The sequence below is a fragment of the Parasteatoda tepidariorum genome, chromosome 5, assembly GCF_043381705.1.
Source record: "Parasteatoda tepidariorum isolate YZ-2023 chromosome 5, CAS_Ptep_4.0, whole genome shotgun sequence".
NCBI lineage: Eukaryota > Metazoa > Arthropoda > Arachnida > Araneae > Theridiidae > Parasteatoda > Parasteatoda tepidariorum.
The window spans coordinates 17,226,343-17,287,978 of record NC_092208.1 but is presented as its reverse complement, the minus strand read 5'-3'; the positions used below and the strand labels follow the sequence as shown (position 1 = coordinate 17,287,978).

Sequence of the window (61,636 nt, the reverse complement as noted above, 5' to 3'; positions counted from 1 at the left end):
AGACCATCCAGTCCCCTCCACCTCACAGCTTACATACCTTGCACTTTTCGCAAGGCAAAAGGCCCAGAACAAACCAAAGTGGCTGCTTCCACCTACTCACTACTGGTATAAAGCAAAAAGACCAGGATTCTCTCTATCTCTTCCTGGTGACAGACAAACCAACACTTGCTTATCCCGACTGGCCAGTGGACACCTGAAAAGCCTCACATTTTCTGCTAATCAAAAGATCTTTCCTCTTTGCCCTAAATGCCAACAAAACCAGGCATCTCCTGAGCACATCTTGAACTGTTTAGGGCTGGACTGGAACGACATTCATTCCTCTCCCATTCTGGTTTCGGACTTTCTTAATGTCAACGGATTTATTGATCTGGTCTGACCCCGTCAGACCAGATGAGAATTAGCAACAACAACAACATGTTAACTTGATTCTAACAAGAGGTACCTTTTGATAGATGAAGGTTGACATGGTCATTAATTAAATTCCCCACATTGGTGACCTGCGGACGTGATATGAACTTTTCATTGATGGATGATCCACATTAAAACAGTAGATTTGCTTAAAAAAATATACTGCCCAGAAAAAAAAGTACGGTGAAGTAAATAAAGTCCTCCCAGTTAATAAAAACAAAAAGAAATGAAGGGGAAAGAAGTAAGCAAAATGCTGGTAACAAAACAAAAGAAAGAGAAAAACGAAAATGAGCGAATGCTATAAACATTAAAAAAAAGAAAAGAAAAAATTATGAGCGAAATGCTATGAACAAAAAAAAAGAGCGAAATGCTATAAATGAAAAAAAAAATGAAGAAAATAATGAGCAATATATACATATAAAATAATAAAACAAAACAGCATGAATCAACTATCATTCATCGAGTTCTATCTCAGATAAAACAAGAGGTACCTTTTGATAGATGGAGGTTGACATAGTGCACGTATTCGGTTTGTAATTCCCACAATGCTTACTGATCGCTGCCAGTGATGCTTGAATTCAGTGTGATTATTTTAAAGATCCGATAAATTAAGTCCATATATGTGTCCATAATTTCTACAAACACGATTCTTCAATCCTAAAGCTCAGAAGATCGATACATTTTACTTATCGCGATATATCCAATCAAGTTAGTTCTTGCTAGCCTGTTCGAATTCGCATCTGCGAATTTGATTGATATGAATTTCGCAAATGCGTGCAGTGAGAATTGTCCTTGCCTTCATAATGCTTAGCAGTGTTCTCTAGTGGTAAACTTGTAAAACATTCTCTTGTGATTTTTCGTTCTACTTTTAGTTTTGACAAGTTTGGCATTATATTAGAGCTGTCTGCGAAAGTGAAAGCGTATAAATAATGGCAACGTCGGGGTTTTTAAGTTCCGATATCAACATGGAGCTGCATTATGGCGCGTTGTTTTAGTTACTTATTGTCATTTTTAAAACGTTGGTTAACGTGGTCTTGGACATATTTGTGGTTATTCTGGCTAATGCTTGTATTTTTTGTAATTTACTTACTACGCGGCCCTCTAAAAATCAGCGAAAACATAAACATGGGTATGACAGATCAAGACATATGAATTAATTTAATAAATTTTTTTAAACGATCGTCTGATTAAATCATATTTCCTCAGACGAAATAATAAAAAGTGTTTAAAATCATTAATTGTTGTCTAATGACCGCACTACTAAGCATAAAACATGGACATATCTACTATCAAAGAATTCACTATTATAATATGTTTATATACATCATCTTCCTAATATAAACTATTAGTACAATTGGTATATTTCTGGAATTTTTTTACAGAAGTATATCTATACATTTATATGTTTAGTGAAGGATATATTTTTGAAAGTTTAAATTTAGGAAGAAAAATCAATTCTTAGATTGTACTTTTTAGAGCTGTGTTTACATCAAATATGAATATCATTCAGATTTATATATTTATTACGAATGTTTATTTTTGAGACCATCATTTTTAAAGCTGGTTTTATTACATATGGACCTTTTTGTTAATTATCTGATTATTTATAAATAAAATACATCTAATGAACAATTCTTTTCCTCATTAATTTACTAATTGGTTAATTATTCATTTCGGTTCTAAAGCTGTTTGAAAATACCTTTTCATTATCATAAGGATGGGGATATTTCCGTATCATGATCTGTCATGCCAACTACATTCGCCAAGGTGCCAAATAGAAACGTGCAATTTAAAAGAAAAAAAAAACATGTAGATGTTTGCCTGCTGAGGGTGGCTTGGAGTTATACCCTTTGAGTTGGTCCTTTTCTCTGATGTTAAGTTTCTTGACGGCCGCCTAAAAGTTGCTAAGACTTGTTGGTTATTCTGCGGCAGATCACGATACGAAAATCTCCCCATAAATATTTTTTATTTAATAATATATGTATATAATCTTTCTGTATATTTTATTTATGAATGTTATGTTGTATATTTCCTTTAAAATCTATAGTTTTGAAAAAAATCAAGTTACATTTGTTAAAAATTTGCAGATATAAGGCTGGTTATGTATTGTACATATTTATCAAACTATCATATGCTTGTCAGAAGAACTTAAAATTTTAACTTTAGATAAAATCTACGAATTAACATTAGATTCAGATAGGCTGAAAGCTAAGACTATCAGGCTCTTTTATTTCAAAATGTCTTATATTTTTTTTTTGGAATTTGATTTTTAATGTTATATTTCTGACAAAGAATTAATTGTTGGTGTATATTGCTTTATTTAGCACATATATAGGATCAAAATTATTTGGCTATAATCATATTTGACAAATCTTATATTTTAATATTAACTTTAATTTAAAAAATGATGGCTTGTTGAATAAAGTATTTAGATCCTAGTTTAAAAGGTTAGGTCCTGTAATGACACTTGCCAATCAAGCTTATTTTCTTTACAGTTTGATTGTTTCTTTCTTTTTTTTAAGGTTCAGATATCATTTACAAACCTTTATTAATTTTGAAGAAATTGTTAAGTTGTAAATGATCATAAACTACAATTTTTAATGTCTGGCTAAAGTCTAAAAATCTGCCAAACAAAGAGCAACGTAATCTGTAGAAGGTTGTTTTAGTTGAAAACTTTTCTTCTTGGTCGAAACTTTAATATTTGCACTTTAATAAGCTGAAACTAATAGATTAAATTTTCAAATAAAATAAAATTAAAAATTCTTATTGTTTTCAGTTGTCATGCTCTTTCAAAATGATGCATTTAATAAGCATTTTTTAATTACAATTTATAAGGTGAATGACATTTCTAATGAAAATTATTTGAAATTTATTATTTTTTAAATGTCTAAGATGTAATTCTTCCCATTGTATTCATTATTCCACTATTGGTGAAATTTCTGTGATTATTTATGTGTATATCTGTGATTTTTTTTTTTTGGCCTTAAACTTCAATAATTAATTTATTACCAATAATTTATGATTCAAAAATTAAAGCAAAATAAAAATATGCATTATTTCTTAATTATAAAAATTTTTTAATGGGCAAAAATGCAGCTTGATTTGTAAGTGATACTTTGGATATTATCTTTATTATCAAATAAATTGATAATAATAATGTATGATAGCTTATGTTAAATACATAGATCACTCAAATATTGCTTTTTCATTAAGATTGTGAACTCTCTTATTGCTATTTTATTAAAAATATTTTGTTACTTTAATTATGATTATCTCTTTTTAATTGACACCTTTTTTTCAGCTTCCATGTTTTTAAATACTTTGACTCCGAAATTTTATGTTGCTTTGACTGGAACATCTTCTCTCATATCAGGACTTATTTTGGTAATTTTCTTTGTTATTTTTAAGCTATGTGTGAAAAATCATTTTAATTTATCTATATACTTTTAAAACTGCTTGATAAATCTTTTTAACTGAAGGCTTTATTTGTATAATGATCAGATTCCTCTTATTAAAAGCAGGAAGTTAACCTTCCCTAATAAAAATTTCTATCTTATTCTCATCTTCCAAACTTTTGAAAATATTTAGCACTGAAATAGACGAGACAATAGTAGCAACGATTTTTATTTTATTTTAAAACTAGAACTCGTTCAGTTTATTTTTAATATTCAACAGAAAGTGCCAAAAATATGACAAGATAAGAAAAGCAATTCACTTGTTAGGCTACAAATGTGCCGAATTGAAAAAGTTGTGTGACAATTCTAACATTGCTTTCAATTATTATTCATTCATTAAATTTAACTATGCAGTTTAGCCCACTCTCAGTTCTGCAGATAAAAAGTCCTATTTTTTAACCTGCAGTCTTCTAGTCATGCATAACATATTTAATATAATTTAAAAAAATCCTTTTTCAATAAATAAAAATCATTAATATAAATCTGTAACCTTTTTATACCACAACCTTGAATTGAGTGTGGAATAAAATCTATTTTTTAGAGATTCCTTCTACTTCTGCCTAACACATTAACATAGAATTCAAAAATCATTATATGGTTGCTATGGTTTTGATTACATTAATATTCGTTATGATTTCTCCCGCTCTCTTTTCCGCCAATACTTTTGAATGCATAAGGCTAAGAAAAAGAGCCTTGGCATTAAATTTAATCCATTAATAGCCAATACATGGATTTCCTTGGCAAAAACTATTTCAACGTACGCATTACAGTTGCTCTTTTGATTTCTTGATTGACAGAGAAGCCTTTTGGGGCTTAGCCCTGCTGCCGCATCATCCGTGCCATTTTCTAAATGTATTAATTAATATGTATGAACCTTTTTTTTACTTCAGAGCTCCATGTAATCACGCATACATTTCAAAAATTAAGTATTTTTATTTATTATAATTTGATTCTTCATTAAGCAATTTATGATTTTTTCTTAAATAATGGCTTTGACATCAGACTAGAATAAAATATGGATGACTACACCAATCAACACCCTTTTCAGCTCATGGTAATTCACCAATCATCAACTAATAGTATTTTTATCTAGCGCCAACTATTTTCCTTGATACTTTTCTGCATAGCAAAATGGGTTTTTCTGTTTATAGGGGAGAAACATTTTTCCAATTTTGCCTATTTGCTGAACCACCTGTGGATTAATCTGTCTTAATCAGCTTAACTTGGAATCAGCAGTTTTACAAAAGAAAATTATAAGCTTTACAAATTTTTTTTCAAGACTCAGACTGTTCTCTCTATAACCAGTATACAGCTATAAAAATAATTTTTTTCCCCACCCTAACTTGAAGTTAACCATTTCATTAATATTATTTACTAAAGAATTTTCTACAAACATACAAATTTAAACCTTGTTAGTTGACCACCTCTGTATGTTGATCCCCTGTCCAAAGGAATCTTAATTATCAATAAAAAAACAGCAAAAGCAATTAAATTCCATCTTTATTTGTTTACTTCTTGTCTAAGTTCGGCCACCAAATTATTGTTTCACAAGTGGTAAACTTACACAGGTTGTGTATAACAATGTGTGTATATAAAAAAACACACTTATGATACAGTTTTGTTAATGTTATAATGCTGCACAATAATAAAAGAAATATTGATATTAAAGATAAAAAGGTACTGTAATTAATTTTTTAAAATTTGAATGTCAATGAATTTAAATTATTAAACAGTTATTTGAATGATTTACTACTACTGTTTACTACTTATCTAAGTTCGACCACCAAATTGTTGTTTCACAAGAGATTAACTTACACTGTTGTGTATAACAATGTATGCATATAAAAAAACACACACTTATGATACAGTTTTGTTAATGTTATAATGGTGCACAATAATAAAAGAAATATTGAAATTAAAGATAAAAAGGTACTGTAATTAATCTTTCAAAATTTGAATGTCAATGAATTTTAATTATTAAACAGTCATTTGAATGATTTAAACAATTTAAAAAAAAAAGTGTGTATATTAAATTTTTTTATTGTTTTTTGAATATTATTCTCATGAAATATTTAAACTTTTCTCATTAAGAAATAATTCAATTATTAAATCATATTTTGGATTTAGAATATGGGCACATCTGAAATATTTTTTTATATTTATGAAGTATATTATGGTTCTAAGTTTAAATTTTCGGAGCATTATTTTAATATGTAAGAATGATTTAAGTGACAGTTTTTAATATATTAAACTTACACCGGTAATTTTTCATGTTCTCTTTTTCTAGATATTTGAATGGTGGTACTTCAGAAAATATGGAACTTCCTTCATTGAGCAAGTTTCTTTAAATCACATTTCACCATGGATTGGAGGAAGTGAAAGTAATAGTGATTCTTCCTCAAGTGGTTCAACGTCTAATGAAACTAATGGAAATAATGCCAACTGTAATCAACAGACTGGACCAGGTAATCACTATGTAGCATTTTTCATGCGAAATTCAATTTTAAGTAAAGAATTAATCACATGAGAAAAATCTTTGTTTATGTATAAAAAAAGTATTATAAATATTCATGTTTCTTTTCAGAGTGTAAGGTTTGGAGAAATCCGCTTAGCTTATTTCGAGGTTCAGAATACAACAGATTTCTTTGGACAACCAATAAGGAACCATTAACATATTATGATATGAATCTCTCAGCACAAGATCATCAGACATTTTTTACTTGTGAAGCAGATGGCAACAAGCCTGAATATGAGAGTATGATTTTTTGTTTTGTTTAAGCTAGCTTTAAACCAGCTATGAATGTTGTTTTGATTTTGATTAAATGTTTTTTAGTATATAAACTTAAAATTCTAGATCAACCTTTCTATATTGTATTCAGCTCTAGAACCTTTAATAGCTGACCTTCCTTTTACGATCTTTTTCTTTCTCTTTCATAAACATTTTATCGAGAAATTAACTATTCATATATTTATTATCTATTTTTTAGTAACTATGATATTATTTATTATTTTATAAATATATAATATAAATAATAATGTTTTTTCATAGTGTTATTAATAATATTCTTTAAATAAGGTTGAATACCCAAGTGTTAGGAGAAGGGGGGAACCAGTATAAATCTGTATTTCTTTTTGATGTATGCATATCGTAACATGAATAAAAGAGGCTAAATTATGTGTTTTGTTGAAATTTAAACGAAAAATTGTCATAAACATTGAAAATGGCTATCAGGGAAACATATTTCTTTATTGTAGAATTTAGTTATTTTAATTTGAATTAAAATGTTCAGTGGGAAGTACTAATGCAATTTTTTATAAATGTTATTTATATTTTTACATTCCTTTTAATCGTTTATTCAATATATTGTTACCTTAGAAAAACAATGTTTTTATGACCGCTGTATTTTTTTCCACAAGTATTTTACTTGAATAATTTCATAAAAATAACCAAAATATTAAATAATGAATTGATGGTTCGATATATAAATATATGTATGTATCTAATCTGCATAAATCCAATCAGCAATTCGTTATTTAATATTTTGATTATTTTTACAAAATTATTATAACTAAAATACTTGTGAAAAAAATACATCAGTAATAAATGTATATATATGTAGTTAAAAATTCAATTTCAGATTATTCTTTATTAAATCTATTAAAATTTCAAAAGAGAAAAGACTTCTGAAAAATATTTTGCCCAACATTCGGCCAAATGTTTGGTTGAACATTTGGCAGAAGGGGCAAATAGGCTGGATATTGAATAGTGGCTAAATATTAATTTCATCCCTAATAAAAACTACAATGGTGGAGAAAAGGTCTTCAAAAATTCTGTAATATAGAAAATTAAAACCTTTTGTGCTTTGATGTCCAAGGGCCATAAAAGCTTTTGGTATATGATGTAGTTCATTCTGTATGATGTTTTCCTTTTGTAAGTTTTTGGAGAAAAAAATAATGGCAACATTGCCTTTTCTTTTGTTAGTAATGCAGACTGCTTGGAGAGAAAGAGATCCTGAAGCTAGAGTCAAAGCTGCACATCAAGCTCTTGAAAAGAACCCAGAGTAAGTGTGTCAGCAGTTTTTGTTTTTTGCTTTATCCTCTTAGTTTAGATTTGTCCATGAAATGCATGTAATTTTTTAATACATATATTTGTTGTAACTTTTAATGTATTAAATTTATGGTAAAAAGGTTTTTGCAATACATATTTTATATAAAATTTTTCCTATATATACCTAGAATATATAAGCAAAAACACAGAAAAAGGTTTCAAAAGACAATTTCTTCTTTCCTGAATGTTATAGTGCTTTATGGTTAAGATTGCATAGCTACTTGTTCTGTATTGGATTTAGGCCAATACTACTAGGATAGATATTTGAGCTTGTAGAATGGAGAAATATATAGACTTGTAACTCAGCTTTCAGATCTTTCAATTATCTTGTGTGTATCTTCCTAAAAGTTGTACCTTGTTCTTGTGTGTACCTTCCTAATTTTTCAACTCAATACACCATCCTTGACTTCATTACTGAAGTCATAACATAATTTAGGAGATTCTATGTGATTTTGTTTTCTTTGCTGACAGCATGAACATTCTTGGCACCCTTCTTACGTTTCCTTTAAGTTGTTTGGTTAATGATACTTAAAAGACTAATGATCTAATTGTCACAAAGCTTAATATTTATGTATTAGTGAACACATAACTACATAAGAGAGCCTTTTAATTTCTTTTCAATCCTGCCATTCTAATATGTAGCCCTCCAGTGGCACAATTTCTTGGTGCTGACACCACTAGTTGGAAGCTGGGAGTAATGAGTTTGAGCTCTTGACAACTGTCTAAACAATCAACGTGTACAGTCAGCAAAGTGGTTGTTAAATCTGTCGATTCTGAAAGCCTGCTCATTGGTGCGGTGTGGAAGTTTGAAGAGAAGGTTAGCAGCTTAGCTGTCCATGTCTGACCAATGTGTATTACATGTCTGACCACATTTCCGTGACCAATGTCAAAACTATCTGGCATTCCTTAACCATGGTCATTTGAAAATAAAGGCCTTAAAAACAGGGCTATGTGATTGGTTGACATGTGTGCCTAAATGTACATGGCTTACAATGATGGAAATTAAAAGGAAAATTATGTAAAGTTTCATTTATCCAATTCTTTTTGTTTGTATCAATTTTGTGTTGTCTCAGTATTTTTAAAATTTTATGGTAAAAGCATTGTTACCTATTTTAATGTTTGTATCAATTGTTGTTTAATAGTAATTGTTGTTTAATAGTTCATCAATAATTGTTTTAATGTTTGTATCAATTATGTGTTCTCTCAGTATTTTTCAAACTTGGTGATAAAAAATTAGAACTAAATTTTTACCATTCCAAAATATTTATGCTTCATTATAAGAAATTTATATCTAATTATAATCTTGTTAAAATAAGTTAATATATCAAATCATATAATACTGTTTTACCAAGTTGCTTCAGTATTGTTAAATATAACCTTGACAATTGTTCCATAACCAACAAAACTTGTTGCTCCAAACAAGTATGATAATTTTATCATTATTTAATCTGAGTGTAGTACAGAACTGATGATTTTTTTTTATTTTTAGATGTGCGCCTGCATATATATTATTAGCTGAGGAGGAATCATCATCAATCATTGAAGTAAGACTTCGATTTTTCCACTGTGTTCAATTTCTAAGATTCATGTTCTGTTTAATTAATTCTAGTTTCAGATTCATATTGTGTTCACTAACTCAATGTTTATTTAATTCTAGTCAGAAAAACTATTTCGGCAAGCATTAAAAGTGGCAGAAGTGAACTATCGAAAAAGTCAGCAAATCCAACATCAAGGCCCATCTCAAGAAACGTTACATCGTAAGATATTTCAAATTTTGCTTCAAATACATTTGTTTATAACATAGTTTTTGTTAATGCAAGTACAGTCATGTTTTAAATACAATTTTTAAAATAGCTGATTGGACTTGGCTGTATATCTGAAATATTTTAACACTTAGTGTTTAATAGAAAAAAATAGTTTGTGAATTGTTGTATGTTGTAAATTTAAATGCAAATTAAATTAATCTTTTATTTCAGGGAGAGATACAAATGTTCTAGTCTACATTCGAAGAAGACTTGCAATGTGTGCAAGAAAACTGGGAAAATTAAGAGAGTGTGTGAAAATAATGCGTGATGTATGTTGCTTTTTTCTCCCTTTTTAAAAGAAATATATTGTTTTTAAAACATTTTATGCCCATTGACCTTATTTCATTGCGATTTTCTTTATTACATTGTATCTTGTATCTAAATATATGTATAATATATGTCTTTCTGATTTATGAAAAGTGTTAAAAATTAATGTCTAGTTTTAGAATTGTCAGTAACAGTAATCAGTTACTGAGATTTAAGTTAAATGATTCTAACATTTATTACAATTATTTTTTGTAAAGATTTTACATTTTAGTTAAAATTTTTCCATATTTCCATCCTTATTCAATGAAACTTTCTTGCTCGTAAATTCGAATCTTGGACATTCCAAATAAATTTTTAAAAAATTATAGTTTTCTGATTAAAAATTGCATGGTATAGATAAAATATGGTCTGGATTTACATTGAAATTTTCAAGGAAGTTTTCTGAAATTAAGTAGGAACCCTGAAACTGTGTAGACGTTATAAATATTTTATTAACTGAATTACTAAAAATTCTCAGAATAACTTCAATTGTTTAAAAAAAATGTAAAATTTGACATAATTCAACATTTCTCAAACCAAATTTGAAAATTTTTAGTTCAATTTTTATTTGTAAGTCGGGTGTAATTTCTTCTCTATATGAAAATATAATATTCGTAACTTCTTTCTGAGTTATTCTTATGAATAATTAATTTTGTACTTTTATTGTGGTTTCTTGTTTATGCTTTGTCCATTTAAATTGGAGCTCCAGTTATTGAAAACAGTTATTCTAATATTCTCACCCTTTTTTTTATATAGTAATAAATGGCCAAGTTTGAAGGCTTCCTGTGTCACTTTTGACTCATAGACCATAGGTTGTTCCTCTCTGCTCCAAATTAAACTTAATTTCCCAATTCTAATTTATTTATGGAAGTTTTGTAAGACAACAATGTGTTATATTTAATTATGTTATTAGGTAATTTCCAATTGTTTTATATTTTAATTTGTAGCTCATTAAAGAATTTCCTATGATGAATGTATTCAACATTCATGAAAATCTTATAGAAGCACTTTTAGAAATGCAAGCCTATGCAGATGTACAGGCCGTTTTAGCAAAATATGATGGTATGTTATCACATTTTTGTCTAAAAAGTAAAATTGATATTGATTTTGGAGTTTTTGATGCTAATTTCTCTTCCTTTCAGTAGCCCTGAAATGTTGTAACATATTAGATTTTTAAATGCTATGTTTGTAGCATTTTAAAAACATAATATAATATTTGCTGCAGTAGTACTATAATAAGGAGCTAGTGTTTTTTATTTTTGTTAAAACTTTTTTATTTGAAAGGTATACTAATTATAAAGAATTAATACCCATAAATAATGTTAAAAAAAATAGTTTACTCAATGAATTAAAATATGCTGTCTATTTATGCAAAAGACAATTTTACATAATTGATTTGTAAGCAGTTTTGATATTAAAATACTGATTGTTGTAATGATAAAAATAATTTCTTATGGGTTAAGTAGTATGCTATTTATTTTTATGGTTTTAATAGTATTTCTGAAAGTCTTAGGTGCATAATAAGAAAATAAAAATGAGCTGAATTTTAGCTTAGTATAAGAAATCTTATGTCATTATTATTGGCATAGATATCAACATTTAATTTAATGTAGTCCATCGTTTTTGTTATTTACTGTTTCAAAAAACCATAGCATATTCTTATTAATTACCAGTTATAAGCCTGTCCAGGAAAACTTGGCAAAGGCCTAAAGAAAGTTTAATTAATCATTGAAGTACTATGTCTTGTGATTTATCATTGACTATTTCAAATAAAGGCATAAAGGTCATTTCAGAATTAGGTAGTATTGATTAATTTCTATTACCCCAAAAAATAATTTTATATAACTTTAAATTATATTTCTGCAGTACGTACAACTATCGTTGAAAGTGATCAAAATATATAATTCAAGAATAAATTGTGGTGATGATTGTTTAAAAGTCCTCTGATTTTTTATTTTAATAAAACACTGTTGATTGCAAATTATCTTTTTACAGATTTCTAATAAAATACCAAATGATTTCCAAGTTAAATAGAACTATTTTTTATAAGCTTTCCTTAATTAAATAATTAGAGTGTTATTTAACGATTTAGTTATCGTTTAAAAGATTTTTCTTGATTCAGTCTAAAAATATTCAGTACTCATGCAATGGGTGACTTGTGATTGTTGAAATATCTAATTAACTATTTCTAAAGTTGCTTAAATTAGTGAAACTCCAAACTTATTTTTCTATTTAGTGCAGTGTGTTAATGTCTTTGAACTTTAATGTGTTGCTTAACTTACACAAAAAATAAATTATTTTTCTGAATTCTAGTATTTTAATGGGATCTATTTTCAATTGTATTTTTGCTTTGCTGTTCTTCCTGTCCTACATTGATGTAATGATTTTTATATATAATTTTTAATTTAGAAACCATGAAATAGAGGTTTTATAAACAATAAACATGTTGGCATGACTGTTGAAAATATTTATATTTTTTCTACAAATAATAAATTTAAATTTGTGTATATTTGCTTGCCAAGTCATGCAATATTTTAGAAGACTTACAATAATAATTATTCTAATGTATAAAGAATTAACCTTTTTATTAGGATTGATAATGAGTGACTATAAATATTTAACGAATTCATTTATGCTAACAGATTGAATAATAAATAGATTATGGCTATCACTATGCATGTGATGTAACATAATGCTAATTTTTTTCCCTTCAAAATGCTATTCTTTTATGTTATTTTTTTTTCAAATAGTTGTTATTTTATCTATAATTTTAGGTTTATTGAATAATTTCCAAAAAGGAACCCTTATAATTTAATAGCGCAGGATAACCAATTATTGTCACTTGATTTATAAAAGTAATGATTTCTAAACTGTAACATATGAGAATCTGAATATCTTGTAAACTTCCCTTAAAAGAACTGTGAGATTTCCTCTCCTGTAAGTTTTTTAATGACTATGTATAAATGACAATTAAATAATTCAATTCATATCCGGAGTGATTTGTTGAAGTTATTTAGCTTCCTTACTATCAAACTATGCTCTAAACAAACAAACTATGCTCTTTTATTAAATAAATTATTAGTTCCAGAATGGGACTCTGTTGTATTCCTATGCAAATCTAGTCCTCTTTTATTTTTATTAATATGTAAGTAATAATTAAAACCATTTTAAATTCCAGACATAAATTTACCTAAATCAGCTACTATTTGCTACACAGCTGCACTTTTAAAAGCGAGAGGAGTAAGTGACAAGTAAGTTTCATATCATTATACATCGCGTTTATATATTTATTTGTTTTTTTACTCACTATAATAATTTTTAATAACTAGAACATCTGCTTACAGATTTTCACCAGATATAGCTTCAAAAAGAGGTCTTAGTACCTCTGAAATGAATGCTGTAGAAGCAATTCATAGGGCTGTAGAATTTAATCCTCATGTGCCAAAAGTATGTGTACTTTATTAATTTTTTCTTTTTAAAAAATCATTTTTTTTATGACCCCCAACAAAACATGTACATTTTCATTTTAATTTTTACTGGACTCTTAATGAATTTGTTCATAATTCGTAATCTGAACAATTTATGCAGTAAAAATTATTAACAAATTGAAATATTCTCTTTGTGTTTTATTTATGCATTAATTTATTTTAATAATCTAATAAAAAAATTTCATAGCTCTCCTTTGAATAAAGTTAAATTTTCTTTTCGTTGTTCGGGGAGAATTGCATAAAAATATAATTGTATGTTTGGGGAAACCCAGCTTTCTAATCATATTTTTAAAATCTGGATAAAAAATATTTATAAATTCAATTCAAATATTGATAAATTTTTTTAGACCCTTACATTAGAAATCAGCAATAATTGCAATGTTACTAGTCATTACCTGACTGAAGTTACTTCAAAATTCTATAGAATTTTGTGAACAAAATGTACATAGACTTGATTTTCAATAAAAAAATTATGAACAAATTTATAGCTTTAAATGAGAATTTTAGCTATTTTTAACTTATAATTCTTTTAGTTTTTTTTTTCATTGTAGCATTATTTCTTTTGAAATTTTAAATGTACATTAGGGTAAGCAGAAATTTTTTTTTCTTTTTGAAATTGGATTAGTTGTAGTGTAAAAAAATTGCTTTCATGCCTCATTTCATATTTATTTCTTAGTTTTTTGAAAATTAATTCCATCTTACTAAAGAAAGGTATAAAATAATTTTCTTGATGAAATAAGATAGAACTATCTCTTTGACACTAGTTGCTTTGTAAATAACTTGTTTTTCATAGTTTTGTTTAAAACACTGAAGACTCAATTGAAAAAATCATTTAGTGCTCTGGATCCATGCTCTGCATTCATCATTTAAAAAAAAAATTATTTTGCCCTCTTTAAGAGGTGATAAAATAGTTTATTAAAAGTATGTTTAAGTGAAATATTATTATAAATACTCTGTTCTTCATAAAAATCAGTCGTGACACCAATCCTGCTGATTTTAATGTAAAATGACTGCCTAATTCCAAGTATAACCCTTCTCTCACTGTTTTTAGACATTCACTCCCCCTAAGTTTATCACTCTGACAATTTTATGGCCATAAATCTGATTTAAAGAGGTGAATGGATTATTTTTACCATTAATTTTTTTTCTAGGAGTCTGAAAAAGAAAATGTTCTAAAATTTGAACATTTGTGACTAGGGGTAAAAATTTATACTTGATTAAAAAACTTTATTTGCTTAAGAAAAGTAAAGCTGATAATAAAAGTTGAGATGTTTTATGCACATTTTCAAAGCTTGCCTTTTTTTCTCCAATTTTTGTTGGCAACTTTTTGTTTTATGTTTACAAAAAACTTGTTTCTCTCTATCATGACTGGCAAGTCATGAGAGTGGGTGTTTATTTTTGAGCGCTTGATGTATGGATAATTGTATTACTGTCTTAATATTTTTACCCAATAAAGTGTTTTAATCAAGTATGTATTCTCATTTTTAGTCTCTTAGAATTACTTATTTAAAAGGGGTAAAATTGTAAGAAATAAATCTTAAAGAGTATCAAGTTTTTGCTTATTATCTACTTTATCCATTTCCAACCTTTCTCTTTCAAACATTGCAAAATTTTAAAAATTAAGAACATAGCCACAAATTTGGTCAAAAGCAGACATAGGTTCTGAAACCCTCGCAAGAAATTTTGTAAATTAATTCTAGTATGATTATTATTAATTCTGTTTTATGTTATATCTTAAATTTAAAGTTATCCTTTCCACACCACGAAATCAAATTTGTGATCATAAAATTATTGGAAGTCAGTAAACTTAAAAATATGAGTGCCCTTATAAAACAGTGAGTTAGATTTTATATTATATATTTATAATATTTTTTATCTAATGGTTAAAATATGCCTTTTCTGCACCTCTGAATCAAATTCATGGTGATAAGAGTTTTTTTCTTTTTTTTTTCTAACTTAGTGATATTAAACACATTCATATTGATTTTTTTCTAGTGTGTAATAAGAATTTTAAGTATTTTAACAATTGCTATTTTTTACTAACTCTACCTTTCTTATACAATTCATTTATTTGCTGACGTGCTAAAATATTTAATATAGTGATATTTATTTATATATCATATTATGATAATATGATATTTAATTATAAAAGTATATTTCTGATATTATGAATGAATTATATTTCAAGAAACTATTTAATATTAAAACAGTGTTTTTTACTGCAATTTACTTTAAAATGAATGTCTTTTTCAGTATCTTTTAGAAATGAAAAGCCTAATTTTACCCCCTGAGCACATTTTAAAAAGGGGTGATAGTGAAGCAATCGCATATGCTTTCTTTCATTTACCACATTGGAAAAGGGTGGAAGGAGCACTAAATTTGTTACATTGCACATGGGAAGGAAGTAAGTCCTTGTTTTATGTTTGAACACTAATCTTATTTATGAGCTTTTCATGAAATTCTTTACAACAGTTGAAGCATTTGAGGCATTGTTATTTTAAGCCACATTTTCACATTGTGCAAGATAGTGGTATTTTTTGTGGAAAGCATTGCAACTTCCATGTAGGCTATAAGATGGTTCTTTGTAAGTGCTTTTAGCTAGTGCGAATTCAAGAAACTTGTTAAATACCTGTCTGGAAACAATTCTATACAGTTTGATGTTAAAATGGTCCTTTGAAAAAAACTGTGGCAAATCACTATATTGCTTTATACCTTTCAATTCGAAATTAGATTTTTATTTAGATAAGACCTATGCTTTTTTTATTTTATTAAAAATGAGTAATAATTAGTCAAAATATTGCAAAAGATGCTAAAATTTAAAAAAAAGAATAATGTTTTTCTTTCTTGAATTTCAATTTTTCAGAATTTCACTTTTAAAAATAATTAGACGTTGAAATTTTATTGTAAGAGTAGAGTATTAGAAAGCAAACAAAAAAAAAATTGAAAGAAAAACATAGTGTTTACGTAAATTATTTTTTTAATTGGAAATTTTAATTCAATAAATATTCTGTTATTTCAAGAAAAATTATGTCTTTGTCATGATTTCCGATGAATTTTTATCATTGAGATATGAGCAATTAAAAATTAAATCCATTTAGTTTTACTAAATTTTATTCTTTACCATCAATGAATTCTGATATTATCTATCCCATTTAGCTGTATATACAATATCTTAAACTATGTGAGATTGATTGAAAATTATATTATTGTAAAAGAATCTTCAAATTTCATCTTATTATAGTTGGTACCAATTCAGCATGATAAAATTTGTTTTATTATTAAAAACTTTGAAATCCTGATTTTTTAAGTATTGTGCTGCCAGTTTTAATTTAGTTTCGAAAGATGTTTAAATTTAGAAAATGTTTTTTTTCTTCTTCATAGAATTAACATGCTGATTAACTTTTAAACAATAATATATTTTAAATGTGAAGTATGTATTATTTTTATTTACATGTTTATTTGCTTTTAGCATTCAGAATGATTCCCTACCCTTTAGAAAAGGGGCATCTTTTTTATCCCTATCCAACTTGTACAGAAACAACAGACAGAGAGTTGTTACCAGGTTTGTGTTAACATCTTTGTTTTTGAAAATGTATACTTGATTTTGAATATGTATACTAAAATAAAAAAATTTCCTGTCCTAAAATTCTAACTAGAATAAATAACTCTTCAAAATAAGAAAACAGTTATTTTATTATTACTTTAGTGTACATTTAAAACTGCTTTTTAAGTTTTTTAATTAAAATTTTAAAAAAATATTTAAAGAGAAGAGAATGAAATTTTTTAATTTGTGGTAGCAGAATAACTAAAATATTGATTTTTTTTCCAGCTTTCCATGAGATTTCAGTATATCCCAAAAAAGAGTTGCCATTTTTCATTCTTTTTACAGCTGGTCTCTGTTCTTTTACAGCCTTATTGGCTTTGCTCACTCATCAATACCCAGAACCAATGGGGACATTTGCAAAAAATGTAGGTATATAAATTATGCATTGTTCGATTCTCTATGCATTTTCATTTATTCATGGAAATTCTAAAACTAGTTAATCTTTAGTATTGTTGCTACATAGTGTGTCCAATGGGACAAGCACTTCTATAAAATTAGAAAAGAGGTATTTTTTATTTTACTTTAGGAGACTGGAAATATATAATGTGTATCTTTTCAGTTAGAACAATTGGTTTAAAGGTACCTTTAGACTTTTTTTCACTGAATTGCAGTTAGAGCCCCCACCTTAATGAACTTTTATTTACTGAATTTTACGATATAACTCATTTTTCTTTTGCTGTTTATAAAAAATGGAGTCAAAAATCTTTATAGATAGCTAATAAACCCCAAATTANTTTTCACTGAATTGCAGTCAGAGCCCCCACCTTAATGAACTTTTATTTACTGAATTTTGCGATATAACTCATTTTTCTTTTGCTGTTTATAAAAAATGGAGTCAAAAATCTTTATGGATTGCTAATAAACCCCAAATTAAGGAGTTATTTCAAAAGATGAAAAAAAAATTTTTTTTTTTTTGAAGTTTAGGTGGGGAAAAAATATCCAAATTACTTTAGTATTCATCTTGTCTATAACAGAAAAAGATGTACTTGCACAATTACGTCACATATGATAATGAACTTTCTATTTGTGCAATTAAAGTTAATGAAATTTTGGTTTTATTAAAATGATTCTAATGCTGCGGTCAATAATAAAACTCCTATTAAAATGACTACTTTTTCTGTTTCTCTACATTGTTTGGATTCTTCAAACATTCTCTATACAGGATAAATATATTTATTTATTACTGTAATTAAAAGTGTATGATGAAATTTCTTCTTTATCCTTTCTATTATTATTTCCAAGACTAAGGTATTTTAAATATGTATTTCTTCCCCTGAACTCAATTATATTTTTTAATTTTTCAGTAACTTTTCATGTGCTTTCAATTTTCCGTAAATTACTAATCACCACAAATCTTTAAAATAATGGTTACTATAGTTACTGATAGTGCTAAGATTTAGTAATCATTAAAACAATTTTATAAGAAAATGCATCGCTTAAATTTTACTTTGTGCACATGTCTCTCAGTCGTCCAAATCAAATTTATAAGATTTGTAGCTTATTTGGATAGTCCACTTTTCATTTTATTGTAACTTAAAGTCTACAATGAAATTTTCACTTTATCCCTACTATTATAATTCTAAGATCAAAGTATTCCAAATAAATATTTTTACTCTAAATTGAAAAATATTTTTTTAAATTTCTTAGTGACTTTTTATGTTTATGCATTTTCTGCAAACTACTTTTCATTAGAAATCAGTTTTTTAAAAATAACAGTTACTGTAGTTTCTGGTCTTGCTGATAAAAATTAATGAAGGTCAATTAAAATGTTTGCCTTTTTTTGTCTCACTTTAAAATGTTTGTTTAAACATTACCTATATTTTAAAACATTTTATTTTTCAGATAATAAATTCAGGTATTTATTTTGTTTCTTTATATGTAATTTGAATCACTTGAAATTGAAAAGGCTCACTTTTCATCAAGTCATTCAATTATAATTTTGATTTATCTAGTTATTTCCCCAGTTATAATTTTTTTTCTTCATTTATGTTAATATTGTTGTATTCTGTTTTTATAAAAAAATTAACTGTTCATTTTATTTGCAATTTATTACCTATAAATGCCTAGACCAGTTGCATGCATCATTATTTTTTGTTTAAACTCTTTAACAGAAGTACTCTTTTGACGTTTTTTATTTTAAATTAAAACAATCTATATCAGAGGTCCAAAAATATTTTTGGTTATTGAACCCGAAATGATCACCTTTCTTTTGACGGAATTCAGACTTCAGCTGTGAAAGTTATAAGCACTTGTGACTATGTATTATGTTCTAACTATTTTGAATAAACTACTAATTATTTTAAAAATATTTCATTTGAAGAAAAAAATTTTTTATCATCAAAAGTTTTAAAAATGTGATTTCACGCCAGATAATTAAATTTGCAGTGCTGGGGTGGAATTCTGTGTAGTTCTGAATTAGTTTTTTCCCCTATTTGTATAAACGTAAAATCAATAAAACAAGCTAAATAATAGTTTATGTTGAAATGGAAAGGAAAAACTATTATAAACATTGTAAAAGGTTATCTACAAAAAATATTTCTTAATTGTTAAATTTCATTATTTTATTTGGAATTGAAAAAATACTAAAGCAATTTTTTTATGGGTATCTTTTTCATAATTTATTCAATGTATTGTTATTAGAATAACTATATATATATTTTAAAATTTTGCGAATTTTTTTTTCAATGGCATTTTATTTAAATAGTTTCTCAAAAAGAACTAATATTAAGTAATATGTTATTGATTAGATATTATTATAATAACAGGCTTCAAAAATCATAACTGGTTAAAATATGTCCTAATTCTTGATGCACTGAAGACTCTGTGGTTCTACAGAACACCTTTTGCAAACCACTGGTCTACACTATTTGTTGTAATCAACCATTACAGTGACCCTTTCAGAATAAGGAAAATTTTATAGACCCATTTCCTAATTAATGTCACATATTATTAACATAAAATAATTCAATGTTATTTAAGATCCTTGAGTACATCTAATTTCATTCATCAATTAAAAAACAATGCAAAAAAAAAAAACATTCGTTGAATATAGTATCCAATATATTATATTGACTACTATTTTAAAACTTTCAAATATTTTAACTAATAAAGTTTTTATTTTTTTACTCCTAAAAATGTTTCTATTTTCAAAACATTTAGTCTACCATCTCAATGTTAAACTTTTTTATTTCAATAACAACAAAAAGAGATTATTCAAAAAATTTTTTTTCAAATACAAACTACTATGTGTGATTTTTCACTTTTAGATGTTTAGGGATTATGATAGCTGCTGTAGTCATGGTGTGTTAAATTTTTAAATGTAAGTTGTGTTCTTTCCCATAGGTAATTTTATGTATCTTTATCTTATGATTTCATTACTAATGATATCAGATCATTGAATTATTAGTATAGCATCTTCTCAATGAATTTGTTTTCATATCCTATCTACATTAATGAAAGCAAAAAAAATTCAATTTGATATTTCAATAATATTAAATCCTTTAATAATTTGATATTTACTTATTGTTTTTAAAAGAAATTTCAGAGAATATATAACACAGTACTGCTTGAAAGGCTAGTAAATTTCACATTTACAGGATTTAAATGCAATGAAATGACACTGCTATAAAAATCCATTATTATGATTGAATTAAAAAATAAATAAAAAAAGACCAACCAAAGAAATCTGGACTCTTGTTTTTCTTTCAAAAAACTAGATAGCATGCCTTAAATGTCTGCTAATATTTTTTTCTTTAGAACTGTATGTGTACTTCAAAATTCTAAATACTTAAATTCATACTCTTAGTAACATTGACAGTTGAGCTTTTTCATTCAATTAGTTTTAAACTAAAGCTGCTTGCTGGGAACTTTTTCTTACTGCTCTGTGATCTAGCACGAAATATTTGACATATGTTTTTGACAACAAAGAAATGGCTATCAGCAATTCTTCTTCATGCAAAAGAATCTTTGTGGATCGTTTTAATGAGGGATTTCTCCGTGTCAAGTGGCAATTAGAATGTAGAAAGCTAGTAACCACATTTTGTTTGTGGTCAAAAATGTGTGCTAGTTACTATTATAAATATTTTCAGTTAAACTAGACTACTAAGCTTAATTGACTGTTGCTCTATAGTTTATCATTCAGTTCATAGACTACTATTAAAATGTGTGCTTATTTTTATATTTCATTTATCTATGTTAGATAAGGTCTTAAAACCTCTAAAAATTAAATATACATAAAATTTTAATAAAATACATGTAATAAAATTTGATTTTAGTATTCTTTGACAATGTTAAAGTTGTATGGTAATATACGTACTTTGTTACAAAAACAGAAGTCTAGAGTATAAGAAATCTTTAGTGACCAAGGATTAAGGGCAGCACCTTTCATAAAATATATTTTTTATTGATTAACACTCTTACCATATTGTAACAATTAAAATAAGCACTCTACACTTTACCTTTAAATAAAAACCTTTTTTTTGTATTCATTTTTATCCAGTAGATTCTGTAAGTTCTTAGGTCATTAAATGCATGGTCTCTTGCAGATTGTTGCTGTCCATTATTACATTCAGTGTAATATCAAACATTTAAAATGCTTTTATGGACACAATTTTGAAAGAGAGAATCTTTCTTATTTTTGGAAAAGCTTCAGTGAAACCAAAGCTTTTCTGAAAGCTGACTGAAAGCTTTTCGTAAGATAAGGGTAGTACTTATGATAACATCAAAAACTGCTTATCACTGTTTGTTGCTGTTTTTTCTTATAACATTAAAAACTACAATTTTTTTAATATTTTCTACTATAACAACTTTAAAATTCCCCCTAGTTATAAAAGTTGAAGTGTTTATGAAAGTATATTGTAGTTAATCAATACATATCTTGTTTAATCTTAGTTTTAGAATGAAACATATTATGTCTTTAAGCTATTCAATAATAAAGACTTTGAATTTAAAGATTTAAAGTACAATACATCCTTTATTTTCCAATCCTCTTTAATCGATCTGAATTTCTCCGTTAATTGAAGTATATTTTAAATTGTTCTTGTTGTTATTAGTATTATTATTTTTTTATTCTTAACAGGCACTTCCTCAATTTTAATAATTTGTTATCATAATGAGGATTTTAAAATTAAAAAGTCTTAGTACTGCATGACTATGTAGAATTGATCACTTAATGTGAATTACAAATAAATATTTGGTTATTCAATAAGATTGGTTTTGCTGAAGAAAGAAGTATGAAAGTTATTAATTTCTTGTTACATCCATTTTTTTAAATTTTTTATTTTTTTTATCATTACTGGTATGATTTAGTTTGACCCTGATATGAAATCAGGAAAAAGCCTTACACAAGTTGAAAAGAAACTAACTTTGAAAATTAATGAAATCAGCTATTTATTATTGATTAAAAGCTTATTAAAATGGTTTTATTCAAAAAAGGAATCGAAAGATACTTTAAGCAAAGTGTTAGTGAATTTTGAAATAAAATATCATAATTCCTATCTGATAAAAAAATTTATTAAACATTAAAAATTACATGAATTTTCAATAATTCATGAAAATAAATTTATAAAATGCATCCTTTATGATCGGGATATCTTGTTTATCTGCAATAGGTTTAGTTGCTATTTCTTTGAATAATCAAGATGTTTATGTAATTAAATTAGACTTTTTCTTTTCTTTTGTCTTGTCTTGTATTGAAAAGTATATATATATTATGAAACATGTATATATTTTTGTGAAATTTTTTTTCCATAAATTGTTATTTCTTCTACAATTTGTATTTGAGTTTGATTTATTCATTTTTTTGTTCGTGCAGGCTATTGTATGGTTAACAATGCCCTTGGCATATCTGCTTGAAAAAGTGGAAGCGTTGGTGCCAGCTAGTGTTCTACAACAGTTATCTCGTATTTAATTTGCATAAACCTGTATAACATCATCTTATTCATTATTTATGTGTGTTCTGATCATTTGTCAAAAATAAAAACATGACATCTATCTTTTTGTTTACTTATTTTAAGTAATACTTATTTTAGTACGCACAAAACTCTGTTTAATTCCAGGTTCCTGTAGTGATGTCTAAAATAGCAATTCAAAATTTTAGCGATATTCAAATACAATTATACTTATAAAATAATACTTATTTTTTAAAACTTTTTGTAGTTTTCTCATTCCAACAAATCTGATTAACTTTAATAAGAAGAAATAATTATAAGGATTGCTGCTTCATTTAGACAATAAAATGTTGTGTCTGTTTTAAATAGAAAAAAAAAACATGTTTTAAAAAATACATTAGAATAGTAATTTTGAATAAGTCGATGTAACATGCACAAGCCAATATATTGTATGCACTACCATATATTTTATAACTGAGCCTTATTAAAAACCACTAATTTTATTGTTTAAAATGATTTTTATGATTGCTTAACATTGTGACATTTAAACTTAAAGTAAAAGTGTGTTGGTATAGGGTATAAATATAATGTTGTTACAGTTATTTTTTTAAACTAAGTAATAATATACACATCTATATGCTTTCTCTAATGCATTGAGAAAAGATGCTGGGCCTGGTAAAAATTTCATTTGTGCATATATATTGTTGATAATATGCCCAGCCGTTGGGCTTATGAAAATTAAGATACTTTTTGAGCTCTGATAATACTAATGCGAAAATTCAATATCATATATTGTTTTACGTTTGGTATTCATTATTTAATAATGATGACTGGGCACAGTATTACAAAAGTAAAGAATGTTATTTACTGCCAAATATTTAAAGTGGTCTATAGCCAGCGGTCGGAAGTAGCGCACCATAAGTCGGGAAACTTCTGAAGTAGCTTATCTTTTTGCAGTGTAGTAAGCTTTAAAAAAACAATATACTGATAGTGAGTAAGGCGATACAAAAAACTGTAGTTCGTAGTGATTCCTGGCAACTACTTTTAACGTTAGTTGAGTGAAGAAATAAGGTTAAAACGCAACTAATTTTCCTGGATCTAATTGTGGACAAGATTTAATAAATTGCGTATTACTAACATTTAAACTAACCGTTATGAATATTAACTGATTTATCACTTCGGTCACTCCTTCAAATGCGAATGTTCAGTACACCCAAGAAAAAAAAACGGTTACCCTGAATAACTTTTGATTTAATGATTCATGTTCTAGGACTAAGTTTCGGGAGGGTGACCTCAAGCATGCTAATTAATTAGGACAGACGATATTTTAAGTTATGAAATCAGGCGCAAAAACGTACTTTCTCTGAATAAACATACCTTTTTTTCATCAGAATCGGATTTCTGACCAAAATATAGTAGGTTGCTGCAATCTGGGAAATATGGTTCACATAGCTTGGTCAGGGGAGCGATCCGAAATTTGGACCCCTTGATGTTAATTTTACTTTTTGCGTAACTCTCCATGTCTCGAGAGCTTCTTAAGGGAACTGAAAATTTTTTTAACACAATTATAAAATTCGTTTCTATTTAATCCCACGTAAAAATAAACTCTAGGGAATAATTTTAATTATTAATAGTCGAAAAAATTTCGACTTGTAAGGTATACAATTTTTTACGGTATTTTAAAGTATGTAATTTTACATATCAAAATACAAAATTTTGAGCGAATTGGCTGAATAGTTCCTTAAGAGACGTGGCGTTTTACAAAAGTTCTTAAAGGTGCTTATTTTCGATTTTAAAAGTACTTTTTTCATTGGGTGTTTTTAAAAAGTGTTTTTTACTTGGTGTTTTTAATGTTCTCATCTCCAAAATGAGATATTGTTTTAATTTTCACAATTCATTCAACTACAAACCATCTTGGCGTTCCATTGGTCCGTAGCGTATGAAAGTGCCCATAAGCCCATAATCTTGCATGTGATACTTGTAGGTGTGTATACTGAACTGGATTCAGTGGGAATGATTCTTGCACTCATGTGTAACTCTGCTGCATTTTGCAAAATATTCTCAACTTCAGACTTCATGTTCCGCCCTTTGAAATCGAACCGAGAAACCTTTCGAATATTTGCTGATTACGGGGACAGACTAAACATTGTAAATTTTTTACCCTAATAGTAAAGGAAAATTTTATTTCTCTTGTTAATTTTATCGTTGATGGTGAAGCGCCATCGTTTTCGTCACTAGCAAGCTAATGGCTTCATCGCGCTCTTAATCTATAGATCAGTACCATAAACCTTGAACATGACTTGAGGATCGTTCACTAATTACGCATTTTCATGTGGTTCCCCAGTGCAGTAGAGATTTTTATTTAATTATTTCTTTTAAAATTTTCATTACTCAGAAGTTGTTTTATGAAAAAAACACAATAATATTTTGCCCCAAGATTTTAAAACACTGTGAAGTGACTACATTGAGAAGCTTTTACTAATTTAAATATAGCAAAAAATCTTATGTTATTCAGATTTGTCATTCCAAAAAACTTTAATTCATCTCTTAATGATTTGATTTAAAAACAATTGAAATAAAAAATTTCATAATCTCAGATTTTTAAATAATCGTTAAATTAATTATAATTTTAAATAAAAATTTTTTTTACTTAAAAGTAAAGTAATTATTAATTTAAAAAATAGAATGAGTTACTCAATATTGAATAGATTTAAAATAGTGTATAAATTATTTTTATGGTGGCTAATATAATGACGAAACGTGTTCTTTGTCAGAAACTAGTTATTTTAGCATCCTTTTTGAATATTATTTTCCAATTTGTTAGTATGTATAGGAAGAACTTTCAATAGGAAGAAAAATTTTTGTCAGTGTTCACAATTGTGTTTTTTTAATGTACTTAGAAATATCTTTTGAGTGCTTAAAAGGTGCTTATTTTTGAGTGAAAATTTTAAATATTCGATTTCTTTTAATTTCGATCTCTCAGGAACTATTCAAAACTTTCGATTATTATTTAAAAAAATATATAAATATTTACTAAAATTTATTTTTTGAGTGGAATTATCTTTGAAAAAACGAATTTTATAATTGTGTGCAATTTTTTTGAATTCGCTTGAAAAGTTCTCGAGACATAGCGAAATACGCTTCTGACCAAACTACGCGGACCATATTTCCCAGATAGCTGCTTCACCCTTTAATTTGGGGGTCAGTAATCTAAATCAGTTGAAAAAAAGGTATATATATTCAGAGAAAGTACGTTTTTGTGTCCGATTTCGTAACTTAAAATATCATTTGAAACTCTGCACTAATTAATTAGCATATGCGAGATCCAATCCTTGAATAATTAAGTTTGGGTCCTAGAACCTGAAGATCCCATCATTTGATCAAAAGTTATTCAGCGTGGTTTGTTTCTTTTTGGCACAGTGTACATTCAGAAAACGACGTTATTTCAAATTTATGGAAATTAGTTTTTTCGTAGTTTTCGATGGGCTTTATTTCCTAAAGCGAATAAACTAACGTAAAAGACATAGCAAAAATTGCACAGATTTATAATCATCGACCATTTTTTAAATTAAATATTCCTTTTGGGAACGACATAAAAAGTTGAAGATTAAAAGAATAAATTTATAAATGGTTAAGAATAGAAATAACTCTTAAAACCAAAATACGTGTTTCTTAATAATTCTTCTTTTCAATTCCTTTTGTCAATTCTTCTAGTAAGCAAATTTAATATTCGAAATCGTTTTGAGCATGTTTGTAAAGTAAATTCCCTAGCAAAATTCATCTCCAAAAAGTAGTGACAACATTTCTGAAGTAGTTAGTAGTTACAACACTTTAAAAAAAAAAGTAGTTGTAGCTGCAGTTACTTTCGTTGATCACAACAAATCCATATCTCTGGGGGTATTGAATAGGAGATAGATCGATCTCTGGTGCAGATGAAAATTATAGTCTGTGGATGAATAAATAGATGAATGAATGGCGATGCAATGTCTTCGATTCACCCTCAGGGAAGTTTCCCAGACCACCGTCGTCAGGGAAGTTTCCCAACTGCACAATGGGCCAATATTCCATTGTGCAGTTCAGTGTGACGCAAATTAAGTACCTACCAAATCAAACCTGTTCACTGGTTTGAGCCAATCACATAAGTGTTAAGTTAGGGACACTCGCTTCCGATCCTCGTCGAGGAAAATAGAGAATCCGATATGAGTTTTTCGTGAGAGAATATGTTTCATCAATCAAGTTCTGAATCCTTGATTGCGGTCAGATGCGCATGAATAGCATAAAGTGAGAATTACCCTTAAGAATACGCAGACAACAGTGAAAAATGGTTCAGCACTTTATACTTTTATGAAATATAATGATACATTTGACATTGGAAATTCAGGTAAAGAAATGTAAAAGAAAAACTGTCTAATAGTCGGCAGTGTTTTGTTCTTGGAAAACAAACTAGAGGACCATTTCAGTAGAAATGTAAACAATAACAAACTCGAGCTGTATGCCTGCTCTAGTTCCTGTTAGAGAGTTTGCAGCTGCTTACTACATGTTATTCTGCTAGGCGATATTTTCAAACAAGTACCATAAGATCCAGCGCATGAAATGGGCCGGATACATTGTAAGAATGAACGATGACAGAACAACTAAAAGAATCTTTTTGGCAAGGCCAACTGGTGTTACTGGAGTTACCAACATGAAAAAGAGGCAGACCCCGACTGAGATGGGCGGATTGCCTCCAAAGGGACTTTACCACAATCAAGGTCAGAGACTGGAAAGCCGTGGCACGCAGAAGAAAGGACTGGTGCAGTCTTCTTGAGAAGGCCAGGGTCCACCTACGACTGTCGAGCTACTGATGATGATGACATTTTCAAACGAATAATTTTGTTTTCAATAAAATAAATAAATTAAATAATTTCTAAGCTCAAATCTGGCATATTTCATAAGATATTAATATTATTAAGTAATCCTGGTGAGTTTGAAGTGAAAATTTGTTTAAGTTATTTAGAGATATATTGTTAAAAAAGGTGACATGGTTGCTAGATTTTGAATAACTCGCTTTTTTAGCAATCTTGGTATGGCCTCTTTCCATAAGTTTATTACTATTTTTTTCTTGTTGCAAGCTGTGTCCCTTCTTACGTTAGTGTTAACACTTTTAGCATTATAAACACAAGCATTGTTAGAATTGTAAACACAAGTAATAAGTAATTAAATACATTGTTTGCAAGAATCTCAAAACACAATGATGCCAAATGATCTTGAAATACAACGGAAACAGTAACCCGGAAATTTAGGCAGTACCGAGCTTGCAGCATTCCCTAGTGTAGAAAACACCATTGCACAAGCATTGAACGGTTCCGGTGACAGGAAAGTTTAGTAAAAGTTGAAGTATTTATATTTTGACCACAAGCTGCGTGTTAAGTTGTGTACTGTTTTCATGTTTTCCCTTCGGCTGCTGTCTGCGTAAAGTTCAAACTTGTGGACGAAACTAAAATTATGGCTGCTGTCGTAGGGAAATTACTGCGAAATGACTTAATACGAATAAAAAATAGTTTACCATCCCGCAAGGTAATTAGTGGTATTGATGACTGTATGAATGTTTTCTATTTATTGAAATACCTCACCGGTTATAAACTTAGCAGTGACCTTGTCGATCTTCGAGTCCAAAAATCGCATATATCGTTTACTTTCTCGTTGAAAAGTTTTGATTAGCTCTATATTCTTAATTTATAATAATAGGATATTATCTGTATCCATAAATATTATGCTATCCGAATGTGTAATTGTTAACTATGGAATTCTTTTGTTTCTAACAGTGAAGTGTAATTACATAACCTCATTCACGTAACTAATTCTATTATTAGATTTTTTTACCTTAATAAATGTTTAATATAGGTAAATCAATCGGATTTCAAATAAATTTCAACTAGATTTTCTGAAAGGGTTTTAATTTTTTTTTATCATCAATTGTTTCTAATTCATATAGATATTCAAAGTGTTCAACAGGATAATTTCACAGATTTAGCTTATATTAAAGCAGCTGTTAACTTTTATTCACTTTACGTTAAAACTTTTTACCGTATATGCAACTTATCGCCCTAAAAATGGAATTTTTGTGTGAAATAATTCTAGTTACAGTAATTGTACAACCAGTTATGGAATTACCCATTATGTTTTGCTCTAGACAATAAAAATATTTGGAAGATTATCGCATGGGTCCAAAATTGTTTTAACGTGGAATTAAAATTATTTTAGGTTCAATGATCTGATTCATGAAATGATTATGATTACCATCATGAAATGATTATCAATGGTCTCCTAGACCAGGTATCAATTAATGTTAATGGAGCATAAAGGGTTGACCTTGGATAATTTTATGTTTTTGTCATAAAATAGCTCTAAAAAATAGCATATTTCATCATAATTGTGAATTGTAAATACCCATTCTTTATAACATTTCAATTCAATAGATTTTGTTAACTTTTAATGCTTAGTTTAGTGACTAATTTATGGTAAATAAGTAGCATTTAACTTTTTTTTTTTCTGTTAAGAGCTTTGATTGCAATTTTTATTAACATACAAAAATCAACTTTTATTTTGTATTCTTGAAGTTTTTTTTAATCTACCAGAGGCATGAAAACTGACCATTAAAATTGTTCACAGACTAGTAAAATTAGTTTGGACCAGTAACTAAATTTTCTGAACTTCTATTTCCAAGAATGAAGTAAACGTTAAGAGTAAAATTTGAAACTACTATTGGACAAGTCACTATGTAGATATTTTTTTTTAAAAATTCTTCCAGGCACTGGACAGTTTTGAATTATCTTAGTATCTACCAGTATGATAATATTATCCTATATTTTTAAAAATGTTAAATAAGAATGCTTTATGTTCTCTTAATATGCTCTATGTATGCTTTTGTCAGTTAATTTTATTTTTTATCTATATGTATTTATTTTTTTTATGTATATACAAATTGAATTATTATAAATTTGACTTCCTATAAATTTTTCAAGTTAGTGCTTGTGTACCAATATAATATTCTTAGTATAATTATTCAATAACTTCATATCTTAATTTTAGAATTATAATAGCTTAAGAATTATGTCAAAGAAATGGTGTTTAAGCAATTATGTAGTAGACATCCATGTGGCAGAATTTTTGCGAACTTTCTGCAACGATTCTCTCTAGTACTAATATATATATATATATATATATACAGTGCAGAACCTCTTATCCGGAAAACCAGATAGCCGGAATGAAATTCGGAACCGGAAATTAATTTTCTTCCATTAAAAATTTTTTTTTTTCCTGCAAGATTTTGAGCTCATTTTGTTATTTAGAGCGTACGACGTATTGAGTTGACAAAAGAACTGATTCAGAGGACGGATCAAAAGACGTTCGTAGACAAATCTCACATAAGAACAAATAGCTTATGTATGTTATTAATGTTAATAATAACATATATAAGCCTGTATATAATTTTTATTTCTTAATTTCTTTCCTTATTTAAACTTAAGTGTATTATTATTTATAATTTTTTATTATTTCTAAAACTATTTCAAAATAATTTTTTAGTTTCGTTTTATAAACATTAAAAAACGTCATTTTGTAGCGATTCAGAAAACCGGAAAAATCAGTTATCCGGAATCGCGATGGTCCCGATCGTTCTGGATAATCGGTTCTCTACTGTATATTACTAATTTCAAGTAACAGAAGTGTTTCCTGTTAACAAAAAGAAATTTAGGAAAAAAGCATTCATGTACAGAATAGAATACATATTCTGATATTTTTGGCAATATTCTCCTGTTCTAAAATTTTTTTGTGTAGTTTACTTTTTAAAATTTTATGGATTTTTTTTAAGTCTCCAAGCATTGTAAAAAAAAAAAAAAAGTCATGAGCATTTCTTCCATCTCTCATCTGAAAGGCATTTTTTGAAAATAGTTCTGCAGAAAGGGAAAAAAAAATCTCTGCGGAAAAAAAAAATCTTTCCCGAAAATTCTGCACATAAAAAAATAAAAATTTTTTGCTTCTCAAATAAAAAATCTTTCTGCAAGAACTCTGTACCTAATGTTCTGCTACAATGTCGCTGTGTCGCCACGATTCTGCCACAGGGGTAGGCATTCTTCAAAAAATGAACTAAAAGTTTCTACTCTTCTAAAGAAGATATTTACATATTTGAGCTCTGGGTTTACTTTTTTACAGCTTGTAAGTGAACATATTCTGTTCATATAGCTATCAGTCTAGTTTACAGATCTAAAGAAATATCTTTTGCACAAGATTGTGTGCCAAGGCATATTCCGGTCAAGCACTTTATCGGATAACCATACTGGTCTATATCAATTTTATTAATGACTAATTATTAACTATAGACTTTAAACTACATATTAATGCAATTTATTCTTAACTATGCTTCAAAATATTTTTGTTATGCCATTGACAAATCTATATATATATATTTTTCTTTTCAGTTTTCAAATATTCCTCACTTCAATCCTGGAAGCAAAAAGGTGATTAATAAGTTAAATTAAAATTATTGTTTAACTGTAACAATGTTTATTTAGATATTGCAAATTTTATTCCCCTGAATTTATAAATTGTTTATTTGATCAGTTGTGAAAGTTTCATAAAATTAAATTATATTTATCATTAAATAAACATTCATTGATAATTTAAATGGTGAGATTTGATGGCTTACAATATGAGGGTATGCCTTTGAAATCTTTTATATTTAAAAAATCTTGAATATCTTGAAATCTTGAATATTTAAAAAAAAAAAAAATTGTTGATACTGTATGGTTATGTTTTTATAATAAAATAGACATTTTTGTATGCATCATCATCGGCACAACTGCCCATAGTGGGCTTTGGCCTACTCCAGAAGATTTCTTAGCACAGTGATCTTTTTCTCATGAGCTTTGCAGTTCAATACTCTAATGGTTTTACAATCATTACGGTATTGTATTAGTTCTGTAGAAATTTCCTCTTCAATACTGTCATAAATGAGTTAAGAAATCTTTCTTATCCAAAGGATTATATTGGTCTTTTCCTGTTAGTTTCATAAGCATAGGTCAGAACTGGGCTGATAGTAGTTTTGTACCTTAGCATTTATAGTAGTTTTGTACTGTCATTTACAATTACAATTGTTTTTCAAACCCTATTACTTTTTTTTATATTATGTATTATGCTATAAATATTAGGGTTCATGCTAACATAGTGACTTATGTCACCCAGTCATTAACTACAAATTTGTCCTTGTGGCAAAATTAAATTCAAATTTTATTACCTCTCTATTTCAGATTGTCGAATAACAGTTTTCGTGTTCTGGTATATTTGTTAATCAAGTCTATAGCATAATTTGGATATTTTTTTTAAAATAAAGCTTAACTTTTATCTCCATATACTTCTGATTTTCCAGCTTTTAAAGTTAGTATGGTTTTTATGAATTTTTATAACAAGTTTAATTCTAAAATTGCTTTATCTTAAAATTTTATAAATTTTTTATTGTATTTAAGTTTAATTTACAGTGAGTTGGCTAAATTTTAGTTTGAGATTGTTGTTACCTAATATTGTAAAAATACAGGTTATACAAAAAGGTAAATATAGGTTACTGGCAGATTGGATCCGTTGAGACTACATATTGAGAGTATCTTGATTGTTGGATACCATTACTGCATAACTTAATTGATGCACTCTAAATTATTTTATTAATGCATTTTAATCAAGTTTTTTTTAAAATAACATTTGACAGGTTAAAAAAAAAAACGTTAATTAAAAGTTCAGGATGATAAAAAAGATCTCAAAAACTATTTTTAAATTTTGTAAAATCAGATTTAAGTATTTTTTACTTTTTATATGTTTGGTAGAAAAAGCTACATTTGCTTGTAATTTATCTATATTTAAATGCTTATTTATATTTCAGTTTCTTATGGTATCTGGCCTAGCTATCGCTGGGGCTGCTGGAGTAGCGTTAGCTTTGAAAGAAACTGTTTCAGCTGGTGAAGTGGTTGTTCATCCTCCAAAGCATCCTTGGAGCCATAGTGGCCCTTTAAGTTCATTAGATCATGCTAGGTATGAAATTCTCAAGATTTATAACTATAGAAGTTTACAAGTTGTCCAATAGTATTATTTCAAGACAATTTAGAACAATGTTTACCAAACGTTTAAAGCTATTTAACATGTTCTTGCTGTCTTGCAATGTTATAGAAGACAGTGTAAAAAGGGTATCCTTTTATTGACCAAGGACATTAATCAATGTTATTATTATTTTGATAATGAATTTAAATCTTTAAACACATAAATTATTTAAATTTAATTATATAAATTTTAAATTTAATATATAATTACATAGCTGCCAACTGTCCTGATTAAATTGTATTTATTCCAGTTTTTTAACCTAATTCCGTAAATACAATTTTAGGTCAAAATGTTCTGATATTCTTGACATTCTAGGACTCAATGGTTCAAGGGGTAACCTCAGATATGCTAATTAATTTATGCACATGGTATTTTAAGTTTCTAGTTCAGACACAAGAGTGTATTTTCTCTAAATAAACATACTATTTTTTTTGACTGATTTAGATTTTTGTCCCCCCAAAAATGGGGGGTAGCTCCAAGTTGGGAAATATGGCACATATAGTTAAGCTAGAAGAGCGGTTTAAAGTTTGGATCCCTAATTATTAATTTTAGTTTTTGGTTATCTTGCTATATCTCCGAAACTAATGAAGGGAATCAAAAAAATTTTGCACACAATTACAAAATTCATTTATTCAACTATATTACCAGGTAGAAAATAATTTATAATTTTTTTGTTTTTGTTTAATCATAGTAAAAAATTTTTGAAGGGTAAATCATACAAATTTTTATATCATTTTAAAGAATGTAATTTTATGTGTCAAAATACAGAATTTGCACAAAATCAGTCGAATAGTTCCTGAGAAAGCGTATTTTTAATTTGAAAAGTAGTAATTTTATTTTTTTGTCCTAGTTCATTTTCTTTGCCTTTTATTTTTTTCTTTAAAAGACTGAAACAAAAGTATTTTTATTTTTTGACTTCAGAATTTTTAAATATTTTAAATTTAAAAATGAATCTAAAATTTTTTGAACTCAAAATTTTAAAAAACTTGTCTCCTAAAAATAATCGTTACGTAAGGAACATAAAAGTATGTGCCCTTGTGTGACTTAAAATTATGTATGACCTATGAATTACATTTTTTAAATAATAATTTATGTAGGTAAAAGTTTTATAATTATGTGGAAATATTATCTTATTTAATGAAAACTCAGTTAATATGATTTCAATATTCTGTAACAACTTGAACTCTGTATAATGACTTGTTTAAATCTGTTAATGATATCATACACAGATTCTTTGAAAAAGAACTAGTTAATAAAAATGAATTATATATGCTTAAATTTGATACTTTTCGTTAATAAACCTTGTTATAAACCTTCATTCGTTAATAAACCTGTTGTGCGTAAATAAGTCTTCTTGTTTTTTTTTTAAAATCTATTTTTTTCCTCTTCCTATTAATCGGAAACCTGATTTTACTTAATTTCAAACGTTCTAATAAATTATATTCCTTACAATAATATTTTTAGAATCTATCACCTAACGTATATATATTTTATAATGTGCGAAGTATTGCAATTGTACATTATTTTTTTTAGCATACGTAGAGGGTATGAAGTTTACAAGCAAGTTTGTGCAGCCTGTCACAGTATGAAATATCTAAGGTACAGAGAATTAGTTGGCGTATCGCACACTGAAGACGAAGCTAAGGCTGAAGCTGAGGAGGTTTCTATATAAAGATATTAAATTATTTTAAGTAATATTTTTTTCTGAAGCAGTGATTCAATTTTGTTTTTCATTTTTTTTTAGATCATGGTAACAGATGGACCGAATGATGAAGGAGAAATGTTTCAAAGACCTGGTAAACTTTTTGATGCTTTCCCAAGTCCATATTCTAATGAAGAACAGGCTAGGGCAGCCAACAATGGAGCCTATCCTCCTGATCTCAGTCTGATAACAAGTGCACGCCATGGTGGGGAGGTATAATTTTTAAAAGCTTCATTTTCTTTTCTGCAAAATGTTTCGTATTAGATAATAATTTTAGTGTTCTTCAGTTATTTTAAATTTTTTACATTTTATAGTATAATTGCTGACTAGTTAGAATAGAGTTGTTTTCATTCAGTATGGTATCAAGAGTATTTTAATTCTACTTTCTTCTGAAAGAATAATTTTTTTCCTGTATTTACTAAATTTTCAGAAACAAAAATCATGAAAATTTAGATTCTTCAAAGCTTCTATTAGAGAGAGAATTTTTTTTTTTTGTCCCTATATATGTATTTATTTTTGTTTTGTTCATACGCTGCACAAAGTTGATATTATTTGAATCTACTGATATTTTTTTTAATGAGATAATTTATAAAGGTTGTGATTTTTTTAGAAGTCTGATTTCTTTAATATTGAAGATTTTATCTAAAGAAATAATGAAAGGATAAATTAATATAAATTATCATTTAATGTTCAAAATAGTTGTAATATTGTTTTTAAATAGCACTAAGCATTATCAATATATTTCATCTAAGATTTGATAAGTAAATGTTAAAAAAAAAGTCTGATTTTTAAAAAAAATCAGGATTTTTGCTAACACTATAGAAAAAAGGAACAGTTTTCAGGACTGATTAAAAAGAAATTACTCTAGTTCAGCGTGCATATTTTTGACATAAATTACTTTACCTGCCACTGTGTAATGATTCCATTGTTAGAGGGGGGGGGGGAAAGAAAGGTGTGATATTTATGTGTTTCTTTCATGTGTATTTTTTTATTAGTTTAATAAACTACTTCAACTTATGCATTGCTTTTTTGAATAATATTGTAAAAAATGTATAAGTAGCCCTTGAAAGTTTTAAATATTTGAAGTTAGATATTTTCTGTAAAATTAAGTATAATTTTTAATATCGGATGTTACGAAAGCTGGATAATATATCTTTGTTGCTCATTTGAATGTATAGAGTCAAAATTTGTTTAATGTTTTTAATTTTGACCTAGGATTATGTATTTGCTCTGTTAACTGGATATTGTGACGCTCCTGCTGGCTTTGAATTAGGCGATGGGCAATATTACAATCCATATTTTCCTGGAGGAGCTATTGGAATGGCCCAAGCATTATATAATGAAATAATAGAGTATTCTGATGGAACTCCTGCTACTCTTAGTCAACTGGCTAAAGATGTCTGTACATTTTTAAAGTGGGCTGCAGAACCAGAACATGATACTAGGAAAAGGATGTTTATTAAAGTAAATTTGCTACTTTGCTTTTACAATACTTAATTTCATAGCTGCCAACTGTTCAGAATTTTCCAGATTCATTCCTTATTTTTAAATAAAATCTGAAAATCCGATATTTTTATTTAAAAAAATCTGAATTTTCGTAAAATTGCTGTATTTATACAGTAGGGAACCGATTATCTGGAACGATCGGGACAATCGTTATTCCGGATAACTGATTTTTCCGGTTTTCTGAGTCGCTACAAAAAGTCGTTTTCTTTATTGTTAAACTCAACTAAAAAAAAAAATATTAGGAAATCTTGAAAAAATGAAGTAATACACTAATGATTATTTCCAAAATGATGCTAGGGTAAACATCTTTCAAAAAAGAAAGAAAAATCCTAAAATCTTATAAGGAAAAAAAATTTTTTTTGAAAAAAATAGCTGGAAAATTTATCGAATTTCGTTCCGGTTTTTTGGTTTTCCGGTTTTCTGATTTCCAGATAACGGGTTTTGTACTGTACTTTTAAACCAATTCCTTGCTCTGATTGCTGATTCCTGTGATGATTGTTTAGAAGTAATTTTTAGTAGCTTTTTTATTGGGAAACATTATTCCAATATCTACTGCTGATCAATTTCACTAAATTGAATCCTAAACTTCTACTGAGATATGTTATTTTTTTAAAACTGCATTGTAGTATTTAAACATTACAAAAACACTTGCATCAGAAATATTTGTTTATGATGCAGATTATTATTTACCCGTGTTTTATAATTTGGAGAAGAATAATTATATTGTAATGGATAAAAGTTGTTTTTAAACTATTATACTGTTATTCCTAATTATAAGGTTAATATATTGATATTAAATATATTTTTCTTAATGTTCTTAGTTAATAATTAAATTTTTGTTTTACTCTAATTGGTTAGGGGACCTCAAAAAGTACAGGAAGGGAGAAATAATTTCAGGGATGCTACGCCTGCGCCATTTGCGACAAACTGAGACAAAACGGCATAACTGCGCCATTTTGCGACATTCAGCTCAGTTTCTGCCAAAGCTGCGCCATTCTGAGACAAAACGTCCAAAATTTGGCAAACCTGAATTCAGTTTCAAATATTAATCCGCATTGCCGTGAGTCATTGGAGATCATTTTGCCGTTCACGTCTCCAAGGGATGAAAGACTTCCACGAAAAAGCGGAAATCCGCTTTTTTTCTCCCAATTTTGAAAATTTCCGACCATGTTCCAAAAACTAAAATTTTTGGGAAGTCCTATTGGAGAAACCCAAGCCGCCCGAACGATAGTCGGATTACCGCGACTTCTGNCTTTAAAATATTGAAATGTTTAAAAATACATTGATAAATGCTTTTATAATATTTTTTGTTATTTTTCTAATTTTAGTAAAAAATTATATTTTAAGTATTATTAATGGCATGGAAATTTTAAAAAAAATGCAATTTCATGTTTATAGATCAATATATGTCTTACACAGAAATTTTCTTTTTTAAAGCAGTAAATTATAAGAAAGAAATCATAATGAAGGAGATATATCTTCAGGCAATAATAACAATTCATGAAAGAAATATGGTTTTAATTTTTTTTAAAAAAGGCTACTGTTAGTATGAATGGAAATTTTAATTTCTGCAGTAAAAAAAGTAATAAATAAAAAAAAAATTATCAAAATATTTATGATTTTCTTTAAAATTTATTAAATTAAAAAAATCAGTGCTGCCAAAATCAGTTATTTTATTTTATATTCATTTAATTTTTAAATCTAAGAACATGTCTGATTTAAAATTTTTTTTAAATTTGTGACAAAATTACTCAAATTCTTGCATCACCAAAGAGAACAAATATTGCTTCATTAAGCATTCTAAATTTTATAACTTTCCACTGTACTTTGAAATATTAAAATGTTTGATAAATGCTTTTTTTGCATTGATAAATGCTTCTATCATAATTTTTTTTTATTTTTCAAACTTTAATAAAAAGTTATATTTTGAGTATTATTAATTAAATGGAAACTTTTTTTAAAATACAACTTGATGTTTATGGCTCAATATCTTACACAGAAAATTTTTTTTTCTACACAGAAATTTAGAAAAATGATAGATGTAGAGAGCCGTGAATAAATTTATTTGTGTGTAGCCCCTTGTGTTTTTCAATGTTATTCTTTATTATTATTTTTTTTAAACATTTTGAGACGTAATATTTGCATATATGTTACAAACACCAAGAACATAGTGTGTCTAAGCTAATTTATTTCTAATTATGATTTAATTTCTTTCTTTTAGGTTGCTTTAGTGTTATCTGTACTGACAGGAATTTCATTTTACTTCAAAAGACTAAAGTGGGCTCCTCTCAAGACACGAAAAATCGTCTTTAAAGAGAAGAAATAAATCTAATGCAATCTAATATTCACCAATGAATTTTTATTTATGAATTAGTTAAAGCTTTCTCATCTTTAAATAGATACAGATAGGATTACCCTAGAATATCACTTTAAAATTTTAATGTGATCCTATGTAATTACCCTCGAAGAATTAAACTGTTTGTTGTCTAATTTCTTGACTGGGCTGTAAAATTTTGTCCTCTCTGCATTAAAGCTATTTTGTAACATATGTTGATAATTTTTAATTAGTTCATATCTATCTTTCTATCATGTATTAATATTACATGAGTTGCCCTTGATTTAGTGAAGCAAGCAGAAACAAATTTTCATATTGAAAAGATGTATAGCAAAAGTAGTAAAATTTGTTTGCAAATATTTGCTCAATTTAATATTGCATGATGTAATACTAGACTTACAATGTAATGTGTTTCTTAGATCTAAAGACAACCAACAAAAATCAAAATTTATTTTCTGAAACTTTTTTTTTAATGTTTAAATTAAATTGAACAGTAAATGATTAATTTCCAATAAAGTGAATCAATAAAGTCTTTCTTGGTTTTATTTCAGACATATTTCATTCATTGATATATTTAATTAAATATTTCAGTTATCAACAAATAAAAGGTGTAATTATCCGAGTGCAATTTCTAAAGTTAGTTCCTTATATTTTTAGGAGTACTAATACTGTTTTTAGGAAGACTAACACTAATATGCTGATAATATTTTAAAGGTTAAACACTTGTCTATTTTTCTACATAATCAGCAAATCAGTTGACATTTTTATAGCTGCTGTGATATTTTTCATATGCTACTGTTTTATTTTTTTATATATCCGTCGTTGAACAGCCGACCCAATTTTGGGTTTACGACTACTAATGTTCAACTCCGTAGCATTGTAATTTTGAACCAATCCAGAAGACAAGGAAACTCGTTAATCAGTACTCCCAGAGATATTGATTTGTTATGGGAGCATGCAAGATTTGCAACTTTTGCTGCAAAACGATTGAAAGTAACTTCATTCAAATATCAACTAAAATCTTAACAATATTGTTATTAGTCATAATTTTGTTTATTTTTTTTGTCAAAACAGTTATTTTCATTTAAGTTTAAAAAACATCTAAAAAAATAAAATGCATCTCTTTTTGATCCATTAAGCAAAACTTGGGATTATTAACTACAGATTTATTTTAGCCTTTCGCACAAAAATAAACCAAGTATAAAATTTAAAAAAAGACAAATTGCTGGCAAAATTAGTTTAATGAAGTAAAAATGAAGCTCTTCTACATAAACTTTTGTTTCATTTTCTCTAAATAGGTTTCAATAAACTAATTTTTAGTATTTTCTTTAGTGTAGTCAATTTATCATGTAAGGCAAGAATTAGACATTCTTGCCTATTAATGTGCGACATTTGAGACATTCTTTCAAAGTGTGACATTTGAATACAAATATTTTGCTTAACACACACTACAGGCAAATGTTAGTTTTTCCAAATTGTAGCAAATCAATATATTGATTTCTATGCGACTGGTCTTAAAACTAAAAACAAAAATTAATTTCTCTGAAATAAAGATCTTTGTCTCATTTATTCAAAAATCTTTTTGAGTAAATGAGTTTAAAAGATATTTGAAAAGTGAGTGTAGTAGAGGCTGGTTATAAAGTTCTTTATTTATTCACTCTTAAAATCTTAAATATTGAATAAATAGGATTTTTAACATTTTTCACTGTTGTCTCGTGATTATCTTCTAAGAACTTCCTCTGCACTGATTTCAAAACAAAGAAGCTTTTATGATTAAACCATTAAATACTTCAAATTAATGATCCATATTATTAAATTGTAAACAAAATAAATAAAATTTTTAACTCAATATATGCTTATCTGATGACAACTAAATTTTTTTATTAATTTTTCATTTATTTATTATCTGCGATTAAGAGGAAAGCAGTTACTATTTTAATCTTATTCAAACTTACAATAGAACAAAACTTGAACAATATTTTGTCAAATTTTTATCAAAAAGTATTTTGAAGATTCTGCTGTTGATAACATGTTTAGGTGTGCTACTCGCAAAATATCACATTGTCTCACCAGAAATTGCATTTCGTCTCAGTTAAAATCTCTTTTTAGCTCAGTTTGTCTCGGCTAAAATTATTTTTTGACTCAGTTTATCTCAGCTAAAATGACTATTAATCAGTTTGATAACAATATAAAGATAATTTTCGGGATCCATAAAACCATTAATAGCATACTAGGAGTACTACAATTATACATACATTCACTATTGCTAGGATTTTAAAAAACCTTCATATGATTGATTATAAGAGTCCACAAAATTGTTTTGTGGACTCTGTTTTCATATATGCATTTATCATTTATGCCAATGAATAGTAATAATTAAAATATAATGGTGTAACCTTTCTAAAAAGAAATATCTATTTAGTTTTGGTAATTCAAAAGGGAAAATACCCATTTTATTTTGAGCTCAAATTTCATCTCAAAATATATAACTATTCAGTTACAATGGAAGGTCTACAGATTTCAATAATTAAAAGAAAAATTCAGTAATTAAATAATGAGAGTTTAAGAAAATGTAAATAACACAAAAAAAACCCCACTCTTTGATAGAATTCAGGAGGTGCAGTGAAATTTTGAAATATTTTAGGTAGGAATTTTTCAAGAAAATTTTAGGGAGCACTTAATAGCCAAAAATTAGCATATATGAATTTTTTTTATCAAAACAGAAATATATAAAATATTTAAACCGGAAAAAAAAAAGATATCATCTTTTCTTCAGCCCACACGATTATATCCGTGGATATAATCGTGTGGGCTAAAGAAAACATAATATCTTTTTTTTCTCCGGTTTTTTAAATAAAATTTCATCCTTTTTTTTTTAAACTGTTTGTTATTTTTTTACTTATTATTTCCCCCCTTTTTTTCTCATATGTCTATTTTTTTCTGTTTTATTCTTCATTTTGAACTTATATATATTTATATATATATAACATTATAATTTCATAATTGAACATTTATAACGTGTTACATCGACATAACAATCAGACCTCCTTGTGCCAGAACTTATTTGCGTATAATTTAGCGACTGGGCCATTTGTTCACTATTATGAATTAATAAATGGAGCAAAGCCTTAAAATAATAGGTTAAGAAGAACCAGTAATTCTGAATCGTAGAGTAAATGAGAGTTTATAGAGAGACCTTAAAATCAGATCTCTTCACCATATAAATGAGATTCTAATATGTTTTTCTTGTAAATTTTTGTATCAAAAGTCTTATGAACTCTAATTTCTAAAAACAGATAAATTGTGCAAAAAAATTCTGATTTTGTTGTATTCATGCTAAATTTTAAATTAGAGCGGAACTTTCAATAAATCAAGAAAAAAAAATATTCGTTTTTAAATTTATTAATCTCGAATCTACATGCAAAGTGCGAAAATAACATTTTCCCAACTGATTCACGTAAGACACATTAAACACTTATTTTGTACCGAAATCTTCTTTTTTGTTCTGCTCTTCATTTTCGTTTTTCGTATTTTTTCCTTTTTTTATTTTATCTTTGAAATACGATAAAGAGTCTAACAGGGATAAAGACGATGACCAAAGAGAAAGCCCCAACCAACATCCAAGAAATCCACCCACATAGCTGAATAATTCAATGGACTGAAACAAAAAAAAATTAATTAGCTGAATAATTAAATGGACTGAAACAAAAAAAAATTAATTAGCTGAATAATTAAATGGACTGAAAAAAAATTAATTAGCTGAATAATTAAATGGACTGAAGCAAAAAGAAAATTTAACCATAAGAATACATTATATGTTAGCCGTTGGCTGATTGCATATTCCAGTTCTTCGACAACAAGTGCAATTATTTTGAAGTGCTCTAGGCTAATTGGGAAAACCTCCAATATTTTCTAATTATCTTGTCCTTCTATAGCAGTGTTTCCCAACCTTTTTTGTGCCATGCCCCACCTAATCCTTTCTAAAATTCTTATNGCTTTAGGAAATACAATCGCGACAGTTTTCTTGGTACTGAATTGAAGATTGTGGGACGTAGCCCAGTTTTCAAATTTCGTCAAAATCATAGTGGCTTGGGGTCCAAGTCTATCGAGAAATGTTCCGTTGAGAAGTAAAAGGAAGTCATCAGCGTATGCGATTATTTGCTCATTAGATTCCCTTTTCATATTTAAAAGGGTGTTCGCTATCAGTAGCCATAAGATCGGTCCCAGACTGGTTTACAACTACTAATGCTCAACTCCGTGGACTTGTTATTTTGAACCCAATTCAGAAGACAAGGGAACTCCTGGATCAAGTATAAAAGGAAATTTGCCTTCGTGGAGGACATTTGATAGAACTTAAGGTCTGGTTTGTTAAGACAAGCGCCATATCTGGGCGTCAGTGGAAAGTTGACGTAGGACTGACGCCAAAAAAATACTTTTTTGTTAGCTCAGCGTGAGCAGTTGGTCCAACGCAGACATTATCTCTCATTGCGCATGCGTTAATAACGTAAACAAATATTTATTGTGAATTTGTATTGATTTTGTTATTGTTGACCATTGTTTTAGTGAACAAATAATGACTTTGTCCAAGAAAAAACACATTATAGCTGAGCTAAATGAAGAGTGCTATGTTTAATGACGAAGCTATGTTTAATGTCCAAATCAAAATCTTGACTGATTTCAATGTGCTGTTGGATGCTGTCCGCCATTGCTTCTGTGGTTAACGTCACGTTGTAATCCAACTGCAGTTGAGTTGGACGGCAATTGTAGTTCAAGATGAGCGTTTGATGACGTATATTATCAAACTCACAAATGGACCAATCAGAGGTTATCGCTGATTTCCAGCTGACGGCCTCCTGTCCTAAGAAACCAGACCTTAACTCGTATTTGTGTTACACGGAGAGGAAGACCACGTGAGCATCCCATGATTAGCCTAACAGCAAGGGGACTCTAACCCATGATCCGTCTACCACTGAGGAATATTTCACGTCAACACTGTGGTTGGTGTAAGCCGGATGCGGAATTCGTATCAACCATCGGATTCGAACTCGGTTCACTTTATTGGAAGGCGAACTCTCTATACCCTGAGCCATCAAGGTTTATCCTTCATATCTTGAGGCTTATTAGAAATATATCGTTCCTTGTTGATTTCAGCCAGTTTGCAATATGCTCAGAGTAATATATTATTTTTGTAAACTAGCCTTATTAAAAGTTTATTGCAATAAGGCTAAACAAATGCAGCAGGTCAGAGCAATTCTTTTTAAATTTCCCAAATAGCCTGAAACCTAAAAAAATATCAGAAGGATTTGAAAGTACTGAAAATATTTACCCCGACCTGCCCCAATTCAGGACATACTGGTAAATGTTTATTAAAACCAAGTAAAAACAGAAAAGAACATAAAAAGCAAAAAGTGCATAAAATACAAGAGTCATATGCCAACAGCTGGGAGGGCCTCCATATAGTGCTTGTTTGAAAGTACTGAAGACGTCTCAAATTAGCCTGTGCATTGCAAAGCAAAAATATTTGCAAAATATGTAAAAAAATATGATGCTAATGAAATATGGTAGAGCAAGATTTCATTAGCATCATATTTTTCGCCACACTGGATCATATTAGCAGGATCATATTTTTTCCTGGAAGTACTACCCATGCTCAACTAAGCATATTTTATTCACTTTCTGTTGTTTGCTAAGTTATTAGTAGGTTAATGATATTCAATCATTTCCAGACGAAAATATATATTAAATATCGAAGCTGTAAAAACCAAAAATAACTTAACTTTTGTGTTCACAAGAAAATATTTCGCTCAGTCAAGATGTAATAAACCTAAAATTCGACTACGAGTATACTCCCCCCCCTTCCTCCAGAACGTGGACACGTACCTAGGTTTGCAAAACCCTTTCCTGTATAGTCCACGTCTAGCTACCAATCCAGCTTGCAACAACCTCGGGAGCGAGCCTGATCATACTGCTAAGACTGCACCAATTTTATTAAATTATTTTTCTCAAAAAGAATTAATTTAAACAGTCATGCATATTTAAACCAAAATATGCAGTTTCTGTCTCCAACTAAGTTTCAAAAAATTAATGGCACTCACTAATGGGAAGTGGAAAATATGTATTAAGTATCAAAGTTATTAAAATAACATCAAATTAGTTTAATATTTGCAAGAAAATATGTGTATCAGTAATTAGAGAAAGTAATTCTGATATTATAAAAATATTATTTAGTTTGTACATAAGCTTGAAAATCAACCATGAGATTATTTTCCTCTTTTTATTAAACTTTTTTAATCAAACGTAGTTACATCAGTAAAGCGATTTAATCAATAAAGCACATTTGATGCAAAATATTAATTTTTTTCTGTTAAGGTATTAGATTGAAGGTAATCAATAAATTAAAGTAGGAAAAATCAGTTTAAAACTTAAGTTACAAAATAAGAAGCAGCATCATTATTCTCATTCAGCATCATTGCTGAACCTATTCAATTAAAGCTTCATCACAACAAATAAATTAGGCTAATCAATCATTGTAGCCTTTAGTATTTTCAAAATATGGCATCGAATTTTCAAGTACTTATCCACATGGTTTAAATAGTTAACATGATATTAATTAGTTTAAGCTAACTTTAAATTGGTTTTTAAAACACATTTTATTGACATAAACTACGAAATATACTCAAAAGCATATCTCGGATTGAAATATATATTTTATCGATAAATTTAGATTTTTGTTAACGAAACTGCGGTGCTTACCCACAATCTTGATAGTATGGTTCAAATAGTTAAGTCGGAAGTGGGGTCGAAAGTTTCTCTCCCTTTTTGCGTATTTAACCATAATTTGAAAACTATTTAAGCGTATCGAAACATTTTAGCATATAATTATAAAGCATATATTTAGCATATATTTTTAAAACAGGTCTTAAATGATAAAATACAAAATTCGAACGCAATTAGTTAAATAATTTTCGACAGTCGAAAAACGTGGGTAGGTACTTAATTTACGTCGTACTAGAGCGCAAGACTTACGTGGCACTTACCAAGTATTTGGGCGTGTGAGCATAAACTAGAATTTTAGGTTCATCAATCTTAATTTCCACTGGAATTCTCGCTTTGCTGAAAGAAAAATATAATCATTAATAAAATAACGTAAGAAAATTTCAAAAAAATAACATCATTTCTATGGTTTTGTATAAAAATGTAAGAAGTAAAATATTGAGTGTAACATATGAAAATTGGTTTGATATAGTATCAGTTAACTTTCCAGATAATAGGGAGATTTAGCACTTTTAGCTTCCGTACTTAAGATTGAAGCAACTGCGCATGCTCGAATTTATTATAGATGCTACGCATGTTACGTTATATTGATTTACGCTACAAAGACAAAACTACAAGCACGCTGTTTATAGCTGTTAAATGTTGTTTTCTGTGTAACCCTACCTTCGAGCTAAGAACATGGAATTTGAAAAAATGTATTGATGAAATTTAGATGTGAATCGTATAATCTTACAACCATTGCTTCATTCAATAAGACAATAATTTTATTGGTTTGGTCTTCCTATGGTTGTCTTGCACTAGTTCCATAAAAAACTAGATGTATTTTTATTATTTCAAAATTATAAATTATATTTATTTTAACCATACAATTTAGTTAAAAAAAAGTTATTGTTGACGTATGCCTGTTTAGGCAGAGAGGTGCGATCGTTCTTGCTTTCCAGTGGCGCCATCTACGGCCGAGAATTTGACTTCTGCCACACCATACGTCACACCCGTTTATAGGACGGACCCATTCATACATCTCTTCATTCATCCACAGACCGCAATTGTGACTTGAATCAGAGAACGATCGATCTTCAACCCAGAACTCTCAGAGGTATTGATTTGTTAAAGGAACATGGAGGACTTTTGCGACTCGACTGATTTAACGTGCATCAGTCACTTTACTACACGGGGAGTCTTCGGTCGGCGGGGTTCGAACCCACGAACTCTCGGACATGGGCCCAGCGCTTTACCGACCAGGCTATCCCGGCCCAGTTAAAAAAAATTAAATACTCAACAGAAGATCAACAGTTTTTAAAAATATTATTATTAATAATAATAAGCGGCATTTCTTATCGCTGAATTCATAAAAATCTATAATCTACCAAATTTTTCTGCTTACTGATCCGCAGTTTCACGTAGTGCAAAGCATCTTGAATCATGTGCCATAGCTTTAACGAAAATAGTCTTCATCCCTCGTAAATGTTTGTTTTGATTTTGTGGTCAAAGTTAAAGTGATATTCTACTACGTTAAAGTTTTTAACTTACGGATTTTTGTAAAATCTTTTATTTTCATTTACGTAAGTTTGATATGCTTGTACGGGAGCATGCGCATTTCACCCGAACTGACGCATGCGCACTAGAAGCAATCATGCGCAATCACTTGAAATCTTACGTAATCTTACGAGAGTACGGAAGTTAACGTAAATTTGCGAAATCTCTCTATGTACATTTTATATAACGTTTATCTTTTATCTCATTTTATAAGGAAAAAATATTAAATAAGACTATATCAACTCGATATTTATAAGTTACACTGAATAATTTATTTTCTACTTTTTCATGCAAAACTATAGGACAGATTTTTTTTAAAAATTACATTATTTTATATGATATTTTCCCTCTTAGAATTTATCAAGGCATATAAAAAATTACGCCTTATTTATTCCCAATATTTCCTCATTTTCGTAAATTTGATACTAACAGTAAACCTGAAGTCTGATATACACTGAGTGGCCAAATTATTATGATCACCTCAGAGTTTTATTCAAATGAGTTATTGCGTCACAGCGCTGCCGCTAGAGGGCAAGATAACTATAACACGGGAATGCTGGACAAGTGAGTCATCAGTTATACTGTGTTGCTAGCTCAGATATGGGAAAGAAAAGTGATTTAACTGAATTTCAACGTGGAATGATTGTGGGTGCGAGATGCGCCGGAATGAGTATCAGCAAAACGGCTGCACTTGTGAAGTGTTTCAGAGCAGCAGTTGTTAATGTGTCCAAAGAATGGACAATCAAGCAAAAAACCGGGTTTCAACGTCAGACTTGTGGTCGTCACAGGGCACTGAATGCTCGATCAGAGAGAAGGCTGGCCAGGGTTGTGCAGCGCAACAGGAGAGCAACAGTGCGACAAATTGCAAGTGATTTTAATCAAGGAGCAACTGTGAACGTTTCTGAACGGATTGTTCGATGCACATTGCGTCCTATAGGGTATGGAAGCAGAAGACCTGTTCGTAAGCCTCTATTGTCTGCTTTAAATAAGCGCAGACGTCTCCAATTTGCAAAGAAGCACAAACATTGGACAGTAGAGGACTGGAAGAGGGTCATGTGGTTCGATGAATCACGATTTCAAATGCATCGCGCTGATGGCAGGATGAGAATATGGAGAAAACAGCACGAAAGCATGGCCCTAACTGCATTGCCACGACACTTCAAGCTGGTGGTGGCAACGTTATGGTATGGGGAGTGTTCTTTTGGTATTGTATGGGTCCTTTAATTCCTGTACCACAACGCCTTAATGCCCAAGGGTAAAGTATCATCGCAGATCAAGTACATCCGTTTATGTTAATGGTGTACTCTGGCGGGCAGGACAACGCTCCTTGTCATAATGCTGGCATTGTCCTCAGATGGTTCGAAGAGCATGACGGAGAATTTAACTTGCTTCGTTGGCCAGCACAATCCCCAGATATCAGTCCAATTGAGAATTTGTGGGATGAAATTGAACTGGCGCTCAGACAGATGAATCCAGTAACATCAAATTTGCAGGAATTGGCAGGTGCAGTTCAGCGAGCATGATCTGGCATACCTTCTACCACCTAGCAACATCTCATAGAATTCATGCCCAGACGAATTAAGGCAGTAATACGCTCCAAAGGTGGCCCAACAGCGTACTGAAGGGGTGGTCATAATAATTTGGCCACTCAGTGTATTTGTCTAATTAAAGAGGAAACCTTATTCATTTCTACTTATCGATTCCATCGTTAACAGTAAAATACTGATACTTAACTGATTTTTACCGGTAATTAACAGCAGTTATATTATCAGTAAAATTAAAATATTAATAATAGTAAAATTAAAATATTAATACATTGCAAAAAATACGATAAAAATGATAAAGTTAATATTACTTCTTTCCTTGGATTGGGTGGACATTTTAATTGAATTCAGAGATTGTAACTTTTTTATTCAGAGATTGTAACTGATGACTAAACAGTTCTGATCAGCACTAAGAGACAATGCACTGAACATTATATATTGCCACAATTAATTCTAAAAGTTAAAATTTCAACAAGTATTTTTGACGTCAATAGTATGGCTGATTTTCAGAGTTCCTCTAAATGAATCAATACCTTTTTCTGCCATTAGTTTTGCTTTTTAGTACTCTTCTTGTTTTTCTTCATTTCAATTGCTGTTGATTTTTAATTATTTTGTTCTTTAGAAACACGTTTTAACTGCACAACTATAAACAAAATAAATTTCTGAAGTACTACTTTGGTAGGGTAGAACCCGGTCCACATGCCGTCCACGTTTATCACTGAGTTAGTGAAAAATAAGTAATCTTTAAAGTACATGAAATTAAATTTTAAAAACAATCGTCTGCAGATTTATTTAAAACAATGGTTAATGTTAAATTAATCCGAAAAAAATAATTTTTCAAATATCTCTCTCGATCTAATCGACTAATTATTGGGATTTTCTGATCTAGCTTTATACCCATACACTAGGCTAGCTTTGTATCCATAGACTAGTAGTATATATGGGTGAAACCGTTGGGTAAACCTATTTGATATAGTTGAGAAACGCGATCTTCGAACAGGCCGTTCCGCTTCGTCGAGGGCTCACGGATGATACAGGAGGCAGAAAATGCAGAAATCAATCAGGCCTATCAGAGGATACCTATCAAATGGCAATTTATTTAAAGATGTGACTGCGCGAACAGTAAAAACAACAATAAATCGATAAATTTGCTTATTTGGGCATCTTCTTCAAAGCAAGTAAATATGTGGTTCAAATTGTCAACTATTTTCGTTGAGACGTGGTGGCTTAGTGAATAGAGAATTCACCGTCCAATGAAGTGAACCGGGTTCGAATCTAAGAGATGGCTGGCAGATACGAATTCCGAACCCGGCTCTCGCCGATAGACACAAAATATCCTCAGCGGTAGAAGGATCATGGGCTAGAGTCCCCTTGCCGTCAGGCTAACCATGGGAGGATCTTGTGGTCTTCCTCTCCGTGTAACACAAATGCGGGTTAATTCTATCAAAAAGTCCTCCACGAAGGCAAATCTAACCCTTTGGTTACGGTAATCTGCAAAGACGGCTTCATGGGGATTTTCAACATCATGGTTGTCGTGGGTATAGAATTGGCAACAAAACATTCGAGCTTTGCAAAATTCGCTCTACCTACTCAGAGCATTTTAACCCTAAATGACTAAAATGCTTAAGCTTCTCTCCTAAGTTACCTTCTTTTCGCCTCGTTCACTGAGGCCGACAGACAAGGTCACACAGCTTCTCATCATTTATTAAGAGGTGTAGGTAGTACTTAATTTCCTTTTTTGGTTGTCCTAGTGTTGACTATTTCTTGATTATCTTTAAATATTCGTTTGTCTAGCATGTTGAACTACTGTTAACTGTAGAAAAGAATCAAATTTTAATAAAATTTATTTAACGCATTCTTTTATTCCCCATAAATTAAGCTTTTAAAAAAGCGTGCTCAATATTCTATCACACCAGTAGTTTCTTTTGAAACAAAAGTGAAGCTTTTGAAAATTTAAGATTGGACTACCCATTCACCAAGTACTGAAAATTAATAAACTTATATTGTTTTTAAATCAACTTACGTAGCTTCTCTATACATCCTCTGAGAAGACTTCATGAAAGCATAAAAGAACAAGTAAAAACATTGAAGATAATTGATTATCACCGAGTGACATGAACAAGGTACGTAGAAAAAGTTCAGTGTATAAATAATTTTAAATACAGTAAGGGAATAAATTGTTACTTCTCATATAGTAACACCAGTTTGCCTCAATATATTTTTATTGTTGACGATAATGCTGTTAAAGTGAGAATCCCTTTAGAATCTACTGAAAAAAGAATGTCTTCAATAAGAGTTTGCTTTTACTAAAATCACTGTGATTGGCGCTGCTAAAACTGTCTGTGCTAATACGCAAGTCTCCTAATACCCATCCGCAATTTTGGTCATCATTCCATCATAGCTAATTGATGACAGTTACATTTGTGGAGAGTAGACCATGAAGGAGTTTCGTCACCTATGGTTCCTTTTTCCTTAAAAAAATAAGATTCAGACCAGTCGCTATTGATATATGTTAACTACACATAAGCAAACAGAGTATATTTTGTGCAACGCAGAAAAAAGCAAAGACACCGCGAATGGAACGTAAATAAAGGTATAAAAATGGATATCGTTTGGTTTGATTCTATAAAAAAGAACGTAACTGTATAAACACAAAATGGCAGTAGAAAAGTAACGAGAGAAACACGTGCAAACTAGTTTAACCAATAAGAAAAGAGGAACAAGCTTGGAAAATAAAACAAAAGAAAGAGATACGCAACAAATTGAAGGTTTGGCAAGAATTCTAATGTGCATGATGTAGAAACTACGTTAGAATAGATTTTCAAGCATTGGGAAAGGAAGGCTCACTAGCATTAACGAATCCTTAACGATATAATTAGAAATTTTGAAATATAGAAGGATTCCCAAAAATCAAAGATGGTATAGGAACAACATCACATTCATTTCTGATTATAAAATTGTAATAGAATTTCCTGTTTATTCATTGCTCCATTTCAATTTCGTAAGAGTTTCCTTTTACACTTTGTTTAATAGCCGTGACTGACTATATGCATCGGTTTTTCGCACTTCAATAGAAACGTGCTGATTTTCCTTAGATCACTTTCTGCTTAGGCACGAGCCGGAATTTTGAGTGCATGTGGCGTGTAAGATATCCATTCACCGTACGGTACATATGTCTTTTTAACGCGATCTAAGTGCCATCTCTTCACGAGTTGTTCGGCGATTGAATGCATTGGAAGCAATTGAGCTCACGTTGCTCTTGAAAAATCAATTTGTTCACTAATATTTTCAGATTCACCTTGTATGTAAACAATGGCAGTGTGTATTGCATTCATCTATTACTTTGCCTCAACCTAATATTAATTGTTGAAGTAGGTTAGAAATTAAATGAAAATATGCTAAAAAAATAACAAGTATTGTAACGTTAAAAATAAGTCTAAATATCATAGAGCAAATTGCAGATAAATAATGTAGTCTGTTTGAAATAAAATTTAAAAAAAATGGAGAAATTCTAGCCTTTTAAACAGCTATAAACTTTACCTTTCTTTTAAAACAAGCAATTAAGTTTTACTAACATATTTTTCGAACATATTAATATTCAAATAGACATACGGTTTTTTTAAAAACAATACTGATAAATATGTCAGCTATTTACCCAATCTATAAATGGCCTATCTTGAACTCTGATTGTATACCTTCTCTCCCTATAGAAGAATAATTATAGATTATGTGAGGATAAGGATTTAATAAAAAAAGTTTAAAAGGGAAATAAACATTATTCATTAACAGTGTAAAATGTGGTTAAGAAGCAAGCTTGTCGTTAAGTTTTCCGCATATTCACAAAACATATCAATGCATTTATCGGGAAGCAGGCTCAAGTTGTTCAAGCCATCTTGCTGGAAACCAAGTCGTATTTAAACAATACTATATGAAGCGAACTTTCCTTCATATAGGATTTCTTTATTTTTCAAAAACAGAAAACAGTCACATGGTGTTAAATATGAGCTTCATGGAGGTGTTTCGAAAATTCCCACTTTGCTAACACTATACGGAATTGTCATTCAAATGGATAACTACTACAATCAACATACAAAGGTGATTGATTTAGGTGCTTTGATATCATTTGAACTGTCTTACGAGGTCTCTTTTGTCTTTCAGCTCACGAAATCGAATTACGTTATCTTTCAAGACGTTTTGCTATTCCAATGGTTTTAACGCATTTTTTAACTGACGCAAGCGATCATTATTTGTGCTTGTAAGACAATATCGGAGACCGTTGTCTCTAGTTAAAGATAATTTAATAGTTCCATAACACTTATTTTACATATGTTAGTACTTATAACCTTTTGTTTTGTATGCAACCTACAATATTCCTAATTTCATAAAAATGCTCATTAAAATAATTTAAAAAAATTTAAAGAACGAAAAGTTTTATTACATTTAATATCGTTTGGAATATTGCTATTTTTTCAAAGGCAACTCACGATAGTCAAAATTTATCGCAATCAAGAAACTTACAGTCCCCTTTCTAGGGGGGCCTCAGTGGGTCGGGATAGCCTGGTTGGTAGGACGTTAGATTCCTATCCGTGAGAACGGGAGTTTGAATCTAGCCGTCTGAACGCACCCCGTTAAGTAAATGGTGTACGTTAAATCTGTCGGATCACAAAGTCATCCGTATTCCCATAACAAATTATAGCTCTAGGGGTACTGAAATGGAGATTGGTTGTTCTCTGGTTCAGGTCAAAATTACGATCTGAGGATGAATAAATGGATGTATGAATGGGACCCCCTATAAACAAGTGTGGTGTATGGATGCCGTGTAAGTCGAATTCTTGGCCATAGATAGCGCCACTGGAAAACAAAAACAATCGTATCCCTTACCTTTATAGCTTACAACAACAACGTCATTATTGGGTTCAAAAGCGTCAGGATTGGGTTCAAAATTACAAGACTACGAAGTTGAACACTAGCAGTCGTAAATCCGAAAACATTGGGTTGGCTGTTCAACGACAGTTATAAAATAAAAAATAAAATATTGGATGCCTTGTCACTTATATTAGTATATTTGATATCGATTAAAACAGTACCTATTACCAGCTTATCAGTGCTGTTGTTGTTGTTACACATCCCCCTGGAGAAGGAAAGCCTAGACCAGGTCCAAAAGGTTCCGTCGCGTCAGTTCCTCATATATCTGCAGAAAGTCTCGATCAACCAGCAGGGAACCATCTGACTAAGGGTTGTTTGCAGCTTCATTTTAGTTAGAGGAACCAGTAGGACAGAAGACTGACTTGACCTCTGGATTCACCTGCAGTCGTTAGCTGAGCAAATTGGAACAGCCTTCACGCCTTATCAGTATTACCCATTACCAAATTTAAAAAAAGTACCGGGGAAGTAGGACTGTAAATTCCAATGGTAAAAAATTTGAATTTGTGGCAGAATTGAAGGCACACACAATTACCGGTAAAATCTATTACCGCAGGTACCTATATTATATTAGGTGCTTATTGGCACAGCCCATATTATCAATAACAAGTATTATCTATTACCATAGTTAATTAAGCATCACTAGTGTCTAAAAATGATTTGACGATTGTTTACAACTCTTCAAAATGAACTAAACATTTTCAAGATCAGCAAAACACTTACTTGCAAGCAACTTTACAGCTTGATGTACAGTTCACCATTAATTTACGCCTTTCTTCCTCGGAATTGCACATTATATTAGGCGTTCCAGGCTCTTGAACTAGAAAATACATGAATAAATCAATCAAATAAAAAAGAAACACACTGAAAAATGTACATATAAGCACTTGATAATGGAAAAACCTCTGTAGATTTGAAAAAATAATAATATTGAAAAAGTCGATATGTTTCAAGAGCTAGAAACAAAGGTGCCCATTCTCTAGGCTCATTAATTCTGTTCTTCAACTATTTTCCCATCTCTTGAGTCTTGAGAAAGGTCTGTTGAGTGTGTCGTTATAGTATAGTTATTTGCTGATTACTCCCCACTATAACAGTTTTGAAATTTTATTTTGTTTGGTACAGAGTCACATTGTTGTACCAGGAAACGACTTGGCTGATTTGGCTGCGACCACTGTTTTAACTCTACCTATGCCTTTCTTGGACATAAAAAAAATTATATTAGACAGTTTATCACATCTCTGTAGCAACAACAATAGCATATTAAAATAGTAACAAATTACACTTCATAAAATCAGATTTCAACCCTTTACCTGCACTACGTTTACCGCACGCAGACGTTTAGCTAATCCGGTCACACAAGTTTGACGCATCTTCATTTGCTGTTCGGCACAGCATGTATTTTTGTGGACTTTGTACCACTAAACTCTACATTCAATTAAATACAAAGCCATCATTTAAATATTATTAATAATTGGTAAGCTTAGTTTGTATATGAAATCGACTTCCTTTTTTTTAACAAGTATCTAATTGCAATGTAAGAGCCAAAATTGTGATATAGTTTATATAATATGAGTAGTAAGCCTACAATGAGAATATTTTTATTCAAACTGTTTCTTAAGAGAGTATATTTCATAGAAGTGAAAGTGCATACTTACACGAGCATGCTTCTTCGATTGTGAAGAACGTCCACGGATGTGGACGGTTATAGCAATTTTCCCATAATGCATTAAGGCAGTCGTAGATGCACACCTGGCGAAAGGCCATAAAGAATTGTTTTATTACTGAGGGGAATAATAATAAGAGAAAAACATTTAAAAAAAACATTAAAAAATCATTGTCATATAATTCTACTATTACTTTTGATAATAAAAAAAGATATGCTTAATGTACTTTAGAATTACGTAAGTATACCACCTTAGAACTACCCGAATTTTTAAACAATTTAATCATTATCGTAATACTATTGAAATTCGAAAACTAAACATTATCTCGATGGTATTGTATTATGTTGCTGAGATTATATTTAAATACGGTAAAAAACCTCTCCTACTTAAAAAAAAATCGTTAGAGAATATTAGGCAACAGCGATATGAATTTAAATAAAACTATTTTCAGTGACAATATTCAGTGATGATATTCCGTGTTACTGATAGATCATATGATGTATCCAATCTGGGACATAATCCTAACATGCATATCCCTCGATGACAATCATCGGCAACGAAACCGACAAGCCGTAAGTGCAATCGTATCCTCAACTTCCAAAATAAATTGCTTGAAAATGCTCGAGTGATACAACAATCACAGTAGCCGGAAATATCAGCAATCAGCTGTGAAAAAATTGTCTATAGTTAAAAGCGAGTCGCACTTAGACCAATCAGATTGTTTACATTTTATAACGTTTCAGTTCTATCCAATCACGTTTACAAATGTAAATAATCATGGCGGAAACGAAGATCGAGAAGACGAAATTTTTCATTGATGTTTCATCATCCTGAAACAGAACATTTTTGGAGAGAATTATTTAAATTCGAATATTAAAAGTTTTTCGTATGAGGAGATGTAAGACTCAAGGCAGTTGATGTACCATAACAGCAGCCCGCACACCATTTTAGTGGCGGTAAGTGCAGTAAACTAATTTTAAGTTAATTTTTATAAGAATATTTATTTGTTCTAAACTAATGAAATCAGAGCTTGTTATAATTTGTTTCAATCAAAACTATGATTACTTTTGTAGAAATAATTTCTATTTTTATAAATATGATGAATTTTTCTGGCGAGAAGCTTCATATTAAAATATTCACCAAGTAACTTGCCAAACGTTGTTGCATTATTCTAACATCTAAAATAAAACATCACAAAAAAGAAGATATAAAAAAAAATTTGATCGCCGCAAGGCTATCACAGGTTAACCATTGGCAAAATAGTTGTTGTCTAATTTGTTTTGGAAAAGTAACTTTATTGTGTTTTCATCTAAGACTCATCTCGGTAAACAATTTCGCAGACATATTTAAATGCAGCTCAGACACATTCTGTGTAAATTCTTTTGATGACTGAATAGACATTGAACAGCCAATCGAGATCAATATTAACATTTTCGGATTGGTACAATAGTGTTTGAAGGAGATTGTAAGTTGCATCATACACCCGTTTCGGATTTACAAGTTCATACATGAAATATGATTTGAAAGCAAGTTTTTTTTTTCAATTTTACATGAATAGTGAATGAATCGTTTATTTTGCGTGGAAGATAGTCTACTGTCTTGTGCAAGTTATTGGGTACGGTGACAATGGATCCTTTTATCCCTAACTGGTGATCAGCACCCAGTTCTCGTATTTGCATGTAGGGCATGTAGGTTGCGGTAGGGTTCAATTATCTCAACCACTCTGATACTTTTGTTAGGGACAGGCTTCATGCTTGCGTTTGAGAACAGAATCCTTTCGTTTTTCCGCTTGTGTGTAACGCTTAAGGCAGGGGTGTCAAACTCGCGGCCCGAGATGAGCATTTTAGCGGCCCAGTCAATATATCAGACGCAAAGTAAAAATAAAATAGAAATGTGAATTAGAAACGAAGCCAGCATATAAAATGATAATATACTTTATTATTTTTATAATATTGCAAGATTTATCTTCTATTTTTGATGTAACTAAGGATCAGATCATTACGAACATGTTTGACATAATTAAAGCATTCAAATGTAAACTATTTCTTTGGGAAAGGCAACTGAAAAATGAAGATTTAACGCACTTCCTAACGTACAACAAGAACAAATCTATTTTAGATGGTATTGCATCGTATCAAAAATACCCAGAAAAAGTTTCGAATCTTAGAACAGAATTTGAAACAAGGTTTAAAGATTTTAATTCTTTGGAAGACAAATTTTGTTTGTTTTCTTCCATTTTCTCAATAAATATAGACTCAGTACCCAGTAATATACAAATCGAAGTGATTGAAATTCAGTGCCACTCAAATTTGAAGGTAAAATTCATTGAAGTGGGTGTTCCTGAATTTCAAAAATATTTACCGGCAAGGTTTGAAAATACTCGAAAATTCGCATATAAAATTAATTCCATGTTTGGAAGTACTTATCAGTGCGAGCAATTATTTTCTGTTATAAATGAAAATAAATCTCCTGCCCGAAACCGTATTAATAACTCTCACGTTGGGTCAATTTTGAAAGTAGTCTCGGCCAATACAATTTCTCACGAAATAGGAAAGATGGTAGCAGAGAAGAGATGTCAAGTATCAGGACGAAAAAAAATAATTTAACTTTATATATGTTTATTACAATGTACTATTCCAAATAAAAATATTTGTTTCCATGAACATAGATTTTTTTTTTGCGGCCCGCCTAAAATTAAGCATTGTTTATTTGGCCCAACTTAGCTTTTGAGTTTGACACCCCTGACTTAAGGTATTCCCGTCTACTTTCTTTGGCGTTTTCAGCCTCGGTAAATTTTGGCCGTGACATCGGTTTTTTTCTTGCTTCAACTCTAACTTTTGGGACCGTGTCAATCAGTTAGGACCCTCTTTATTTGTGATATTCACCTGAATTAGAATTGAAAACGATCCAGTTTGAACTGCAGGTTAGAATTTCTGATTCTTTATTAGAACAATAAAAAATTAAAATATCGTTCAAATGATGAAATTCTCTTTTATTCACAACTCAAGAAGTATTTATGGAATCTCAAAAATAATCTCCCCAACTTGATGCGTAACTATGTAAGACAGCGACTATGTGATTGTCAAAATTCACCGGGTGATGTTAACAACCACCACGCGGTCATTCATAGTAATATATATAGAGATATCGCGCAATCGATATTAAATACCTCTTGTGATGTGGGTCCATTTCTATTATTTTTAATCCATTCTTCTTCATAGTCCCGGCAATCTGTTTTGTACGGAAGCTTCAGCTTATGATCTTCTTCCTTGAGTATAAATAGTGTTATGTATATTTGTAGTGCAGTAAAGATTGAAGAAATAATTCAGTTTGCCAATATTATAATAAATAATGCACTACTGATTAAAGAATGAAAAAAAATATGTTTCTTTAAAAATCACATTATTATTATTGATACCAGCGATGAGAGACGTTGTGGATTATTAGAACTACTGATATTGTGGTAAAAGGTACTTTATAAATGCTTGTTGTGGTTCACAGAAACGTAATAATTCCCAAAATTACAATGCCCATATGAATCTCAAATGCCCATATGAATCTCAAATGCTCATATGAATCCAAAAATGCCCCTATGAATCCAAAAGAATCACAATTAGTCTATTAAATTGATCTATCGTTTTTTTTCTCAAGAATTTTGCTAATAATAATTAAATAGAGAACACTGGAGAAAAAAAATTTCATCTTAAAATCCAATAGGGAACACAAGTTGTGTTTATTCTTAAATAAGAAAGTGACCGAGTTTCAGAACTTATTAAGTATATCTTGAAGGCCCTCTAATAATTTCAGATACAGTCTAACTTGATAAAATTTGTTAAAAATTTTGTTTATCTAGTCCAGTATCTAGTATTATACGGAAATTAAAAGTAGAACTTAAATTTTTATCATTTAACTGTGTTTATGTATCACCTTTTTGTGTTTTAAAACTATTCTTATTAGTTTTTATGTTAGTTTATTATTTTATAGTAAAAACCAGTGGAAAAAGTATTTATTGTTTTTAAAATTTATGAGAGTATTTCATGTGTGCCTAAACTTTCGTCCCCCACTTTAGAAGTGTTACTTTTTGAAGTTATACTTCTTATGCGACTTCCAACAAGATTGCGTTAAACGTTTAACGCTACATTTTTATTGGCCGGGAAATCACGTGGTGGGATTCAGTTTTCCCTCATTTATTTCCATATTGTTTTGGTTCTCACTAGCATGAAAATAATAAAAGTATTGTTTTTCTATAAATATTTTTTTAGTTTGTTTTGATACACATAAATTTAATAGGGCAGTATATTTTATTTTCAAATTCAGTGGATAACAATTGTAAAAAATGAGTGAAAACAATCTCACGGACAATGAGACGGATTTAAGGTTATGTCAAGGTACGTCTCTTGTGAATATCAATTGATTGTTTCTCTTTTGAAATTACATTATGACGCATTCACACACATTATTAATACAAAAACATTTTCCATGGCGAGGCGATGAGGCAACCACAAGCACTTCCACTGGTTCAAGAGGGAAAAATGCACAATATTACCGTTATTACAGAGCACGGAAGCGAGCGAAGCAGGAAAAAGAGTCGTTGAATAGAACTAGTAATCCTTCTACGACTGCTGATTCTTCTACAATTAACGTCACAGGTTACGAAGTTTAACTTCTTCCGCGCTGAGAGACTCCACACACTATTTTATTTAATATAACCGTCGTTGAACAGAGGACCCCATTTCGTACTTACGACTACTAATGTTCCACTCCATAGCCTTGTAATTTTGAACCCAATCCAGAAGACAAGAGAACTCCTGAATCAAGTACTGTAAAACATTTGCCTTCGCGGAGGACTTTTTGAGGGAATGATGGAACTAACCCGCCTTTACGTTACATGGAGAGAAAAACCAAGAAAATCTCCCAATGTTAGGGGACTCTAACCCATGATCCGTCTTCTCCTGAAGAAATGTAGCGTTAGCACTGTGGTCGATGCGACCCTGGTGCGGAATTCGTATCAAAAATGCCATGGCTGGGATTTGAACCCGGTTCACCTCATTTTAAGGCGAACACTCTATCCCCTGAGCCACCACGGTTCTAGAATTATTACTTGAAAAAAATACTACGATGTGAACTATTAAATCAACAGTTGAGGATGGCTTAATTTTAACGTTGTGGCAATAGCACAGATTAAAGTAGCGTTGTCTTAGAGTTAAAGTATTGCCAACTCCTTAATTATTACTGGGGTCTTACTTGTTGCTTATCATTTTTGGGTGAATTTATCTAGATGCATTGAATACTTTTCAACTATGTTAATCTTGTAAAATAAATTAATTTTTCTAATAAAACACTAAAAGTTCCCCGTTATCTTTAAAAATGTTACAATATTTTATTTAGCACGTTAATACCGTAGAAATTGTTTCAAAAGAAATAACTCAAAAACTATTGACTATTTTATCAATGTTTTTTTTAAACTGGGAATATAGCTGCGTACTGTCAATTACAAGGTTAAAAAGAGTACATTATATCCCTGGAAATGTAAAAGTAAAGCTAGTAAAAGGAAGAATTAGAACCTACCAATTTGACGTGTATTTTATATTCTCTATTTGGTACTAGAGCAACGCCGTCAAAATTTGGATCAACTAATGTGAAGGGGGAATGTATAGAGAGAAGCGCTCGCGGTGTTGAGAAATAATCATAATGGTCCGTTTCATCTAATCGAACCTCAAAGGCTTCAGCAACAATCGCTCGTACGTCAACTAAAAGGGAAATATGATTTCAATTATGGTTACTATTTACATAACAATTCCAGATTATTCTAATGTAAAATGTAAATGTGTGTCTATATATGTAAAATGTAATAATGTAAAATATAAAAATGTAAAAATGTATTCTAATGTAAATATGTAAAATGAATATAGTACATGTTAACGAATTCGAAAAACAGAAAGAGAACATTTTATGATCCATTGTATCATACTTCGAATGCTATATACTATTCTATAACTATTACAGTTCTATAACTATTCTATAACTATTGCATGTTCTGAAATTATATTTGTTCTTTAGAATGAAGTAAGCAATGTTGAATTCACTTTAATTTGTAATGAATTGAAGACAACAAAAAAGAAATATTTTACTTTAATACACACATCTGTAACAGTATGGAAGTTAACGGTTGCAAGCTTGTTGATAATAGAAAGGTAAAAATTATTGAGAAATTTCGAGAATTATAGAGTTTTTTCAAGTTCTTCTGCCTTTTCCTTAGGGAAATTTTGCTTCTTATTTACTACTAAGAAAATGTCGTTCGACTTTGCCAATGATTATGCCTGAACTAAATGCCTGATATTTTCAGGCTCCCGCTAAGAGTCGTTCTCAAGCGTTGCGATCGCGAATTAACATCAAGTGTCATCCACTACAAATTTAAAAAACTGTATTTGGAATTGAGTGAATGAATAAAAAGTATTTTATTAA

General features: G+C 29.4%; 3 protein-coding genes across 9 annotated transcripts in view; 2 read left to right on the top strand and 1 right to left on the bottom strand.

The window, feature by feature from the left end:
* The first annotated feature begins 1,259 nt into the window (after positions 1–1,259).
* On the top strand, positions 1,260–23,165 carry LOC107451178 (suppressor of tumorigenicity 7 protein homolog). 5 transcript variants are annotated; one of them, XM_043054605.2, is made up of 16 exons: positions 1,290–1,537; positions 3,710–3,792; positions 6,151–6,328; positions 6,448–6,618; positions 7,846–7,924; positions 9,461–9,515; positions 9,629–9,728; positions 9,948–10,045; positions 11,030–11,144; positions 13,261–13,333; positions 13,412–13,529; positions 15,824–15,974; positions 17,040–17,132; positions 17,400–17,539; positions 20,441–20,493; positions 22,987–23,165. In XM_043054605.2, the coding sequence occupies exons 1-15, from the start codon at positions 1,387–1,389 to the stop codon at positions 20,489–20,491; spliced, it is 1,656 nt and encodes a 551-aa protein (XP_042910539.1). In that variant the 5' UTR covers positions 1,290–1,386; the 3' UTR covers positions 20,492–20,493; positions 22,987–23,165. The 5 variants fall into 5 exon arrangements, with proteins under 5 accessions (XP_042910529.1, XP_042910539.1, XP_042910523.1 ...); XM_071181138.1 differs by having other exon boundaries at positions 1,294–1,537; positions 13,427–13,529; XM_043054595.2 differs by lacking the exon at positions 20,441–20,493 and having other exon boundaries at positions 1,260–1,537; positions 13,427–13,529.
* A 5,195-nt stretch (positions 23,166–28,360) lies between these two features.
* Positions 28,361–39,262, top strand: LOC107451179 (Cytochrome c1). Of its 2 annotated transcripts, XM_016067197.3 has the most exons (7): positions 28,361–28,618; positions 31,522–31,560; positions 32,973–33,121; positions 34,721–34,847; positions 34,932–35,102; positions 36,105–36,353; positions 38,617–39,262. In XM_016067197.3, the coding sequence occupies exons 1-7, from the start codon at positions 28,547–28,549 to the stop codon at positions 38,719–38,721; spliced, it is 912 nt and encodes a 303-aa protein (XP_015922683.1). In that variant the 5' UTR covers positions 28,361–28,546; the 3' UTR covers positions 38,722–39,262. The 2 variants fall into 2 exon arrangements, with proteins under 2 accessions (XP_015922683.1, XP_042910514.1); XM_043054580.2 differs by lacking the exon at positions 31,522–31,560 and having other exon boundaries at positions 28,467–28,618.
* A 2,857-nt stretch (positions 39,263–42,119) lies between these two features.
* The window catches only part of LOC122272021 (uncharacterized), a 26,729-nt gene continuing 7,212 nt past the window's right edge, over positions 42,120–61,636 (bottom strand). The window contains exons 6-12 of one of the 2 annotated variants that reach the window (XM_043054989.2): positions 60,740–60,921; positions 58,341–58,439; positions 55,163–55,256; positions 54,231–54,327; positions 52,240–52,288; positions 45,768–45,843; positions 42,250–42,388 (exon numbers count right to left, since the gene is read on the bottom strand). In XM_043054989.2, the coding sequence (XP_042910923.2) occupies positions 45,817–45,843; positions 52,240–52,288; positions 54,231–54,327; positions 55,163–55,256; positions 58,341–58,439; positions 60,740–60,921 (548 nt within the window). In that variant the 3' untranslated portion in view covers positions 42,250–42,388; positions 45,768–45,816. Of the gene's footprint in view, positions 42,389–45,767; positions 45,844–52,239; positions 52,289–54,230; positions 54,328–55,162; positions 55,257–58,340; positions 58,440–60,739; positions 60,922–61,636 lie in introns of both variants that reach the window. The other variant, XM_071180870.1, reaches the window with a different exon arrangement.

Excerpts from the sequence above, each read along its gene's own strand:
- LOC107451178 (XM_043054589.2), top strand. The coding sequence starts at position 1,387 with ATGGCGCGTTGTTTTAGTTACTTATTGTCATTTTTAAAACGTTGGTTA. Across the intron at positions 6,329-6,447 it reads TAATCAACAGACTGGACCAG|AGTGTAAGGTTTGGAGAAAT; the intron begins GTAATCACTATG and ends GTTTCTTTTCAG. Across the intron at positions 7,925-9,460 it reads GCTCTTGAAAAGAACCCAGA|ATGTGCGCCTGCATATATAT; the intron begins GTAAGTGTGTCA and ends TTTTATTTTTAG.
- LOC107451179 (XM_016067197.3), top strand. The coding sequence starts at position 28,547 with ATGGCTGCTGTCGTAGGGAAATTACTGCGAAATGACTTAATACGAATA. Across the intron at positions 33,122-34,720 it reads AGTTCATTAGATCATGCTAG|CATACGTAGAGGGTATGAAG; the intron begins GTATGAAATTCT and ends TATTTTTTTTAG. Across the intron at positions 36,354-38,616 it reads GGAAAAGGATGTTTATTAAA|GTTGCTTTAGTGTTATCTGT; the intron begins GTAAATTTGCTA and ends TCTTTCTTTTAG.